General features: G+C 32.1%; 4 protein-coding genes across 6 annotated transcripts in view; 1 reads left to right on the forward strand and 3 right to left on the reverse strand.

Annotated features, from left to right (window-relative positions):
- Positions 1 to 13,565: 13,565 nt before the first annotated feature.
- On the reverse strand, positions 13,566 to 27,798 carry LOC132727924 (amyloid protein-binding protein 2-like). 3 transcript variants are annotated; one of them, XM_060713518.1, is made up of 12 exons: positions 27,656 to 27,798; positions 25,645 to 25,853; positions 24,918 to 25,136; positions 24,321 to 24,523; positions 22,880 to 23,572; positions 22,531 to 22,655; positions 21,558 to 21,663; positions 20,218 to 20,422; positions 19,569 to 19,749; positions 17,177 to 17,349; positions 16,796 to 16,816; positions 13,566 to 13,981 (listed from the first exon to the last, which is right to left on the reverse strand). In XM_060713518.1, the coding sequence occupies exons 1-12, from the start codon at positions 27,697 to 27,699 to the stop codon at positions 13,680 to 13,682; spliced, it is 2,481 nt and encodes an 826-aa protein (XP_060569501.1). In that variant the 5' UTR covers positions 27,700 to 27,798; the 3' UTR covers positions 13,566 to 13,679. The 3 variants fall into 3 exon arrangements, with proteins under 3 accessions (XP_060569501.1, XP_060569502.1, XP_060569503.1); XM_060713519.1 differs by lacking the exon at positions 16,796 to 16,816; XM_060713520.1 differs by lacking the exons at positions 13,566 to 13,981; positions 16,796 to 16,816; positions 17,177 to 17,349 and adding an exon at positions 19,224 to 19,303.
- Positions 27,754 to 38,189, forward strand: LOC132727925 (ATP-dependent Clp protease proteolytic subunit-like). The gene is made up of 6 exons (XM_060713521.1): positions 27,754 to 27,870; positions 32,025 to 32,189; positions 33,009 to 33,105; positions 34,269 to 34,456; positions 36,215 to 36,320; positions 36,983 to 38,189. The coding sequence occupies exons 1-6, from the start codon at positions 27,838 to 27,840 to the stop codon at positions 37,090 to 37,092; spliced, it is 699 nt and encodes a 232-aa protein (XP_060569504.1). The 5' UTR covers positions 27,754 to 27,837; the 3' UTR covers positions 37,093 to 38,189.
- A 6,282-nt stretch (positions 38,190 to 44,471) lies between these two features.
- Positions 44,472 to 47,115, reverse strand: LOC132727927 (homeobox protein TGIF2-like). Its single transcript, XM_060713524.1, has 2 exons — positions 46,940 to 47,115; positions 44,472 to 46,402 (listed from the first exon to the last, which is right to left on the reverse strand). Exons 1-2 carry the CDS (start codon positions 46,953 to 46,955, stop codon positions 45,612 to 45,614), a joined length of 807 nt encoding a protein of 268 aa, XP_060569507.1. The 5' UTR covers positions 46,956 to 47,115; the 3' UTR covers positions 44,472 to 45,611.
- A 22,024-nt stretch (positions 47,116 to 69,139) lies between these two features.
- The window catches only part of LOC132727926 (uncharacterized), a 5,111-nt gene continuing 2,161 nt past the window's right edge, over positions 69,140 to 72,089 (reverse strand). Inside the window, exons 2-4 of the mRNA XM_060713522.1 lie at positions 70,366 to 70,514; positions 69,595 to 69,654; positions 69,140 to 69,400 (exon numbers count right to left, since the gene is read on the reverse strand). Coding sequence (XP_060569505.1) covers positions 69,290 to 69,400; positions 69,595 to 69,654; positions 70,366 to 70,514 — 320 coding nt within the window. The 3' untranslated portion in view covers positions 69,140 to 69,289. The remainder of the gene's footprint in view (positions 69,401 to 69,594; positions 69,655 to 70,365; positions 70,515 to 72,089) is intronic.

Raw genomic sequence — 72,089 nt, forward strand, 5'->3', positions numbered from 1 at the left:
GCCATTCATATCCTTACTTTACATCATAAATTGTTTTGTCATTTACTTATAAATTGTATTTATTTTCTCCTTCCGATACAAATATTTTTCGTTTTGTTCCCACCTGGCACAAATATTTTCGTTTCGTGCCTGACTAGGCAATGGCGGAATTTTCGTGGATTTTTCGTTTCTTTATGGATTTTGTAAAAAAACAACTTGTGTATCAAAAATAATTTGTATGAATATTTGTATAAAAAGGGTATTATAAAAGGGTATTAAATTGTATCTGGTTGGCTGTTTCTCAAACAGGAGAATTTCAGCTAAACTTGTCGAATGTGTTTTTTTATTGATTTTGTAAAAAAGGTGTGTATTAAATAATTTGTAATAATAATTTTATATGAAAAGGGTTTCATATAAAAGAGTATATGTATCTGGTTTTCCTGGTTGGCTGCTTCAAAATAGGGTAAACAGGAAAAATCCTGTTAAACATGTCAAAAGGTTTTTTTATAAATAGTAAAAAAAATCAGTTTACAGAAAACTGTATAAAAAATTTGTATGAAAGTCCTTGTGTGAATAAGAATATGTATAAAAAGTTGTTTCTGGTTCGGCTGTATGGAGTTATGCTCCAATAATATTCCCCATGAAAATCAAAGATGATATGAATTGTGTGGTAAAAAAATATCAAAAAGTTATAATTTATAAAAAGGGTATTAGTTTAAAAGTCACAGTGCATTTTTGTATGTTGGTATAACACCTACTAATTTTGGGTTCTGAGCTCATCGTGCGACTTTATGCGATTTCTTCTTTATAGTTTAGAAGTTTTAAATACAAAATGTTCAAAGGGTTAACACATATGTTACCATTGGTATGATATGTGCTATTTGAATGGTCTTTATAAAGTGCAATATCCGGTATGTGGCAGTAATAAAAATGGTATAAAGAATTTTATAAATATACGGTATGGTAGAAAAAGAATTGTGTTACAAAAATGTGCTTGAAAAATGTGTATCAAAAAAGGGTATAAAATTAAAAATGTTTCTGGTCAGCTCTTAAAGAGCTATATGTACGTTGTGTAAAAGTATGTTCTGGGTATGAAATGTAAATTCTATTTTTTTAAATTTAATTTCAATCAATGTGACAGTTATAAAAATGGTATAAATTGTCATGTTGTTGTGTTCATAAAAAGCTATATTATTAAAAATAATAATTACCTAAAAGTAATATAATATTATAATAATAAACAAATTATTACAGTTAATAATAAATAATAACATGAAAGTAATAATAAAAAATTAAATTTAAAAGTAATAATGATTTTTTTTTTTATAAAAGTTATAATAATAAAAATAATAATAATAATAAATCACATACCAACCACATCACAAGATTCGTTAACTGAATGGTGGGAGAAGTGTAGCGCGCCTTTAAAAATAATAATACAAAAATAATAATCAAACGTCCATTCAGTCGTGCGTTTATAACGGTTCGACGTATACTTTGACTACACTTCTTCAAATGCCTGCCTAGTTTTATAACTAGCATGTCCCAAGCCATGATAAAAGCAGAGGGGAAGAAATGAAGTTAATAGATTATTTTAATAGTGATAAAACAAAATTGTCTTGATCATTTGTTCACAATTCAGTCTGTATAATTTATTTTGAAAAGTTTTCCCTACAAGTAAAGATTGAAAGATGATGGCAAGTCCATTTTAATGATACAGCTCGATTTCATTAGTTTTCTTTCATTAACGCTGTTTTTCATGTTTTTGCTCAGGTTATTGCCTTCCTTGTTTTCCACAGAGCTATTACCGTATATATCTTCAATTTAGACCTACGCATAACAATTGGCATGCAATTTCTAATGGGAGAGATAACCTTGACAGAATTTTCTTAATTATCTCCTTTTAGTTTTAAGACCATTTTCACTTATTTTCAAATAAAAGCATCAATACTATTCACTTATCTTAAACTTGAAGAACTTTGTTTACTATCAAGGGCAATAGGTGTGTCCGTTGCTGAGTGGTTAAGGTTGTTGACTTTTAAACCACTTTGTCTCTCAACACTGTAGTGTTCGAAGTCCTGGCAGGAAATCTGAATCTTTTCATGTCAGGTATCCACCAGTTGAGCTGGAAATCCACCAGTATGACCTAAACTGTGTGTTGGTGTGACTTAAAAACCAGTAAAAAACGAACACAATCAGGCGCATGTAATTCTGCCATGCACTTGCAGAATTATACCTCCTTTTTTTACTTTGCATTTTCATTACTACTCAGCACTGAGTAAAAATAAGAGTGTGCTGTTCATTGACAAATCTTGTGCGAATTTTGATAATTTGTCTTAATTTATGCCATTTTTTGTACTCTTTTTATTCTTCCTAATTTGGTGAATAGTCTAACATATGTTATATATACTTGTAGGAGATGGGATGGTTTCAATGGAAAATGTTTGCAGTGTGTGTTGATGTCACAGCGATGAACAAGTGAGAAATTTCTATAATTTTACATAAATATTATTTATAAGTAACAGGTCAAATATACTGATTTTTCATGTTCGCCTTGAAAAATTGGACATTATAGGCGGGCTTTTGTCGTGGAATCCCGTTAAGGCTTGTCTGGTAAGCATTATCTTACTCATTATATGCCTTGATTGACTCCAAACTTGGTATGCATGCTTCTTTCAATGACTCAAAGTGCACGTGCACAAGGAATCGTTACTCTGCACTTCCTATTTTTAGAGTTATTGTCCCTTTGTCCAGGCCATTTCTCCTAAATATGAAAGCTATGGACTTCGTTGGATGATAGATCTCAAGAAAAAGTGCAGCACACTTAAACTGGTACTTTGTATTTCATGATATATATTTTTCAGTTATTGCCTCATGTAAATTTTCATAAATTAAAATGTCTGGGCCAATTCTCCTACTCTTTAAAAGCTATTGACTTGAAACTTCATAGGATGATGTATCTCATTAAGAAGTGCAGTGCACAATATAACTTGTACGCTGCACTTAATGATTTTAGAGTTGTTGCCCTTTGTTAATTTCGGCGTCCCCTTAGGCTTGTCTGGAGCATAACTCACTGACTATCGGTTCAGATTGACACCAAAACTTGGTATGCATGCTTCATTCAATGAGCACAAAGAATTGCTATTCCTTGCACTTCTTATTTGTTGAGATATTGCCCTTTGTGAATTTTCATATATGTATTTCAATGTTGCAAAACAGTTTAAATATCAATTTTATTTCACAATTTCAAAAACTTGTAATGCTTACATGATACACAACTCGTAATGCTTTGTGGAAGGAAAATGATGAAACATCACTTTAAGTGTGCTCTTTAGCTCGACTATTCGATAAGAATAATTAGAGCTATTGTAGTCACCCGAGCGTCGGCGTAACAACTTATGTTAAAGTTTTTTTTTAATACCTCAAATATTTTCAAAGTCCATTGACATATGGCTTTGAAACTTTGCACACTTGTTCACCATCATGACCTCAACCTGTAGACAGGAGGAGGTAACTGTATAAAGCATTTTTACAGAAAAATATGCCCCTTTTTCGACTTAAATTTACGTTGAAGTTTTTGTTATACCTCAAATATTTTCAAAGTCCATTGACATATAGCTTTGAAACTTTGCACACTTGTTCACCATTAAAACCCCAACCTGTAGACAGGAGGAGATAACTGTATCAAGCATTTTGACAGAATTATACCCCTTTTTAGCTCACCAGAGCCGAAGGCTCAGGGTGAGCTATTAGTATCAAAGGGGGATGCTCCGGCGTCCGTCGTCATGCGTCAACCATCGTCTTCTTCTCTGAAACTGCTAAGCAGATTTACTTCAAATTTGGTCTGTAGCATCCTTGTGACAGTCACACTTGAATTTGCTCATGTCATTCCAAATTGGCCCCTTTTAGGGGTCAGCAGAGCTTAAAAATAAAAAAACCTTAAACATCTTCATGATGGATGATCACCAAACTTTGTCTGTAGGATTCTTGGGTAGTCTTTTATCAAGTTTGCTCATATTAAATTGATTGCCCCTTTTAGGGGCCTCTAGGGCTAAAAAATAGAAAAACCTTTAGACATCTTCTTCTACAGAACTAATGGATGGATTGATCACTAAACTTTGTCTGTAGTCATTCTTGGGTAGTCTTTTATCAAGTTTGCTCATATTAATTTGATTGGCCCCTTTTAGGGGCCGCTATGCTATAGCTAAAAATAGAAATACCTTTAAATGTGTGCTTCTATAGAACTAATTGATGGATGATCACCAAAATATGTCTGTAGCATTCTTGGTAGTCTTTTATCAAGTTTAACACATATTAATTTCATTGGCCCTTTTCAGGGATCTCAAAAGCTAAAAATAGAAATACCTTTTAAATGTCTTCTACAGCACTAATTGATGGATGATCACCAAACTTTGTCTGTAGCATTCTTAGATAGTCTTTTATCAAGTTTGCTCATATTAATTTGATTGGCCCCTTTTAGGCCCGCTAAAGCTTGAAAATAGAAATACCTTTAAACATCTCCTTCTACAGAACTAATCGATGGATGATCACGCAAACTTTGTCTGTAGCATTCTTCCGTAGTCCTTTTATCAAGTTTGCTCATATTAATTTGAATGGCCCCTTTTAGGGGCCTCCAAAGCTAAAAATAGAAAAATCTTTGGAAATCATTTCCTACTGAAATCACCAAACTTTGTCTGTAGAACTCTTAGGTAGTCCTTTTATCAAGTTTGTTCATATTAATTTGATTGGCCCCTTAAAGGGGTCCCCTAAAGCTAATATAGAAAACTTTGAACATCATCTCCTACTGAAAACTTCAAACATCTACACCTTACATGTTTTGCATGTGACATTTTGTGTTTTCATTCAAAAAAGTTATCAAAAAAAATTTGTCCAGTCAAAATTAATCCTGCTCTAGTGGTCATTTATTCTGCATTTATTCTACATAGTCTCATAGGAATACACTTGCAACATACATATTTTTAACAAAGCCTTTCCAAAATATTAGGGCAAAATATTTCAATTTATATTGTGAATAATGAAATGATGGGTAGATGAGTGGTCTAGGGCCATCTTAGTGCCCTATTGTTTATTATGAAGAAAAAAGCGAAAACAATCAGTGTTGTGAAAGTATATTACTAGAGGGGCAAGTTAAAGTTGAGTTGAACTTGCCGAAAGAGCTGGACTTGCCTTTCAGCAACTTCTTTTGAAAAATAATTTCCAACACTGAAAAGCAGTTGTTTCTGGTGAGCGACTCAGGGCCATCATGGCCCTCTTGTTCAACTTAGAATTTACATTTAGATTTGCATACCACCACAGATATTTTCATATTCTATTGAAACAAGTTGAAATTTTATACTCTTATTTGAGAGCATAAAAGGACTCTCTTCAAGGACTTTAACTGTAACTTGGATTTCAAGAAAAATTTTGATCTTTTGTTATTAACTATAATATTAGATAAAATTTTACATTATCAAGGCTCTTTTACTATCAAGCAGTAAGAATAGTCGAGCGTTGCTGTCCTACCGACAGCTATTGTTTTAAAAACAATTCTTAAACATGCAGTTGAAATGATTCTTGTAGTTGAAATGATTCTGAGAAATTCTTTTTACAAAAAAAATTAGAACTTTCAGGATAAAATAGTTTTTTATTTAAAATAGACCCAAGATATTTGGCACTAACCTATATTGGGCTGCTTAAAATCTATGGATGCAAAAAAAGTAGGAAGAATGTTAATCTTTTAAATGTATTACAAGCCATGGCTAGTAAGTTTTAAGCTCTTGTAGTTTAATTGTCAAAATACCTTTTTAGTGTATCACATAAGAGGAGTTCTGAGTTCAAATCTCAGCGGGAGCACTTATATTAAAATGCTAATTCATGGTTTGTAAAATTAAAACAGGGCTGTGAATGTTATGTCTATATCAAAGTCATTGTTTATTTGACATTTATTAAAATCAAGGTTTTGTAAATTTAATAAGATATTTGACAGTATGATTTTTAAAAACTGTATCACCTTAAAATAGTGAAACTACATTTTCTAGTGTGTCTCAAATCATTTTTTGTACACATTGTTTGCATTTTGTATACATTGCTTGCATTTTGTATACATTGCTTGCATTTTGTATACATCGCTTGCATTTTGTATACAGAGTTATAGCTACATTTTTGACATTTGCTATTATAGGAACATCACTTCCGGAACATCACCCACCTCCTGAAAAAAAATGTGATAAAATTGATAGAAAGTTGTAAAACTGTATAAAAATATGTCCAAACATCCAAATATAATTAGTTAACCTGATTTACAAATTGGGCAATAAAAATTTTCCTATTTTCAAAAATATTTTTAAAAAATGAGCATGGAGTTCTGTAATAAAAATTTAGCTGTGGCATACCACAGGTTAGTCTTGTCAATAAAGGTCAAATTATCGTAGAATAATCTCCCTTTGATCAACAAGAACAAAATTACTATCCAGCATTCAGTGTTACTATATATACACCTGGAAATAAGTTAAGCACACCAGCATTTTGCCTCAATTTGGACAAGATGACAATTGAAATTTTAAATTTTCTTTGGGCGAATGGTACGAACCACCTGTAGTCACCTGCACCATCTAGAACAAGCTCTGCACCAAGAATTGGCAAAAATTTACCTCAATATCGCCATTAGACGCCTTTCTGGTAGTATGAGGAGAAGGATTGAGGCTATCATCCGGAACAATGGCGATTACACACGTTATCAAAAATTTGGCTACATAATGTCATTTTTAAGTTATATAATCAACAAAATTTACAAAAATATCAACCAGTAAATGTTTTGTTAACGCTCTAACATCGTGCTCATAAACACTTACATTTTTGGTAGAAAAGAATCAACACATTTGCTTATGCTTTCAATAATATTTGCGTTAAGAATAAACTAAACTCATAAAACTTACTGGTTTATGATTACTATAACTCATAAATTTACTGGTTTATGATTACTAAATTGGTATCATTAGTTATCAAATTACTGTTTCCTGGCTCAATCAAGTCATCATCTCATGACAGTGCTTTCAATCACATTTAAAATTTCTCTGGTAGTGCTTATATTTATTATAACCTATTTCCAGGCATGTATACACATGAATTTTCCTTTCAATTTTGAATGCCTTAGATTTATGAACCTGAGTCAACAATATCAATAAACCTTTGAAACTTTCTTTAAACTGATGTAAATCAGTGAACATATAAGTATTAGAAATAAATACATTAATTTATTTTCACAAAAAAAACCCAGAAAAATACAAACATGATGAACATTTTCCTGATTTTGCCCTCAAATTCTGAATGGTGTTGTACAATTCCATTATACATGTAAATGTATCAATTAAGAAATACTGATATTATGAGAGAATAATTATAGTCTGCATATATGCTGCCTGTCGCTTCAATTTTATTCTTATTTAAACCGATTGATATTGATATGTCACAGCCTGACAGGGGCTCAAACACCTAGCTAACCCTTGGAACACTGTTCTTCGAAAGGAGGCCGGTATTTTACACCTATCAATTAGGAGAAAGTCACAAACTCTTATTATTTAACCAGGATTGAGCCTTAAGTGCAGACAATATTAACCTAATGTTCGGGAATACAAGGGAAAATACAACATTGTTTTACATTTTATAACTGTTAATTTCATTTGCAATAGTAGTGCCATTTAAGCTCTTAAATTGTTTATTTAGATATAATTTTGGTAAAGATCCCAGTAGTACCTATATTATTAAAAGTCATGACAGGTCTTTAAAGTAACATACATTTCCTATTCCCTTCTGACATTAAACTGAAGATATCATCAAAACTCTATTTATTGCAATGTTTCACCATCATATACATGTATCTATCTATCACTTAAAACAGGTGTTTATGGGGACCCAGTTTGTTTACTTCAGTCCTTTTTTTACTTTTTCACACCTGTTTATTTCATATAATTTGTAAGTTGTATCTCTAGTAAAGTCCATACCAGATTAATTTTTTTGCATTAAATATCACCTAATAACCTAAACTATAGAAGAGCCAAATTAATCTTTAGATATTCCCTATAAATTAAATCAATAAACATCATGTTTTTACTTAAATAATCAAATTCATTAAGATTCTCCTAAAAATAGAAAATATTTAGTGAAATAACCCTAATTTAATAAGATTAGGCTTAATAAATCCCAAAAATAACCAAAACAGTTATAAAAATCCATACAATTGTATGATAATTATTAACAAACATCTTTAAGGGTCCAAACCAAAAAATCTCTAACTTGTATAAAAGTTACAATGATTATCCTATATAGCCAGATAAGAAGTCAATCCAACAATAAATGAGGTAATTTTACCATAATTTAACTTCTCCTACAAGAAAAGGTCTATAGTTTATTAATTTGATATGATAATATCTATTAACAACAATATTTAACTGACTTGGAGAAGAAAACCCCATCAAATTCCATCGGAAACTAAATAAGTTATGACATAATCAATTATAATTAATGGCCATTTACAGACCAAGGGAGAGAACTGTGAAAATGGACCTCGCACTGATTTTTCAGCATGCAAATTAAATTAACTGAATAAGTAGTTCTATACACACAAGATATATCCAATATAATTGAAGACAACTTATTGAGATTTTAAAAGAGTTAATCTAACCAAATACAACATAAGATTCTTTGATAATAATTATAGGAAAAAAAGAAACTTTTATAGCCAGTAAATGAAAAATACCACTAAATAGCAGGAGTTATCTGCTCTCCCCTTTATAACAAATACATATATGACTTATATGACAGTATGATATGTTTTAAACTTAGTTTGTGTAAATATAATCATATGAAAAGTGCTGTGATAGGTCTACAATGTTAATAAATTCTAGAAAATGTCCTTAAACTCCTTTATTTAATGATTATTCACTCCTTAAATAACACTTATAACATGTCAGAGGAGAAATTAAACATAATATGATAAATGTTGAACCCTGATATAAATTATTTGTTTACCTGGGCTTTACAAAACCAACATAGAGTGTTTGCGACCAGCATGGATCCAGGCAAGCCTGCGCATCCGCGCAGTCCGATCAAGATCCATGCTGTTCACTATCAGTATCTCTACTTGTTATAGGGTTTGTAAGCGAACAGCATGGATCCTGATCAGACTGAACGGACGCACAGGCTTGTCTGGATCCATGCTGGTCACAAACACTCTATGTTGGTTTTGTCATGACGCGGCTCAAATGTTAATAATCTTATTATTTTCTATATATCTCAATAAACTAGGTAATTTATAGTCGCCTCCTCCATGAAAAATAATAAGTTTAATATGTTTAATCTTCTTTTACTTTAAAAAAAACTTTATTAGAAATTGTTTATTTAAGCTTAAATCTACCTTCTTTTGATATATTAAATAGGTGGATAGATCTTATTGAGGAAGAATGCTGTGCACAAGAACGATAACTCTTCCCATTATAATTTTTGAGTTATTGCCCTTTGTTATTTTTCATACTTTTTGTCCGGAGCTTATCTAAAAGTGTTAAAGGTATCAACTTAAAACTTCATAGGTGGATAGATCTCATTGAGGAGGAGTGCAGCACACAAGAATGATAACTCTACCCTGCATAATTTTTCAGTTATTGCCCTTTGTTATTTTGTCCAGAGCATTACTAAAAAAGCCTTGGAGATATCAACATGAAACTTCATATGTGGATAGGTCTCATTGAGGAGGATTGCAGCACACAAGAATGATAACTCTACCCTGCATAATTTTTCAGTTATTGCCCTTTGTTATTTTTCATGCTTAATTTTGTCCAGAGCATAACTATAAAAGCCTTTGAGATATCAACTTGAATTTTCATAGGTGGATAGATCTCATTGAGGAGGAGTGCAGCACACAAGTAACTTACCCTGCATTATTTTTCAGTTATTGCCCTTTGTTATTTTCAGCCATCAGTATTCACATTGGTTTCAAATCTGTAATCACTTCAGCCATCAGTTTTCATTAAAATTGAATTATTCTGCTCTACTACATATTTATTCTTCCAACGTGCAAACACAGCTCTTTTTTTTTTTAGTAAAGATGAAGCATTTGTAAGACATGAGAATAAAATAAAGTATTACCTCCTTCAAATAACAATCATCCTATGAAGTTTGAATATTGTGGGCCAAATGGAACTTAAGTTATGCTCCGGAAACTGTTTTCAGTTTAAAAGTAATAGTGACCTTGACCTTTGACCTTGTGACCTCAAAATCAATAGGGGTCTTCTACCCAATATGGACAATCATCCTATGAAGTTTGAATACTGTGGGCCAAATGGAACGTAAGTTTTGTCCATTTTCAGTTTTAAAGTAATAGTGACCTTTGACCTTGTGACCCCAAAATCAATAGGGATTTTCTACCCAATATTGACAATCATCCTGTGTAGTTTGAACACTGTGGGCCAAATGGAACATAAGTTATGTTCCAGAAACTGTTTTCAGTTTTAAAGTAATAGTGACCTTGACCTTTGAACTTGTGACCCCAAAACCAATAGGGATCTTCTACCCAAAATGGACAATCATCCTATGAAGTTTGAATATTGTAGGCCAATTGGAACTTACGATATGCTCCAAAAACTGTTTTCAGTTTTAAGGTAATAGTGACCTTGACCTTGTGACCCCAAAATCAATAGGGATTTCTACCCAATATGGACAATCATACTATGAAGTTTGAACACTGGGGGCCAAATGGAACTTAAGTAATGCTCTGGAAACTATATTCAGTTTTAAGGTAATAGTGACTTTGACCTTGTGACCCCAAAATCAATAGGGGTCTTCTACCCGATATGGACAATCATCCTATGAAGTTTGAATATTGTGGGCCAAATGGAACTTAAGTTATGCTCCGGAAACCAAATAGCTAACGGACGGATGGTCAGACGGACGGACGATAGGGGGTATAACATAATATGCCCGAAAACAATTGTGAATGAAAAATGAAAAGCCACCTTCATACACATGCATGAGCTCAGGTGAGCTAAAAATAGTGAAACTGGTTTCATAAAAGAATCAACTCTATATCATTACTTAAATTTATTGTATTCTTTGAATAAATACATGCAAAAAAACATTATATAAAGTAACACTTTTTCCTCTAAAAGAAAAGAAGAAATATTTACAAATAGGTTAAAAATTGAATATATGAACTGTGAAAGGCTATACATTGTATAAACAAATTAAAATTAGAAAAAAAAAATCACTAAAAAAATAACACTAGATTCATGCTATGTTTTTTAATGGAAATTTATAGTGTTTTAGATTATACAAACAAATAATGTAAAAATAAGCAAGCATTAGGCAATCAGAACCCATGCCAAACACCTTTATTGTGTCAAAATATGCTTGTAAAAAATAGCCCGTTGATGGGTAAAGACAAAATGATATAAAAAGTAAATTTTGTCATATTTTGCATATTGTTGATGCAAAGTAAATTATAAATCTGAAAGGAATTATTACAAAATGTAAACTTATTTTGACTTTCACCTGTTCACTCACTATATATACGATTGGATGGGCATACTCTTGTAAAATTCTCCCAATTCTTTAAGCCTGAAAAAAAATGCTTTAATTTGTATTTTCCAAAAGCTTTTTTTATCAATGGTGTCCGTTAACAGGTTAACAGTTTCAAGAGTACGCCAAATTGCCATAAAGCTGAGTCATCAGTTGCTTCTATCACATTTTAGCATTAAGTATAGTTAAAGAGAGTTAGTATTTTGTATGAACATCAAAATACCATTTTGTTTTCATTTTGCTACCTCTATGACAAATTATTTTATTCCAAAGTTATAAGCATCTAACAAGCTATAAATCCATTATTACAACATTATACACATGTTTTCCTTTTCTAAAAAAGAATATTAATATCAATTTCTGCGGCATTGTGTGTCTGTTTGATTTGCAAAGACTTGTGATTCAGAGAATTTTCATCTTAAAAAAGCAAAAGCAGGAAATCAGATACAAGAAGCATGGAGTTAAAAGCTACATGGGATCTGATACAAGAATCATGAAGTAAAAAGCTACATGGGATCTGATACAAGAAACATGGAGTAAAAAGCTACATGGGTTAAAAAGAATTGAATTCTGATACAAGAAACATGGAGTAAAGAGCAATTCTGGGATAAAATTCCAATTATCTGTCTAAAACAAATCAATCTGTTGATTCATTTATTAATATAGGTAATAAAAACGTAAAGTTGATAAAGATCCAATTTAAAATATTAAAATAATTAATGTACAAAAAACAAAACAAAAACTATTCAAACATTTAAAAAATAAATATATAAACATTTAGATAAATTTATCACAGATTCTAGCTACCCAATAAACAAAATTAATGAAATGGAATGTTTTATTAGTACTGGTACTGCAATTAAAGCAGCAGCAGCAACAGTTACAACAACAACAAAACAATAACAACAAAAACAAAAACAGACATACATTATATTACATACCTAGCATAAACTGTAAGCATAAGACCAACAAATTAAGAAATTTAGATTTGGTATTACTTTTGTTTTTTTATGACAAGATATGACATTTTGTCTTTATTTCAAATGTATTTTTTCTGATTGCATACTATCTTATTGTTTATGGTACAATTCTAACGGACAACAGTTTCTCCATAATCAGATATATTTTTTTAATTGTTTTGGAGTATTAACAAAATACGAACAAAATGTGCTATCTTATCATACAAAACCAAAGTTGATTAAATCTAAAAATTATTTTAGTACAGTCTTTTAAACGTTTTGTATCGGGTTATTAAGCTGTTGTTTAAATGGTTAACACCTTTTGCTGTGACACCCCTACTTATGATGCAAAATATTTAGTATCATGGCACCCAAAGTTTGAGACTTGAATAAGCAATTATAGATAAATTTTCGAAACTCATCAATTCAATGCCCACAAAAATTAAAACTTTACAGCAACTCTTAACACCTATATAACGATACACAACGAACATACAACAATTCACTAACAAAAACAATCTACCGGTATCTTTATTTTAAAATGTGTATTACACGTAAAAAAAGTAGCATAAACATACAAGCACATACATAAATATGTAAATAAAAGTATAAAGACAGGCAATAAGTGCCATTTTCAAAACACGTTGTATTCTAAAGGGCATTTTGACATCATTTATAATAATAGCAATGGCAATAACCATAATGATTGGTTACTTTTTTGGCAATCTTGATATACATCAATTAACCTGTAACACCCTAAAATCTTAATTGGACATGTCCATCTTTCAATCTGGTCAAAAAGCATTGAAATTCTCAAAATAAGTGCACACTTTTGAAATATGGAACAGTGCAAACCATTGCCTATTTTGGTAAAGATCTAAAATATTTTTAAAAATTAATAAAATAAAGAAACAAAAGTTAGAAGTAAGGTAAAGTGTTCTTTACAATAAATTAACATCTGCACAAATTCTCTTAATTTGTATCAAATACAGAAACAATTATTGCATTCTGAATCAAACCTCTTGATATAATAAATTTTTTTGTCAAGAAGTGGTTTCAAAGAAATTAAGCAGCAACTTGAAACAATAAATTATGACAAAAATAAAGTTAGCCCTCTATACACATCAATAAATAAACAGTTTTAACGATAAATCATTTGGCAACTTGCCAACTTTAACCCTTGTAGCCCTTTTCAACAGCATCCTCCGTTTCTTTCAACTCTTTCGCAAAATTGAGTGCTTTTTTCATTTTCTTCTCCCAAATGTTGAAATCTTCCATGAACTCCTCGAAGCTTTGAGGTTCTTCATGAAGTGTTGTAATGGTGACAGTGCCATCCAATTTGGGGTTCTCCCTCAGCCAATGAGAGAGCTGTATTTGAGCGCTATCCACTTGCTTGTTCATGTTGAGTGATTGTAATGTGTGGATGAGGTTCTCAAAGCATGTGTGGATCCACTTCATGTATACACCTGAGGATTCTGAAAATTAGACGAAAAAATAATGTTTTTTTTCTTTAACACAACATCTACTGCACTCATTTTTATTTTTTGGTGGGTTTAAGTCATTACAATGAACTGTAAAGGTAAATATTTGACGACTTTCCGGGTTTACTGCTCGAGGACCTTTAAAGCCCCTTCATGTGTAATATCAAGCATAAGCAAGCACCTATCACATTTAAGCTAAACAAATACAAAATACAATAATATTATTATACAATTATTGACTAGTGTGCCATTGAATATGATGTGATATTCACCGGCAGATGACATAATTTGACCAAGGCGATAGCAGAGGTCAAAATGACTTAATTTCTGCCGGTGAATATCACCATCATATTCAATGGCACACTAGTCAATAATTGTTTTATTATATGAATAGGCTATAAGAATTCAAAAATGTACAGAAAAATACGGTGAACTTTATACATGTACAACATTGAAGCGCGGAAAAAAAGACGCAAGTGTAAGGCGTGCAACAACTACTCAAACACTGCGCATACAAAAGTAATTCAAGCTTATACTCATCATGGCGGTAAAGTAATGATATTTTAATTGAGAGGACAAAAGGCAACAATTCTTTTTTTAAATAAGCACACGTTATTAACAGTCTACCATATATGGTCATTATATATGAGTCTCAATCTATTTTTAGACTGGGAAAATCCAATTCAGCCAGTGAATATGATACTACACCCAGTGAATATGATTCTATAAAAAGTTCTGTTAACAACCGTTTGGAACAATGAGATTGCAGCTATATTTAGATCATATAATAATGTAATTTAAATTATTATTAGACTTAATATTTTTTAACATAAGGATCCACACAATTGGGTACAATGTATATATATGTAGTTTTTAATCCAAAGCTCCAAACTTAACATGAACCTAAATTAAAACGAATTTGTATGAAAGCAACATATTGAAAACATTTAGCAAACAAACTTTTAACAATAACTGTAATATGTTGTTGTCATGTATCAAAAATATCTGATTGATCTTTTAAAGTTTTCAGCAAAAAGGGAGGTAACTGGTATCACTTCTTACTAATTATATTGTTATGTTTTGGGTTAAAAGAGGTTAATAGCATATGATATCCCTGGGTATATTAACTTTATTTATGCTGCACATAGAATTCTAAGCTTAATGTGGTTGCTCAGTAACAAAGATGCATCTTAGTGTATTATTTCCATGCACAGAACACATCACATTATAGCTACTATATTTAGTATATTCAGGTCAATATTGTCATATTAATGCTATCTAAGACTGAGGCTAAATTGCTCATTCTATATACATATTTATGGAAGGATAAAACGGTGTGTAAATTGTTACTGGGTTTTCAACACATGACATTCAACAAAACTATGATAACATTTTTTTTGTGCATACATAAAAGCATAATGTCCAGTGAGCTGCTATATATAGAGTTGTCTGTGGACCAGTGCACTCCACTTTTCTCAGTTGGTAATACCATTGTAAATAATAAATAAATGACCATTTAACAAATACTTAACCAAAAATAGGTTAACCAAGAAAGATTAGACCCATGGGTCATAAGAATTGATATTCAACTTTTTCTTTGAAAAGTGAAGCTAAAAATGCACATATTCAAATTACTTCAGTGTATAATGAAACAACATCCATGGAAAAACAGACAAGTCACTAGCAGTGAAAACCTTGAACCTGATGGACCTCTTACAGCAGAGCAAATTCATTAACATAAATATAGCAGGTTAAGGATTTTATACTTAAATATTGGAGCAGCATCGTAGAGTAAAACATTGTGTTAATATCTGCTTAAGGAAATAACAAGCCCGACACTGGGTAGATCAAACATTTATTTTAAACTTAGAAGGATAGCTTCCATTATAGTTGTCCAGAAGGAGTGCCAATATTGATAGACTTAAGCAGAACAATCACAAGCTGAAAGATGATGAAATACCTAGAAACAAGCACACAAAACTTTGCTAATGCAAACACACAAAAGAAAACAAATATATCCGATGATATTCTATGATGTTGCTTTGACAAAGCTAAAAATATGGCCGTATTATGAGGAAAAGTTGAAATTCTATTTTTAGACCCAATGACCTTGACATATTTAACATGAGAAACAATTAAAAGGGAGAAAGGTATACAAAAGTCATTAACTTCCTTCTCAAACCCTGTTTCTAAATGGTGGAGTAATTTGTTTACACATTTATCACATAAGCCATATGACAAGTGTAATAAACCCATTTAATAAAAACAATATTACACAAGTGTAATAACACTTTGACGCGATATCATTTACAATATAAAGAAACATAGCATTAAAGCGCGCTAATGTTTGCGTAACACAGTCTATCTGTGTTTCATTGAAAAATGACTCGTTTAACAGAAAAACTTTCTTATTTTAGATATGTAATAACCCATGTAATAAATAGAATATTATATTTGTGTTTATTCAATACTAAATTTATAGAACTTGTTGAATAAAATAATATTATGCTCGCCAAAGGCTTGCATATGATTTTATTCAACTTGTTCAATAAATTTAGTATTACATTGTAAATCTACACTCATTCAATATCCTCTATATACATGATTGTATGTATGTAATTAATGAAATAAATATCAATGGGGTGCTACAAGAGAGGGGAGGTAAATGTGATAGGACAACTAGCAACTATAAGCCACATCAGACTACATGCATTTTGTGGATTTTTCAGTGTAGCAATTAAGATAGTATCTGTCAATTTGCTCTAAAACAGTATTCTAATATATCCATGCAGCTATAATCAACTATACCTCTTAAATGATCCACGCTTGCTATAGATGAAAATTCAATGAAAAATTTGTCAGTTTCATATAATGAAGTATTGCACATTATCAAATTGTCATTTAAGTTACATTTTTTTGTCATCGTATTTTTGCAATTTATTATCAATATTTGAACCGCTAATTAATAAGCCAAAAATAATTGAAAAATAAACATTTTAGATTTTAAGTATAAAAAAGGTTCTCAACAAAACAGCTTTTTTATCTAAAAATTTGAAATGAAGAAAACAAAACAAAAAACTAAAACACCTATGATGTGAGTGATTCAGTTCATTAATTAAAAAAAAAGGAGGAGTTATATAATTACAATTGTCTTTGGCCCAAATGCAACACATAAAGTTATATACATACCAACATTGTCAACTACATTTTTCAATATCATGATACACTCTTTTGGTTTCTCTGTGATTTTGTAGAAAGTTCCGAGGGTGGCTGCGGCCAGGAGCCGGAAATAACTGTTGCTTGGCTGACACAGTTTCATCAATGCTACGCTTGTCTGCATCATATCTTCCGCTAACTGTAATCTGATATATAACAAAAACAATGTAATGAGGCCATACATTACTAAATTTGAATAATGGACATGCCTGACTTTTAGTTTGGAAAAGTTCATTAGAATTTTAAGGGATGTCAATTTTAAATCACTGAGCAGAGAAAAAGTAAAAAGATTAGATCACAATACACTGATGGCCTGAAAATATACTCAGAACTTAGGTCAGGTAGTATTAATACAACTATTAAACAATCAAAGGTACTAAAACCTCTACTTTCTAAGTCATCACCAGTTAATTACTTTTTCATAGAGTATGTATAAGTATAAGTAAATAATAAAAAATATGCCGTAAAAAAACCCAGTACATTTAGTCAATAGTTTAACATTATATAGTTAAAAAAATTATTATTTTTCAACACTTTTGTTAAGCATCAAATCTGACTTTGATTTTTTGAATGCAAAATAAAAAATAAATAAAAAAAAAAACATGACAATAACAACACAATCTCTACTTCTAGCCAATAAAATTCAAAGTTGCATTATATGAAATGATCATTTTCTGTGAAAGCATATGTCTGTTGCTCTGTTTATCAAGATGCTTATCAAAAATAAAAAAATGTGTGCATATAAAGGGCAATTTATAGGAATTCATGTCAACCAATAAGAAACTGAATGAAGACTGGACAACAGTTTTTTTACTGATTATATTCTTCTATAGAAATCAAGTCCTTTATATGTACTTAACCTCATACTTTGCTGAACTTTTGTAATAGACTTGCTTTAGTAAAATAGGTTAAAAGATTTCATGACCTAATTGTTAAGGTTGTTGTCACCTTAAAAACCCTCACCTCTGCTAATTTCAATAGTGAAATATTAACACAGAGCATCGAACAGTACCCAGACTATATACATGTGTAATCTGACCTTTAAGATTATCTATACTTGTGGCAAAGACCTATTAATTATAGCCATAAGCACGCATAAATCAGGCAATTCAATGCACTCAATAAGTTGTTTGTAGATATCTTGTAAAATTACAAATTTGACGCAAAGGTAATTTTATTTAAAACTAGAGTGACTCACAAATGTTGCTATTTAAAGGTAAATGATTTCAGGTTCTATGCAACATTACTAGCTGGAAAATACCTAAATAAGGTATTTCTATATACCTGAAACATCATTACATCTTGTCCTTCTTTGAGTTTTGACTGGTCTTTTATTGATTTAAAAGGTTTCAGTATCAAATTAATAAAATCAAGCAGACAACAGTATTAAATCTGCCAAAACTGGCCAAATACTTGGACATAGGTCCACTATTCACTTTTGTTAAAAGAAAGTTTAAGCAGCAGATTACTGCAATTCATTTCTTTTGAAAATATGTAGTATTAAGAATTTATAATAATGCCAAATTATCATTCATGTTGTCTTCATAAGCCCTTGACCTTTGACAGTCCTTGACTTTTATTAGCCTAAACCTTTATCAACCATTGACCTTTTTACTTTTATATTATAACATATACATTCTTATTTTTTGAGTTATTGCCCTTTGTTAATTTTCATACTTTATTTTTGTCAGGTCATTTCTCCTAAACTATAATAGCTATGGACTAGAAACTCATAGGATAATAGTCTTTAATTACATGAGGCATCAAGTACTTGTATGGGATATCATTTACTTGTAAGAACAATCATGTAATTATAGTAAGTATCACATGATCATGTAATTGTATGAGTATAAAATATCATGTACAGTGTAATTCTATGATTAATTATACAATATATCATGTAATTCACAGTATCATAATTGAATATTTTCACAGCAGATTCAATATCATAACATATTTTTAAGAGGTTAAGAAGAGTACAAAAATTAGGATTGGGATAAAGGAGGGAAAAAAGGAAAAATACACATTTGAAAGGATTTATATATGGGTTGATATGGATATATCACTTACGGATGTTTCTTGCTGTCTGGTAAAGTTTCCCTAATAGCGTGAAAAATGAAAAGTTCTACATTGGTGATATACTGTAGTGAAAGCTATAATATATGTGAACAAAACAAACATTTATACAAACAGACAATAATTAAATTATGAAATTAACTTTCACATAATTATTCATAATTAAAATCCAATGACTTTATAGTACAATGGACAGTTTATTTTTAGCATCATGAAATTTAAGCAACTTAAAAGAAAAAAAAAACCAAAAACAATTTTTAAAACCTATAAACTTATTTTTAATACATACCTATCCATTTTAGAATAGACTTGTCCAAGTAAGGCATAGACTTGCGCTGTTCTTAAGCTGACCTCTCCGTAATGTTGAATGACAAGTTCCAATGCTTTTCTTGCTTCGGTCTCGGCAAGTCTCAATGTAGCATCCTGGGTTTCTTTATTGGCGTGGAAAGCTTTCCATTGCAAGGCTGATGCTGTTGATGGAAACAGAAATTATCTAAATTGTAGACAGAAACATATTACATATTTATTGTTTTTCAAACTTTCAAGGACCAGAGGTGTAGTAATTAAGATGTCTTCAATGAGCCCTTAAGTTTTAACCCTGAATTAAGGTGCTAGCTCTAATAATGGGTCAAATGAACTCTTGCCTTACTAAGACATTAGTTAAAAATTGTTTCAAAATTCCTTACGTTTGTTTAAAGTCACTCATATTGACACTATTTGACACTCATTTGGCAAGGATTCTACTTTTACAGATTGAGGAAGACCGAATACGTCAAAGAAATCAATAATTCATAAAGATATATTTTTTAATATACATGTCTACATAGACTGGTATACTCATATTGTAGGTATAAGAGCATGCACTGTTATAGGTACTAGTGTATGTATGTCTTGTAAGCAGAATAAGGGTTACTTCCTGCATATATAGGTCAACTTACCAGAGGTATGAAGGAAGATGTACAACATGGGATGATCCTCTGTCAGAATTCTTTTAGCGATTCTCAGGGCCTCGTAAGAATGATAGAAATATTTCTCTGTATCAAACTTTTGTAACACCATCAGGGCCTTACTGACTGCTCGATGAACATAAGCCAACTCAATAGTGTCGCAACAATATATCTTCTTCGCAGTTGATAAGGAAAACTAGAAAAATCAAAAATAACTTTACTTGGAATTTTTTTCAGCAATGATTTATTCTATGTATTTTTCGAGCTACTCAAAAGAATGATCATAAATTTATGACCTAAGTGAATGAAACATTTGCTTTTTTCATTTCTGAAGGTGATATAATACATGTAATGATATTTGTGATGTTGAGATTTCAATGAATATTGATGAATATTCATGTTGCCAAGTGATAGCTTGTGAGGACAATATGACCAACAGGATAGCAACAAGCAATACCATGCTGAAGTAGTCGTAACGCTATCACTGGCTAAAAATATCTGTCTCGGAAGCGTTATTTTATCAGAACCGTTCATTACAATGCGATGTTTCTCCTACCTACACAGCTGTTGTAAATTCATGAAATTACTTTTCTATTTTAAGTTTTAGCTAGCCTGCTGTTGACACCCAAATTTACCCACACAACCAGTGCAGACCAAGATATGACAGCATGGATGTACTGATGGATGTAAAGCTTAACACATTTTATAGATTGCATGGAATAATTCTTATAAGTTAAGCACACCCCGGATATCTTAAATTGGTTGTGATTGAAAGTACTGTCTTGAGATGACAACTTAATTGAGCAAAGAAATAGTAATTTGATAAGTAGCGATACCAATTTAGTAATCATAAACCAATAAATTTACAAGTTTAGTTTGTTGTTAACCAAATAATTGAAGAATAAGCAAATGTGTTTTTTTTACCAAAAATGTAATAGGTATGGTGTTGGAGCCTTTACAAAACATTTACTGGTGGATATTTTTGGTAAATGTTGACAATTATGTAACCTAAAATGCCATTATGTAGGTGTGTGTAACCGCCACATGCCCGGATGATTGCCTCAACCCTTCTCCTCATACTACCAGTAAGGCATCTTATGCGATATTGAGGTTAATTTTGTTATTTTTGGTGCAGAGCTTGTTCCAGTTGTTGCAGGTTGACTACAGGTAGTTCATACCATTGCATAAATAAAATTCAAAATATCAGTTTGGTCATGTCAAAATTGAGGCAAAATGCAGGGTTTGTTTAACTTATTCCCAGGTGTATATTATTTCACTTTAACAAAAACACCTTAAACCATTATAAAAAATATATATGATTTCTGACATACTAATGCTAGCTGCAGGCATGACTCATCTTGTCTGAACTCAGTGGCAAAGTGAACTAAATGTAAAAGTGCCTTCAAATACAGAGGATTGCGTTGACCAAAATGATGCCTGGAAAAAGAAACAAACAAAAAAACACTTTAAAATACATTGCAATACATTATGTAAAATCAATTGTTATTCACTAAAACATATAATATTAATAAAAGTACTTCTGATACAGCTTTCATGAAAACAAAATCTTTTCCACATTAATAAACATCTGCATACACCAAAGCACTATCATACTATCAAAATCATGAGTAAGAGGGATTTAACTACCGTTCAACCTCTGCAGAGCAACACCCTTTGGGAGTCAAAACCTTTGGTTGTTATTGAGAGGTGTTGCTCTGGAAAGATGAAATTTATATTTAAGTTTTATTTTGGGGCAAATTTACACTATTGTAGTTAATTTGTAATTGCTTTACAAAGGACCTCTCAACACAGGTTGCACTGTAATTACAGCATTTGTGTGTGCTTGAGTTTGTTTATACTCACCACGGGAAAAAAACATACGGGTGTGTAAATATAGCAATGATAATGTCTTGACTATTACACAAGTTTAAAGTCAGGCCAGACACATATCCATGCAGTCTGACCAGGTTTTTTTTACTATCTGCTGCTTAATACTAGTATTTTATTACCAAAATCCCTTCAACTTCTAAATGGACTGTTCCAAATTCAAAGCAAGGTAAGTCCATTACACAAATTTAACAGGTTTAGGCTTCAAACAAGACAAAAAGGATAGTGTTTACAACTCTGTAACTCTAACCTCATTTCAGTTAAAGCCAAACTTATAATTATAAATGTAACATCTGTGTTAATTAACTAACATCTGTGTTAATTTGAAAAGAAAAAAATCTATTTTTAGCCTCAGGGACACAATCAATACAGTGTTGTGGATCAAGGATGGTAACAAGACGAAAAGATAATTCTTACTTTGCAAGCTGTACAGTGTATATTGCCAGTTTTTCAGCACGTTTTACTTGCCATTTTGCACAGTATGCCATCACTGCATTGCACAATGTATTGATCAACACCACTTTATCACATGACTTCACTTCCTGTAGTAAAAATAGTTTTTGTCAAGCACAAATATTTGGAAAATTATAAGCACTGATGATGGTATTGCCAATAGCCGATGCTTTCCAAACTAAATTGGATAAAGGGGCTCATTGAAAGAAAGTGGTTTGCAAATATACAAATGACAAAAAATTACAAAAATGTATCTAATATAGCATATACTTAAACTATCATATACTGAATCAACAAAGCGGGGCACCAATACCTTGAGAGCTTTTTGCGACCATGAGAATGCTGGATTTACAGAACCAAGTTCAAGCAACATGTGACTCAGTTCTGTATATATTTCCGCTTCGTTGATAATATCCTGTCCGAATGACATCATTTTTATCTGCCACGTCATTTCCACTGCTGCCTGATAAGCCTGACTGGCTCCGATGAAATTGTAGTTTCGATTCCGCAAATGCATAAGTTTTACGTATCCACGATACTTCGTCATCCAAATATCTAAATGGTGAGATTCACGTAAGAAGGACATTAATATTGACATCACTTTCTCTGCGTCTGTATAGTACCCATATTCCGTCATAAAATCAATGAGTGAAAATGCTAATGAAGTGAATTGTTTTACACTGTCGGCATTCCTTGCGACCTTGTTATTGCTTTTAAGAACCGAGTAAAATGAACTGACAATATCTTGTAACAAGTTAACGTCAACACTTTCGAGCGATTTAAGATATTTGAAATACAGATGATAAAATTTTGGTTCCTGAAGAATTTCTTGGACGATGTCACACATGCAAAGTTCAAAGCCGACCGGAAGCATTTTACGCCTTGAAAGGACAGTTACAAGTTCAAGTTTCTTTATTTTTTCGAGAGCTTGTGACTCCTGTTCCAGTTGCTCTCTGTCAGCAGGGTCTGCGGATTTCTCCAACTTGTGAAAATGCTCCTCTGGAATCTATGGAAAAAAAAATGATAATAAATATTTTACACAAGCAAAAACTTTGACAAGCTGACCAATCATTTGTACCTATCCAGTGTATACTGGACAGCAACAATCTATTATATATAATGTACATGCAAATATGTATTTTCCTGTTTTAACAAAAGCCATATGTATACACCTATCAATATAAAAGTAACAAGCACAGCTGCACTTAATTATTTAAACATTCTTCAGTGTATTCATTTTAATGTGATATAATTATTGTGATAACAGTAAATTTGAATGCTTTCATGCAGTTAAAGCGAAAACAGACTCTTTTAATAGAATAAATGTTGCTTTTTCAAATTAATACCATAAAAATCTCGAATAAAAAATTCCTATTGAAAATTTTACAAAAAGTATTCAATACAAGGCTGTTATTACATAATAACTTAGAAGGAAGAAGTAAAGTCAGCATAGGATAATATATAAGGACATTTATTACCAGCAAATTATATGACCCTTTGGACCATAATGAGGACAACATGAGTTGCAAGTAATTAGCATGCTAAAGCCAGTTATAATAAGCCCTGCCTCCTTAGTATAACACATTCTTGGTCACTGCCGTACTTTTGAAGTCAACTGTTATGTTACACTGGTATAGTTTAAAAGCTATAACTTCTCCCATCGGACTGTTTTCATTAAAAAAAATCCTTTACGAGTCTGCATGTATTCAGGACACTACATGGACCATCACAAAAACATCACATTTCAGACTTACTGTAAGAAGAGATCGGAAGTTGTCTGGAGTTGGAATCCACTGTTGAAAGTAACCTTTAACAAGTGTGACAGCATCGTTAGTCTTCTCAAATCTGCCACTCCATGTCGGATATTTCTCCTCTTTCTCCTCAATCTCCCTCAACACCTTCTCCTCCTCTTGTTTTCTCTCCTCTTCTATATTTAGAACATTTTGTGCTTGACCATCTGTTAATAGCATGTGTATTAAGAAACTTTATAATGAAATAAATAAACACTGACTGTTCCGTGGATTAATACAAAAGATATAATTAAAAACCAAATATCACTCTCTAAATGGAACAAGATGAGTTAATTGTATGAAGTGTTCATCAATTAAATCTGTTTAACTTTTAGTTCCAAGATATTCATAAAATTTATATAAAAACTATGTATAAAGTCATATCAACAACGAACCATCTTTTTTGTTTGTTTTTGTTTTAATTGTTCTTTAAGCATAAATCAGACATAAGCAGGCATCTGAGAGAAAAAAGCTATTCTTATGTAAACTAACCAGATAGCTTTCTCACAAAATAACATCCAGTCCCTGGCAGGATTGGAATTGATTGAATAGTAAACTTACCTGGGGATTTTATTGAAGGAAGTGGTCTATATTTAGGTAATTTATGCCTTGGTGACTCCACCTCAGAAAACTTGGTATGCTGTGAGTTTGGTCTATGGATAACAGTATTGTCAAGAAATTCTACCAACAGCTTGTATCGTTTTCTCACTTCCTGTCCAGCATCAGGGTTTTGTAGAGCTTCTCTAAAAGCTCTGTACCAATCAATATGTTGTCCTTTGGCTGAAAAAAAACAACAAAACAACAACAATAAATAATGTTATTAATAACAAGTTTGTTTGCCTAGTTTTTACTTGCCATGTTTTTAAACACATTTTTGTTCATATCTCAGTGGTCTCCTCCTAACTGGTTTTCCTTGATAACTAAAATGCCAGTATTTAACAACACATTATTAGTCAGGGCTTATTGTTAGCTGTTAGCTTGTGTAGAAATAAATTACCGGTAAACTTTAATTTGAAACATCTCTTATATAGTCAATTATCAAAATACAAATCTCTTTTCAGATATAATAATAATCAAACATCACATTCATCCTAACCAAAAAAATATCACCTACATTGACTAATTTAATTCTGAAAGCATAAATATCTAAGAAATAATAATTCATTTTAGATTGGACAAGTTAAATCTATTATTTAGACTAACTACTTTATATTTACTTGACTTTGTAAAGAGGTTCTTGCTAACAGAGGGTTGCTCTGTAGAGATTGCACTGTACTGGTATACTCACTTGGAAGAAGATCAACAAGAACTCTTGCTTTATCAGCTTGGGTTGAACCAGCATGAATCCTCTTCAAGTCATCTTCCGACAATACACCACACTCTACCAAGTGTCCAAGAATGTGCTCGACACGTAGCTCTTGAACAAGTGCAATTCTGTTGATTCTAAGTCGCATAACATTTTGCTTGTCTAATCCAGACTCCCTTATTGGCTCTGGACTGAAATTTTAATAGAATTTTACTGAAAAGTATATCAAAAAGTATTCTGCGACTCAAGCATAAGCATCATCATGAATTATCATGTCAAGACAACATCCATATTTGGCACTAATTGGCTGCTGTATTGAAAACATCTTTTGCGTTTCATTAATATGAATTAGTTCTTTTAATCATGTGATTACTAATTGCTTTTGATTTTCCATAAATATGAGACATTAGCCAAACTACTATGTTATTGTTCAGAACTGTTCACTATTTAGGGGAGAAGATGTGTAAGCGACCGGATAGCTCAGTCGGTAGAGCCGCAGTACGGTATTCTGAGGGTCCTGTGTTCGAGTCCCAGTCAGGCTGTACATTTTTCTCACCCTGTGACATTTGGCGCCAAACATGGGGCCATGATGGTATAAGGTCCAAGTTCAATTTCACAATGTTCTCTTTCCATATTAGAAATTCGAGGACGAATTTCAATATAGCGGGGGAGTATGTCATGGTTCAGAACTGTTCACTATTTAGGGGAAAAGATGTGAAAGCGGCCGGATAGCTCAGTGGGTAGAGCCGCGATATGGTATTCCGAGGGTCCAGGGTACGAGTCCCAGTCAGGCTGCACATTTTTCTTACCCTGTGACAACTAGATACAAATAATAATAGATGTAACAGTTTTTGTTGGAAGTAAAGAATGGAAATAAGAGAAATATATTAAAATTAAATTGTGTAAGATTTTAACAATCCTTTGATATTTAAATTGTCTGAATGCAAATTCATCGATAAAATTTGATAATAATAACTGCATTGGAAAAGAGTCAACTCGGCCCTATACCAACTCGGCACGGGTCAACTCGGCCCACTTTACAAAAATATATAGGCCTATAACGTATTTACTTTGCTTTGCATGTTGTTAAGGTAAATGAATAATAAGAAATATCTTATTATTATTATATAATTATACATTGTACCTCTGCTGAAATAAAGTATATTTAGAAAAAAAAAGTTATTTATTTGTCTTGCAGATTCGATAAAATTAATATAGACACAGGCACGATTATCGAACCAGGGAAGAAAAAATATGAACAGATTAATAAAATAACTTCATATTTTTTCTTCCCAGGTCCGATACTTGTGCCTGTGAATATAGATATAATAAAAATGTGTTTCCTTAGATGCATTTTGTTTGTAAAGTAATTTTCAAAAAAATATGAAACAAAAACGTGTTTCCTTAATAGCATAAGCTTCTAATTAATTGCAGGTGGTCACTAATCAAATTTGAATGAATGAGCCAATCATAATTATCACCTAATTAATCGGTATCTTTAACATACACATTGATTGATAATAATAGCCCGTGACAATAGGAGTCCTTTGATGTCCTTTACTCATTTTTAAAAGTGGGCCGAGTTGACCCGTGCCGAGTTGGAATAGGGCCGAGCTGACTCGGGGGCCGAGTATGTTTTAGGGCCTAGCTGACCCGGATTCACTGCATTTAAGCTCCATGCTTATAGCCCTATGGTAATTGATAGACTGTCAATAATCTCAATTGGACATAATGGCAATGCCAATGGACCATAGAATCTAAGTTAGATGACGTCCTTCCCCTTTTTGAATTTTGCCAGTCAGATGGAATGAAATATGAAAACTACAACAATGCGTTAAAAATGTTAAATGCTAAGGATTTGAATACATACAAGTGCAAAAATATAAAAATATTTAGAGAAAATTAAGAAAGCTTCCTTAGCAACAGGTGCGTTGGCTTGTTTTTAAACACATATTTTTTAAATCAGCTAAACACAGACGATCAAATTCCTTACTCTGATAGAATAAAAGTCCCTTTCCTATTTACCGTTGCTGTCATTTTTTCTTTAATCAGAAATAAGACATAAATAAAAGAAAATAAGCCTGCAAACGTCGCTACCCATACACGTCCATTCGGAATATCTCGGATGAACCGGAAGTTAGTAGCCGGTGCGATATTTTGCGAAAATTAAGAAGAATGTTACAAAACGTCGTGAAAAAGCTATGCCAGGTTCCAATATTCTAATAATGATTTCAGATAAATTACATATATTTTATATATTTATTTTGATATCACTTAAAGTTTACACAGACCGTGTTTTTCGTTTTTGTCATTAGAATTCGCGAGAGGTTTAAATTTTTTAAAATGACCATTACATAATGAATGACAGACTATTCTCTCCCTTTCCAGTTCCTCCCCCTGACGGTTCTCTCCCAAACCGTTTCCTCCCCTGACGGTTCTCTCCCAAATTTGAAATATACAGACAGTTCTCTCCCAATTTTTTTATAAGTTATCATTTTAGTTTTGACTTAAAATCTAATAATATTTCTTAATGAAGATAATTAATAGAATGTGTTTAATTAAGTGCATTTTATGTTTTTTGTTTATCTGAAAAGTGTTTTGTAAATTTAACACCTTTTTCAGGTGTTTTAATCCTATCAACACCTTCATTGTGAGAGATTAAGATTATTGGACTGATATACACCTGTAATTTTGTAAAGGTTTATTGATATTCATTCATCTTTAAAATAACAAATAAGGTGATAACAAATATTTTCTTGAAAATAAATAAGCAAGAACTGGTATGCAATTAGTTTCACATTTTAACTTTTATACAAAATTGATTAAAGTATGTGTTGTCATTAACAATAAACATGAAACAATATATAATATCAAATAACTTATAAAAAATACTTATTCATCAACACCTTTTTACAGCTATTTTAATATAATCAACACCTTAATTCTGGAGACACCTTAATTAAATCTGTCAGCAAACATAACGCACATATGTACATGTATTGAACTCCTTTCTTCATTATACAAAAGAATGGAATTTAGCAATTAAAATTCATTCATCATTTTTTCTTATAAATTTTATTCTTATTTATTAAAAAAAAGGAACACACAATAATTAATATCTAATGATTATCCTAATCAAGTAAATTATTCATTAATTATTTTCAATGACTAAACACATTAAAAAATATACATTAAATCTAATGAAATAATATAAATCAGAATTGGTAAAATGTATTGAAAACGTATTTTTGTTGTTATTAAATGATTTGTATGAATGAAATAATAAAGAATGAAGTATTTTGTAATGAAATATTAGACGTTTATGCGGCATACATGGTTATTTCCCAAATAGTATTAAAGGTGTTTATTGGCGGTTTATCATAGTCACCAATCATATCAAATTTTCATATAGATAACTTATTTTTTACAGATTTTTTTACAGATTTTGTTATCAAAAAAATATATTTTTACACAGATCTTATTTTCGTTAGAGATCTTATTTTATAAAGACATTATTTTCATATAGAGTCGTTTTTCATATCATTCTGATAAAGATATTATTATCATACATATATTATTTCGTATAAATCTTATTCCTATACAGACATTAAAATATTTATTTTCGTAGAGTACTGTTATGACTTTATTTTCGTACGGTACCTATTCTTATATAAATCTAGATCGTTGTTTCAGGTTGTTTTTGCAATAGTTCGTTTTTTTATTTTGATACTTTTTTACCACAAGCATTTCTTGTCTTATAAGATCTTAAAACTTATTTGCAATTCATTCTTAAAACTTATTTGCAAAATCATTAAAAGTAAAGTTAATACTATTTTAATATAAGTTATGAACCATGTAAATCTTATATATATATATTTTCATATATTTTCGAACATACCATCTTGGTTTTATGTTAATGCGTTCTTACTATACTAAATTTGGAATATTTACCATATTTGCCGCACAAACGTCTATAATATATCATTAAAAAGAAAAATTATTCTTTATTATTTCATTCAAACAAATCATTTAATAACAGCAAAAATGGTTTTTGATACATTATATCAAAAATAAATCTTATTTTCGCAGACCCAATCGTATTTTCGATTTACACGGCAATTCAAGCTATTTTCACACAATAGTATTTTCGGCTCAAACTTTTTTAAATATATTTTTAGTTCTGAAATTTATTATTTTATTCATACAAATAAATTATTAAGAAAAAAAAAATACGTTTCTAATACATTATATCAAAAAATAAATCTTATTTTCGTAGACCCGATCTTATTTCGCTTTAACGGCAATTCTGAGCTATTTTCGTACGACAGTATTTTCGGCTCAAACTTCACTTTTGTAAAATATTTTTTTGGTTCTGAAATTTTAATTTGCTGTAACATCATTCAATGAATGCATAAATATATATTTTACATAATTATTTCAACAGATAAATGCACTATTTAAAAAATAAATCTTATTTTCGTAGCCGCGATCTTATTTTCGCGAAAATAGCTTATTTTCGGTATCCATCTATACCCGAATAATATACATGTAATTACATGCTAAAAATTTTTTTTTCTATTTTATCAAATGATCATAAACTTTCCCAATTATTTAACATCTAAATACTTCAATATTTTCTAATTTATATCAATTAATAATAAATTTACCCATTTACTTAACATCAAAATACTTCAAAAATAATGTATAAATAAAAATAAAAATGGGGAGGAACTGTCTGCTTATTTGCAAATGTGCTGACGGTTCTCTCCCAAAATAGGGAGAGAACCGTCAGGGAGGAAACGTCAGGGTAGGAACTGGTAAGGGAGAGAATAGTCTGACTACCTTACATAATCTGATAATGTTTTAGCTTGTGGCTTTGCTTTTATGCATATTTATGTAATTTTAGTTAATTACATGCTGTATATGCTTTTGCCAGTCAAAAAACATCCCAAAAAGTTTATAGATAATTTGTCTAAATTTAGGGCCAACAAACTGTATGCCATTTTATACTTGATTGATTATTTAACATTTTACAAAATACTTGCCTTTTTGTGCCCCCACTTTAGTGGCGGCATTTAGATTTACCCTTGTCTGTCCTTCCGTTCGTCCGTTCTCTTTTGTGTCGCATGTAACTCAAAAAGTATTTGACCTAGAGTCATGAAACTTTACAGGAATGTTGATCAGCATGTGTAGTTGTGCACCTCAGTCTTGGGTATTTTTGTGTGGATTTATTTAGTATTTTTCGAGTTATTGCCCTTGACTTAGTAAAATTTTGAAAGTTTCAACTTGTGTCGCATGTCACTCAAAAAGGTTTTGACATAGTCATGAAACTTAACAGGAATGTTGATCAGCATGTGTAGTTGTGCACCTGGGTATTTTTGTCTGGATTTATTTAGTATTTTTTGAGTTATTGCCCTTGACTTAGAAAATTTTCTTCAATTTTCAACTTGTGTCACATGTAACTCAAAAAGGATTTGACATAGAGTCATTAAACCTTATGGGCAGGTTGCTCAGCATATGTGGTTATACACCTGGGGTTTTGCTTGTGGATTTATTCAGTATTTGTAGAGTTATTTCCCTTGACTTAGTAAAAACTGTTTCATTATGTTGTTATTTGTTCCTTGAGTGCTTGAGTTAGAATCAAGCAACTTTACAGGAATAATGATCAACATCACTGTGAAGCTACGACCTGGGACTTTGCATGTGGATTTTTTTCAGTTTTGTTAGAGTTATTGCCCTTGACTTACAGTAGTATAAACTTGCAATTTTCAACTTGTTCATGCATAGCTCAAAAAGTATTTGGCTTGTAGGCCTGAAAGTTTACAACAATGTTGGTCAGCATGTGTACTTATGCACCTTGGGGTTTGCTTGAGGATTTATTCTCTATTTGTAAAGTTAGTAAAAGATTTTTAGTTTACAACTTGTGGCACAAGTAGTCTAAAAAATATTTGACCTAGAGTCATAAGATTGACAGAACAGTGGCGTGTGGGGGCACCCGTGTCCTTTGGACACATTTCTAGTTTACACTATACTTGCCTTTTTTACCTTATTACATTTTGGTTAATGCTGGAATGTAAAGTTGTGTGTTTGCTAAAAAAATTTAACACATTTCACCAGACTAAGGGAAGTAAACAAGTATGGCGGTGAATTAAGGCATAAGCGATAACAGGGCACTCAAGAATATATTCTCCCCAAAGCATTGATTCACAGTACTGGTTTGATAATCAACTTTAACATACTTGAACTACTACAACAGTGCCATAGTATCATAATTCTGAAACAGTGATGAACTGTTGTAAAGTTTTCATGCATTTGATTAAAAAAGAATAATAATAATAAAAAAATATCTTGTGTAATTTCAGGTAACAATTTGCAGACAGATGTTATCAAGGCATATTCATATATCAGGTTGTGTCCATAGACCTTATTATGTTCCTATTGTTGTTGAGCAGACACGGACTGGGGAGCGGTCTTATGATATCTACTCCAGACTTTTAAAAGAAAGAATCATCATGGTTATGGGACAAGTAAGGTATTTCTCAGTGTTCCCAAATGTCTGCATACAGAGGACTCATAAGATGTTAAATACCTTTTATATGGGACTAATAATAAGATATTTTTTGCCCAAAATATGTCTCCACTAGGTTTTAAAGCAGCATTCCTCCAGAGGGTGACAGAAAAACTACCGTCTTAATTCCTTATTATTTCAAAAGCTCCCTTCAAAAACATTTTATAGTTGAAAGAAATAAAAACACTTTAAAATGTTCATATTTTAACATTATTACTCTGAAATATGACACGAAAAAAGGCTGATCTATGTTGAACATTGACATTGAAAGATGAACAATTTGCAATTAAGCTAGAAAATCTGTTAGCTAAAGTGTTTATTTATAAAATTAGCAAATTTGTTAATCAAGATCACAACATTAACACTACTGAAATAATACAAAACATTTTAAGGAATACATGTATATTCAGAATTTAATTGGAAATAATATTTTTTGGGCAATTTTCAGCCCAATTTGAGTTCAAAGCATTTTAAAACTTCTCATTTTAAGGTTATTCACAATTGAAATAATATTCCTGGAAAAACAGAGTGAGCATAATTTATGATAATAGATATGATTATGAAATTTTACACACAGGTTATTGGTTTAGACCTTCATCAAATTATGCAATGTAAAAAAATAAAATTTCGGTCCTGTCATGTCAAAAAAACTTAGTGGAATCCTTTAAAACGGTACTGAATGAATTGACAATCTTGAAACAGCATTTTTAAAATTCTGTTGTCTGATAAGTTTTAGTGATGTGGATATTTTGTATAATTTGGATGTTTATATTTGCAGATATCTGATGAGATTGCTAGTGCTGTCATTGCACAGATGTTGTTCTTACAGTCAGAGAGTGCCAGTAAACCTATAAATATGTATATCAATAGTCCTGGTAAGTTTTTACAGGGGCTACCCATTGCAAGGTTACCAAGCCTTCACCTCTGAGATTTTTAATTCTTCTTGAGCAGTTGAATTGTATGTATCTGATTCAGTTAGGCTTTCCAGCTAGCTTATTGAAGGTTCATAGTATTAACTACGTGTGTGACAAGGTTCATGGTTTTACTAAGGTGCGTGGCAAGGTTGTTGGTTTTACTCCAGTTTCCTTGAAGGTTCTCCGTTTTACTCAGGTGTGTTGCAAGGTTCATGGTTATACTGGAAATGTTGATGGTTTTTCCAGGGTGATAAGTTTACTGAGGTGTTCTCTTGTGCCTAAAGTAATGCCATGGAAGGACTCTTTAACTGAAAAATAATTTATTGCCTTGTTTATTTTTGGAAGAGTCCATTTAAAGTTTAAGGGATTTCATTGTCAGAATACAAAAACTGAGCTGTAAACAGAATAGAGCCTGGCCAATCTGTACAGATGTGCAATAGGTAATTTTTTCAATTCTAAAAGACTTACTGTTCAAATTTAATACCCCTAGTAAGTTGTTCAGTCTAGTTTATATTGGACAAGGTTATTTGTTTGTTTAATTGGTTGTATCCTTTTGGTCAATCCATATGACCAGCTTTTATGGATTACTAACCAGAAATTTCAAACACATCTGCAAGTGACTGCCTATTAATCCCACATGATTTCTAAATCAGCAGTGAGTGAGAAATGTCTATAAGATTTGATGTCTGAAAGCAATTGTCATGGCGAAATTTCAACAAGGATTGGATAAGCTATCCCTGGATTACTAAAATGACGCTCTCCCTATAGAGCGGACTCGGATATAAAATCTTAAACATAAATTTCATATAAACTCAATGTAAAGTAAAAAGAACCCAAAAAACTTTCTTTTCTTTTTTTAAAAATGACGAAATTACTATTGTTATATAAAATTTACAATTTGTTGTTAATTTACATTGAAAATAATAAAATAAGATACAAAGTTTTCTTATAGCTTATAAGTGCAACAAAAATATTGCTCCTGCCGCTCATGAAATATTTATTTTCATACCACTTGATGAAAATAAATCCTTTATTTATAGAAGTAACTTGATTATTCTCTATAATTATATTCCTTATTGTATTTGTCATTGTTAAATGACCTATAATTGTTATTCTTTCTTCAGGTGGTGTGGTAACAGCAGGTCTTGCCATATACGACACAATGCAATACATTCAACCACCAGTATCCACATGGTGTGTTGGTCAAGCTGCAAGTATGGGCTCATTGTTACTAGCTGCAGGTACACCAGGGATGCGAAACTCTTTGCCAAATTCACGGGTCATGGTACACCAAGTTCTAGGAAGTGCTGAGGTAAGCCTGAATGTGACTCCTGTGTGAAATAGAGATAATTGTATGGAACAAGAAATAACTTTTTTTATGCCCCCACAGAGTGGGAGCATATAGCGTTGCACTTGTCCGTCTGTCTGTCACGCCGTACGTCTGTCTGTCCGTCCGTCTGTCCGTACTTCCCGAAATCTTGTGAACGCAACTCCTCTTAAACGGGATGGCAGATTTTGCTTAAACTTTCAGGGATGAAAAACCTTAATATGTAGATGGTAGTAAAGGAAGGAATTTTCGCTGCAACCAAATTTAACAGAATTATGGCCCTTTGTTGATTTTTTCACTATATACTATGTAGAAATTTTGTGAACGCAACTCTTCTTAAACCGGATGGCAGATTTTGCTTAAACTTCCAGGGATGAACAACGTTAATATGTAGATGGTAGTAAAGGAAGGAATTTTTGCTGCGACCAAATTTAACAGAATTATGGCCCTTTGTTGATTTTTTCACTATATACTATGTAGAAATTTTGTGAACGCAACTCCTCTTAAACCGGATGGCAGATTTTGCTTAAACTTCCAGGGATGAACAACGTTAATATGTAGATGGTAGTAAAGGAAGGAATTTTGCTGCGACCAAATTTAACAGAATTATGGCCCTTTGTTGATTTTTTTCACTATATACCATATAGAAATTTTGTGAACGCAACTCCTCTTAAACCGGATGGTAGATTTTGCTTAAACTTCCAGGGATGAACAACGTTAATGTGTAGATGGTAGTAAAGGAAGGAATTTTTGCTGCGACCAAATTTAACAGAATTATGGCCCCTTGTTGATTTTTTCACTATATACCATATATATGTTGTCAGTGGGGGCATCCGTGTCCTTTGGACACAGTTCTAGTTTTTATATGTGGTTAAATGTTTTGCAAATTTTAATCATATCTCATATTAACACTGTCAAGGTCATCTATCAATCTAAAAGTAGGATAGCTATGTTAAAGGAAAAAATGGGAGCTAAATCAGCTGTAAATATTTAATACACTGGCATAAGAGAAGCGTAATTGCAAAAGTAATCAGCATGCACTAAGAATATAAATCTTGAGTTGTACGGTCATTTTGTTTTCTTTTAAACAAAATGCAAGGGTTGCTTGAAACTCTTGATAGTGTTTGCAACCAAGTTCAAGACTTTAGTAGAACAGCAGGATACATACTTATTATAGTGTAAGAATTGTCAGTCTTTATGGTATTGTAAGATTGATTAAAGCTACAGATGAATAATCAAATTTCAGGTCCAATGAACAAATTTTTCAGTTGATTTAACAAATTTAAAGAAAAAAATCAAACATAAGGAAAATACATTATTATTCAAGAATAGCCCTTATGCATCTTGTTTTCATGCATTAAAATTTGCAAAAACCCTTGAAGGTATGAAATTGCTTGACCTGTGGGCTTTAAGTGCCGCCACATACTTTTGTAGATGTTTATGCAGGAAAAATGATGCATTTTTCCTCTATTACAACTTGTTTCCAAATTTAAGAGCTGATAGATAAATCCTTGATGTACAAGATTAAAGAATTTATTTTATAAATTTAGAAATAATTCTTTGCATTTTATTGCATTTTATCCATTTTAAAGACAAAACAAACCTTCCCTTGTTAGAACTTGTATTCCACAGATAAATGTGTCGTTAAATTTTGTATTATAAGGTAGTAGTTTTTGACCAATGGAGCACAGTTTATTTATATAATATACATGTAGGCTACTTTATCATGTTCATTGATTTCAGGGTCAAGCTACAGATATACAGATAAGGGCGCGGGAGATACTGCGTATTAAAACAAGATTAAACAACATTTATGCCAAACATACAGGAAAACCTGTAGATCTTATAGGTAATGCTTAATTTTAGAATTCTGAATATATTTGTGTTTGTGTGCCAATGTTGCTATAGTTTTTGAAGTGATTTTCTTTTCAAAATCTTTTGATTATTCTCAAACTGGCCTATCTTGCAGATTTCTAAGATATCAGAAATAATGCATTGTAGAACTGGATTCTTTCCTCACAATTTAGGCGGGAAATGTTCCATATGTTTCATTTTTCTTTTGACTATGTTAGTTCATCTAAAAATTGTGATCAAAGGCAATACATATTAAGAAGGTTTAGTCTCTAAATGAATAATCAATAATTATTGTAAGTTTTCTATGACTTTTCAGCACAATTTTTTTTTGGCATCCTAGTGTAATGCTGTATGTACATTGATAACATTTTTCACAAAGTGGTAACATTCATGAAAAGAACATGTATAGTCCCTGAAATGTACATACATGTACATGTAGCATAGAACTGAATTGGGAACATTGATCTTGGTCTGCACTGGTCTCATCAGTATATTCAGGTCCCCCCAGCAGGCTTAGACTTTTTCACCTCCACCTTCAAAGAAAAAATGTGGAGCTATTGTCAAGATTCATCAGTGTTAGCATTTGTTAATCTTTTTCATTAATGATGACAATATATATTTTGATGTTTCAACATATTTTTCATATTTTCCTTTCAGAGACTACAATGGAAAGAGATACATTTATGTCTCCCGAAGAAGCGAAAGATTTTGGAATTATAGATAATGTACTAGACAAACCACCAGTTTTAGATGATAAAAAGAAATAGTGTCACAGTAATTGTGTGTAGACAACGTGTTTTATTTTTAGCTCACCTGTCACTTTGTGACAGGGTGAGCTTTTGTGATCACTTTTCGTCCGGCGTCCGTCCGTCCGGCGTCCTTAAACTTTTACTTTAAATGACATCTCCTCATAAACCACTAAGCCAATTTCAACCAAACTTCACAGGAATGTTCCTTTGGTGGTCACCTTTGAAAATTGTTCAAAGAATTTAATTCCATGCAGAACTCTGGTTGCCATGGCAACCGAAAGAAAAAACTTTAAATATCTTCTTTTAAAAAACCCAAAGAGCTAGAGCTTAGATATTTGGCATGAAACATCTTCTATTGAGTGTCTATCAAGTTTGGTTAAATAAAAGCCCTGGGGTCAAAATTGGCCCTGCCCCAGGGGGTCATTGATTTTCCCTATATGTATATAGTAAAAACTTAAAAAATCTTCTTTTAAAAAACCCAAAGAGCTAGAGCTTAGATATTTGGCACGAAACATCTTCTATTGAGTGTCTATCAAGTTTGTTCAAATAAAAGCCCTGGGGTCAAAATTGGCCCCGCCCCAGGGGGTCATTGATTTTCCCTATATGCATATAGTAAAAACTTAAAAAATCTTCTTTTAAAAATCCAAAGAGCTAGAGCTTAGATATTTGGCATGAAACATCTTCTATTGAGTGTCTATCAAGTTTGTTCAAATAAAAGCCCTGGGGTCAAAATTGGCCCCGCCCCAGGGGGTCATTGATTTTCCCTTTATGCATATAGTAAAAACTTAAAAAATCTTCTTTTAAAAAAACCCAAAGAGCTAGAGCTAAGATATTTAGCATGAAACATGTTCTAATAAATGTTTACCAAGTTTGTTCAAATAAAAGCCCTGGGGTCAAAATTGGCCCCGCCCCGGGGGTCATTGATTTTCCTTCTATGCATATAGTAAAAACTTAAACAATCTTCTATTAAAGAACTCGAAGAGCTAGAGCTAAGATATTTAGCATGAAACATGTTCTAATGGGTGTCTACCAAGTTTGTTAAAATAAAAGCCCTGGGGTCAAAATTGGCCCCGCCCCGGGGGTCATTGATTTTCCTTATATATGTATAGCAAAAACTTAAAAAAATCTTCTTTGACAAAACCAAAATAGCTAGAGTTTAGATATCAAGCATGAATTATCTTCTAGTGAGTGTCTACAAAGTTTGTTCAAATAAAAGCCCTGGGGTCAAAACTGGCCCCTACCAAGGGGTTTCATTCTTTTTGTGTATAGTAAAAACTTAAAAAAATCCTTCTTTTAAAAAACCCAAATGAGCTAGAGCTTAGATGTTTAGCATGAAATATCTTCTTATGGGTGTCTACCAAGTTTGTTCAAATAAAAGCCCTTGGGTGAAAATTGGCCCTGGGGGGGGGGGGGGGGGGGAGGGAAAGGGGGAAGGTCATTATTTTTCATTATATGTGTGTAGTAAAAACTTAACATCATGAAACATCTTCTAATGGGTGTCTTCCAAGTTTGTTCAAATAAAATCCCTGGGGTTTAAACTGGCCCCGCTCCGGGGGCCTATAATACAGGTGAGCGACCTCAGGGCCATCATGGCCCTCTTGTTTCTTGTATCATTATTCTTTGTTTATTTTAATAATGTAAATAAATTATTTAAAATACATCAGTTTTGTTTCTGATTTGTAAGTTCGAAAAATAGGTTTGGTTTTGTATCAAAGTACTGGTGGACAGTGGCTTAATCAGTGCTTTTGAATGTTATACCAGTACTTGTTAGTTACTGCAAACATAAATCTTTAAATTGAGTGATATGAGTATAAAGGATAAGGAGCTTACCAACTGGGCTTATCAGTTATGAGTTATCATAGAAATATTTCAGATTTATGCATGTGTGTGTATTCATTAACCTTAAGCCAGCTGTTGTTAACAGACTCTACCCATGCAACCATTGCAGACTAATATCAGCCGGCACATTTAGGCCAGCATACTTGTATATATGTGCCATCTGTTAATGTTCTGAACTGTTTGCTATTAATTCAGTAGTCTAGTTATTTTGAAGTTTTACCTACAGATGAATGGTTTTTGTTTATACAGAATTGAAGATATGTGTATAGGCACACTCAAATCCGCTCCTGGAACCAATCAGTACTGAGCAATGAGTGTAAAGTTTCTTGCTCTTTGAAACATCAGTTTGCCCCTGACTGAGTTTGAATCCACACAGCTTGTATCCTTCTGTTACAAGTCCAACCAATTAAGCACTTGGCCATGCTGCCCCTTATGATAAATGGCTTTGTTCAGACAAGTCCATTTAAGATACTTTGCAGGGTAAGGGTGGACTTGTTAAATGAATTCAAAAATAGCTCATCATTATCACAAATACCTCTTGTACTTAGGGTGGTAGATTACTTACACTGTCATAATTTTCTTGTGGACATCCAGTTCTGAACACAAAACTTGTGACTTTAGGCTGCAGCCAATTTATTTCAAGAAAATCAAATTTGACAAAAATGTACTCAGATTTTAAGAAAATGAAAAAAATTCAAGTATTAATTAACATGTTGTGTGCAAATAATGACTTTTTAAAAGTATTTATCACCATAACTCTACTGCGTGACAATGCAATAAGGGGTATTTTTCCATATTTTGACCTCTGTGGATTCTAAGTGTAGTTTGCAGTGTGTTAGTTCACTACACAACATTATACTTTTAAATACATGTTCAAAATATATGAAATTTAGCATGAATCTCGAGGCATGCTGCTTTAAAAACAGGAAAATTATTTATGCAGGAAATTGTAATGCATCACAGATTTAAAATATACAATTGCCGATTGTCTGTTACACTTGCAACTAAGGCCCCCACGATTATACGTTTAAACGGATTTGTTTCGATTTTCATTCATAAACGTTTACGATATTGTTTACCGTTTAATCGAAATGACCATATTGTCTTACAAAATTTCTTAATCATTGCCTGTAATCATGGATTTTATCAATTCTAGTTGTTTATTCCAAAGTAAACAAACGGAAAATATGTGTTTACAACCCTCCACACAGCATTACGGTGCAAAATTGCTCGTGACATAATACATTTTTGGTAAAAAATGGGGTTACAATGCAGAAAGTGTGTGCTGACTCAAGCGTGATTAGCCCTGAACATTCTTTATTTGTACATGTGTAAAAAATAGAAAGAAAGACATCATTTGGTTACTCAAATACATGGTGTGCATAGTACATAGAGGTACCACCGTTTAAACGGTATCGTTTCGGTTATTAGCAATCGTGTAAACGTTTACAAAAAATTGTAAACGTGGGAGCCTTACTTGCAACACCTTCATATATTGACTGATATTTTAATTTTGTTGTTACCTTTCACTGGAAGTGGTTTTAGGTTGATCAGGTTCATTGAGGCTAAAAATAGATTCTCCTATTGCTCAAGGTCTGACACTTTGTCAAAAAGCATAATATACAATCCTGAATGGGTCAACAATATACAAGGTTGGAAAAAGAATTATTTCATCTCTCCATGTTAATTTCCTGCTATCTAAGTGTAGGTTTTATACATTTAAGGTACATGGTGAAAAATATTCCTCCAAATTCTACAGTATGTACATAGTACGCAGTTATTATTTGCTTACAACTCTGGCATGGTTTTTACTGAATGTGTTGTTACAAACAAGAAAACATCATAATTGCAACAGAAACAATCGTTGATATTGAAGTCACTATTTCTTGCCAATGGTAGATGGACAGACAGAACACCAATTGTGCAGTTGCAAATGAACATAACTGTTGGGCATGACATTTCAACAAGCATGGCTCCAGTTGAATGACCAGTAATAAACTTCATATTATTCTGTTTCATGCAACAAGTATTTAATCTAATCAGTAATGACCAATGTCAGCTGAATGCTTGGTTTGAGACTTTATTTGGCCATGTTGTCTCAGAACTGGTCAGTCAATGACAAAGTTTCCTGGGTGATATTACAAGTAAACAAACAAACAGCTTGTTTCTCAATATAAAACAGTCATTGAATTTTTCACTGGCACGGTGGCCCATGGCCAGTGAAAAATAGTTCGGGCCAGTGAAAATTGCAAGAAAATTTAGTTAAATATATAGTAGAATAAATTCAAAACAGAATTTCGGCTAGTAAATTCAAAATCTTAAATTCATTGACTGTAAAATACAAATTTTACACAAAATAATGCCATGCTTAGTCACGAACATTTGTTTTTTTTTATAACATTTCAGTCAACCTTGTTATTCAGACACTAGCAGAAAATGGGCAACTTTTTTAGCTGTTGATTTTAAATTATCATTCCTGTCACATATTAGGTTAACTTCAAATATTCATATACATGTATAGAAACAAAATACCACATACAAATTATGTCTATATTTTTTATTAAAAATGTTCATATTATTTCAGACATACAATTTAATACTAACAAAAAGTCAAATGTACATACAAGAAACTTGGTAACAAAGTATAAAATCTACTCATGATTTGGTCTCCATAATTATAAACATTTAAGGCACATAACAGATTTCTGTTTTAAATTGTAATGTACAATCATTTTGCAACACATATAATTTTGAAATATACAATAGTTACATGTAGAGCTGACATAGAAAGAAACAAGATCAATGTTATTTGTCTGTTAACAAGTAAACAATACAGATCTGAAATTTTTTATTAAATTTCTAGAAATGAAAAAAATCACCCAAAACAAACTTCTTCAAAGTATGTTCCCCTGCCAAAAGGACACAACTTTGTTACTTACTTAATTGAAACATCACTTTTAAATTTACAAATTTTTTCCATAGCCGTAATTACAAAAGAATGAAGAGATGATCAGAAAAAACCCATGCCAATGGCATTTATTGTAAACAATACACATTATCATTTTATACACAACACAAGTAGACTGCTGAAATCATGTAAACAGGAAGGAAAGTAAAATATAGATTAAAAAGTTTACAATTTGATGTATCGTTGGTATTTGTCATTAAATGTTGTTAACTCATTGAAAAATTTTGGACTGAATCAATGACAGCTCTTGTAACATATTAGATAGAGCTCAAGAAGAAAATATGACAAATAGATGATCATTATCAGCAGGCAGCCTAAAGAGATCTAGTAATTTTTACCTGAAATTTTGCATCATTTAAAACAATGATGAAAATGTAGTTTGCTTCTTTTTTTGGTTGAAAAATTTACATTTATTCGTTAAAATATGTACAGAAATACATGTCGTACAAACTTCAGTGCATCACAAAGCCTTAGGCTCTGAACTCTTTCAAAATGTGTATTAAAGTTAAACATACACTTGCCATTTTAATATGTATTGTTATGATATACAACCATTTCATACAATCATTTTAGCTTGTAATACTTTGAAAACTTTCTATTCATTCATGACACACATATATTTAATGTACAACAGTATTCACATTTTTTTTAACAAAGACAATTTTCACAGATAAATCTAAGGACATAAATCCTAAGTTAACCACGAATTTGCTTCCTGGTACAGAGCAGTTAGAACTCTTTTCAACCCTAAAATAATTTTTATTTCAAATAACACACAGTTCCCAAGCCAACATATTTTATTCATGATCCAATAACAAATTATTTCTAATAAATCAAGAGCTTCGCTGAGGTATGGCAGTCTCCTGATGGCACAAGGGCAAAAAATGTAACTTCAATGTGCAGGGATTTTTTTTTTGCTTATTTTAAAGCTGATATTCAGTCATATTCCCCAATTGAAAATAGTATATTATTTTCCCAATCCACAAGAAAAATTCATGATTGAAAGGTACAAAATGAAACTAGTTAAGGAAAGATTCTAAAATCTTTGAAAATATGGACTTTTTCATTGTTATAGTGTTTAAATGTTTGAAGATGCCATCCATGATCCTAGACAGTGATTGTTTTCATTCATTTAATCACTGCAAAATGTCAGTTGTGCAGGTTTTCCCAATTTTTAATTAAACATCGCTGAAATTCCTAATTCAATGGACATGGGTTATGCTACCAAAATCCTTGAAAATAATTCTGATGACATAGATATATGCCAATCTTAGTGTAAATAAATGTTAGTCAAAATAACTTTAAATTTTGTCAAAATTGTTTCCAATTTTATATTACCTTCACAAAAATATTCAGTAACTCTCATTTATAACCAATGTAAATGTCAGTAAAAATCCTTAGCAAGTTATCGGAAATGTTGACTTGATCAAAAACTTTTTATATTTTATGCAATTTAAAAAATAATTTTCATTTAAAGAAAACAAGTTATTTATATTTCAAATTTAATTCATGGAATTTCATATCAATATACCATACTAACAGCAATTATAAAACCATCAATTGATTTAAAGCCATCTGACAGAAGAAAATGAAAGAACAAAAGGAACTAAAATATGTTAAGTCCCAGGAGTTACCACTTTATTTGCTTTGTTTAAAAATAATCATTCCAACCCAAATAGCAAATATTCAAATCAAAAACATAATTTCTAAATTTACAATCAAACCCAATTAGATACCAAAACAAAACCAAACAATCTGCAATTTCTTATTAATATCCCAACACAGATCATAAAAGTACAGTTGACAGAGCAACAGATAAGGTGCGTATTTGCGTATTTACGCAATTAATTTTATAAAATACGCAATTGTTTTTTTAAGAATGCGTATCAAAACCCATTTAAAAAAATAAAATACGCAATTGTCTTAAAAACCCGTGCGTATTGTCATTTTCATCACCGCAAAATTAATCTGTCGTACGCTCGTAGTTTTGGACAAATTATATCCATATGCATGCTATCCGAATATTCCCGAATCAATGCTCTCCGGTCTTCGACGGTCCCCGGTCTCCAAAGACCGACTAAGCCATATTAATAAAGCATGTGACGGTCAATTTGTCTACTCAGGTCGACGGTCTTTACAGATCGGCAGAGACCGTTGATTTTGCGAAGACCGTCAATAAGTAGGTCCCAGCTGTATCAATAGACGCGTTGAAAGCAATATCAGGCGTCGTACAAAAGGAAAAATGATTTGAAACAAAACAGTCGTAAAAATCTGTCAGAAAACGAACTTGTTAAAAAAATAATGAAATATAACATGAGCATTTGATATATATAAAAATAAAACAATTGTGAAAAGTTCTAGTAAATTGTTAATCCTATTTTCTTTTTAAAACAGTTTAAATTTCATTGATATTGAATTTAATTGAAACCATTAAATTCATATCGTCATAATTGAATACCCAATTGATCTTGAAATCATAGGGTATCGAGTTTTGGAATACTCAATTAAATGGAGCCAATACCCAATTCCAAAGGAAATGATGGAGTAATACCCAATTCACTTTTAAAGCTTATCTGTTGCTCTGAGTTGATAAATCAGAAATTATTTATAAAAAAAAAACATCCCAAATTTCTTCCTGTTTAATAGAAATCAATATTTAGGATTGATTGAATTTAACAATATCCCAGCAAGTAAATAACACCCACAGGAGATTAATATGCTAGACAAACTTCCTGTTTATTTATACACAATCAACACTTTATGCTTAGAGAAAGAAAAACTTAGATCTAACATAATAAAAACAAGTCTTTAATATCTAAAGCAAGTGTTTTGACAAACCTGAGAAAGAATTAAAAACCCTAGTATGATATGAAGCCCTTCACATTAAGGATTTGAACAAACGTACCTGTTATAATAAATTAATCCAAGTGCCCTAAAGGGATATATAATGTCACAATAAAAGATGCAACCTGCCCTACACTTAATATACAACCAACTTAATTCAATTTTATGGCATATCATTCACATTCATAAAATAATTTCATGATCAACTACTTTAAAGTAAGACAAAATTATAATTAAATGTAATTACCAGTACTTTTTAACAGTTTTGGTAAATAAATCATAAGAAAATATCATTTAATAAGAAAATACTTGAGAAATACCAAATTTAACTTAAGTATTATAAATGGAAATAAACAAATATTTTTTTTACTCAAAATAATGTTATTCTTGACAGCACAAATAAAACTTTAAGAAAAAGATCACCATCAACTTATATCAGCTTAATTGATAACAATTTCAACATTGTTTTAAACTTGAAAAGATAACAGTTCGATATTATCAGCAGATCTGCTCTGTAAAAGCAAGCTTATGGGAACCACAATATGTTAATGATAAATGACAGATAACCAATTACTTGAAAAGATATTTTATCTGTAGCACTGTGAAAAAAGGGGTGAAAGTAAAAAAACATAACAAAACAATAGACAACTAAATGCATAGTTCTGAAAAATCAACAAAATATTGAACACATTTTACGGCATGTCAGTATCACTAAACTGTTTTTATCCACTTATCCATCAACAGTTTCATAATGCATAGTTTCAAATGCATTGATCACTTATGTCAGTGCAACATATCAAATGGAATGAATTGCATATAGTAATCCTGATTTGTATTGTAAAGTTTTCATGTTTATTTGTGTGTACGTTTTCTTTGAAAAATTTAGTTAATTTGATTCACTTTCTTTCTGCTTCTCAAGTTCATTCATGGCAACATCTACCAACATAAAGAAAGGACGGAACCGGTCTTCCTCCACAGGTTTGACGATCACATTTGGATTTGATGTTGGCGGTGATGGAGGGGGTGTATTGCCACTAGAACATTCACTCTGACCATCAGACTGAGACCCACTGTCAGGCTTGTAGATTAATAGGCCGTTTTGCGCAACAACCTGACCGGGAAGGTGACGAGCGAAATGAACTCCATGTAAACTATCACCACTTCCCTCCGATTCAGAGAAATTGTCACTTGATGAAGAAGCTTCATAATCGGACATGTAACCATCAATTTCTGGCGATGATGAGGATGTAATCACACTTTCAAGACGACCAATTTTAAATGGTATTACATCAGAGTCTGCGTATGAACTATCAGACTGTTTGATCATTCTCTCATCAAATCTATCAAGCAATGATTGCTTATGCTTTCGTGTAATCATGTATTGTTCTGGATCATGCCCATCTTCCTTGATCATTTCAGGAAGAATACGACGACGAGCGTTGATGAACCAATTACAAACTTGCAAAACTGTCAAATTTGCAGCGTTTGACAGATAAACTTTCTCTTGATCAGTTGGATAAGCATTATACCTATGATCATACAACCACTGCTTCAGGATTCGAACACTGTCTTTGGCAAGATTTCCCCTTCTCCTCTTGGAGCTTGGAACATCATCTGAATTCATAATTCTTTTACCCTCACTGTCATATGTGTTCCAAGGATTTTCCATGTCTCTTGCTGAAAATACAAAAAAGCATGTTACTAATAATAGCTCATCGTTGTTGCGCGGGAAATACCGTCATTGACAAAGCGCATTGACAACACCGAAACTAGGTCATCATAATTATTCATTTAGTCTAACGACTACATAAATATCGTTAATACAAACGTTCTATTATAAATTCATTTTAAATTCATATGATGTCAAAACGTTGCGCAACTCTGTTGAACAAAAAAGTGCTGACACGAGGGATGAGTTCATAAACCTTGTGCAACTTCGATATCAACAAAGAAAAACATGGAGGCGCGGAAATCTGTCAAAAGTTTTTAGACAGATTACAGGCCTAATTTTATTTGTCTTTCACCAGAGTTAGAACAAACCAATATATTTTCACATTAGAAATCATAATATTGCTATGACACTCTTATGTACTTCGTAGATTTAGGAAAGAAAGTTGACAAATCCTGATTATTAGACCACGTGCTCTTCCCGGCATTTTCAACAAGTGTCAAGTAAAATTTTGGTTTTGAACAAAAACAGCGAAAGGGTCTTACCTCTTTTAGGGCGCATTATATCCAGAGCAATAATTCACTCAAAATCAAAGCTTATCGTGAATGATTAAAAGCAATATCGCTACTTCCTTCGAATTTTAACTTTCACAACACCACGAGGCTGCCAAAGATTTTGAAGCCTCGTTTGTTTGACAGGCGCGCAAGACCACGTGATCTGGATCACATGGTTAAATAAACTGTTCTGATTGGTTTAATTTTGACAGTTCCCGCTACGTCAAGGTTCGTTGGAGGTCAAGGCATACGTTTTCCTACCAAATGTCACCTTTGTTTGATAAATACACAGGGACGTATACAGACAGTCGCATGCGATGTTTTAAATGCTTAATCGTGAAACAAATAAAATTATCAATGACTTGGTTGAATTAGATAAATAATTGAATAAATGAAGTTGTTGAATGAAATTAATTTTGAATTTATTTAACAATTAAATTAATCAATAAATAAACGTTTTTACTACTAGATCTATATTTACCTGGATTTTACTGATAACACGCTGTTTACAACTTTTGCTTGATAAATAATTGTGTCGTATGGCACGCTTTATTTGACAAAGTGTAGTGTTCTCTATTATATTTAATAGTTAATACTCAGACCCATTTTTGAAATTATGTCAAGCAAGGGCACTATAGTAAAGACTTCAACATTAAGCCCAGAATATGTAGCCCATTTTTTCCGAATTTTAAAGCAATTACGGCGTTCATTTATTTGGCTTATTGTCACGTACGGTGGCACTAGTAGGATTTTTTCTCTCTAAATCCGTTTGTCACAGTTTATTACGGAAGCCAACATTAATCCATGCGATTATAAACAGGTTAAAGTATGACAAAGCCAACTGAAGCCATTTCCACCTAGCACATGGAGAGAGCCGAGTGAAATCAAGCTATCTTAGTGTTTGATTTATTTCTTCTTTTTCATTATTATTATTATTATTATTGTTGTTGTTCCTTGATCTAGGCGACAGGGTTTCTTGATATAGTGCCTCTATAATGAAATAGCACATGCCATAGACACAGCAGTCTTGTTATATGTAGACTCTGGATTGAAAAGCTTCTGAACAAGCTCCTTTAGAAGGTCTGAAAAGCTCAACGCCAAATCGAGGACGGGTCCAACCTTACACAAATCGGACATATTCCCCCAATCAACTGCATACAGGTCCAGAAGAAATTTAAAATGTTGCAGACGGACGATGCCAAATACAAAAATGTACTCTCTTCATGGTGAAATAATGGGTTCTTGATAAAATAATGGCACCACTGAAAATTCAACTTTGTTTCTGCTTGTGATGAACCAGGAAGCAACTAATATTAATGAGACCAAAAAGGTTCTGTGTATAACTATAAAGAATCTTTGATGACGAGAACGCGCGCGTTTTTAATCAAAGGGCTGCAAGCTCTGTGGTATTTTCTGATCTTTGCAATCTTAATCGTACTGTATATCTGTATTTGTTTTCCTGTATAAGTTTATTTTTGGCGTCCTCGGCGCAATGTGAAAGGGCGACAGCAACTTCTCGAGCCTTTTTGTCGGACATAATAAAAGCCGTTTATTCCGACCAGTATGAGGGTGCTTGACTGCGGTCTGGAGACCACAGGGTATTGGTACGCGTTTAACTTTTGAGGCATGGAGGAGCACGTGACCTGTTTTCGGTACATGGAGGAGCATGTGATCTGTAAACTGTACATGATTGGTTAATTGACCTTTTCGGAAACCTGGATAAATACCGTTGGCTGGTACGTTACAGATAATCCTCTAGGGAATTAGACACCTAATTAAGAAAAAAAAACTATTACGTGATATTTTTTAATTTTCTATAATTATGTTACCGTTTAAGGTGGAAAAACTTGAATGATGTGTTTGAAAATGATCAATGTTTCTTTAATATGTATCTCAAAATGTTACAAACAATAAATTGTTTATACTGAAAATCTACAAAATTAAAATATTCGTAGTGGCATCTGCCATCATAAATACTTGCGTGTTTACTTTTTTTTTTTGCTCGGAATTATTCATAAAATGGTAGGCCTATTTAATTATTTTCTTAAAAAAGAAATAATTGTTTTATGTTCGATCTTCTCCGGTCATCAACGGTCACCAGTTTCCAAAGACCTTCTTCTATATTAATCGATTACTGTCAAATATATTCCAGATACAAACGTTTATTTATCCTCGCCCCACCCCCTGAAAATAGTTAAATGAAATATATTAATATCATTAAAAACGTTCCCCGCAGGAAAACCATTTTTATTAATTAAAATTGAAATGTCGCGATATATACAATGAATAGCGAACTTGAGAATTTCGCAATGCAAACATTTTCATATGAAATAACCTTTTCCGTCAATAAATCGCGCTCTTCGGGGTATTTTTATTTATCATTTTGTAGTACACAGTGGGTTATTATGGTTCATGTATCCGAAAGCTGAATAGAATGATGAGTTGGTGACCTATATATTCCGAAAATCTATTTATAGAGGGGTGTATTCCAATCGGTAATTCCCGGTCTCTCCTGGTCTATTTTGACCGGAATTTACTAGTGACCGGCGAATAGTACCACACGTTTATTGTCCGTCTCTCCCGGTTTTCGAGTAGATGTTTAAATCGTTACAGAATAGAACAAATATTTACAGTTATATAAGTTTTTTTCAAAATGAATGTTTGTCACTTAGTTTGGTTACAATAATTAATAAACACAGATCAACTCTCAAATTTATTGATTATTATTATACATAAACATACAATTCGAAAAAAAAAAACCAACAACAACAATAACATGTTTTATAAAACATGATAAAACACTGATACGTTTGTATCAGATAAAAACAATAAATATGTACAATAATTGAGAAAAAAGGTACATTTTTATGGTATTAATATGACACTATCAACTTTGAAACATTTTATTTAATTTGTTATTCGTGTTTAGTAAAGATGCCGAGGAATTATTCAAAGTTACAAATTAGATTTTATGAATTATTCAATTGATTGATAATTTAAAAAATGATAAAGAAAAATACAAATGTACATGTATATGTTTTAAGAATAAACAATATTATATATTGTTATGTATGCAACATATTACATGTATTTAGATTATATCTGACCAGTTGGTATTTCCAATATTGTCATTGTTCTATTTTTAGAACATAAACTACATGTATGTACTAGAACGTTCTTAACTGTTGTGGAAAACTCATGCATTATATTTAGATAGAAATTTCTGGAATGATCTTTATTGTTGAAGTTGCTAGATTATGATTACTGTAGTAAATGGAAGACTATTCTAGAAACTTCTTAGTTAATATATATAAGGAGACATTTTTCATTACTCTTATCTTTAAGTCATCAGTTACCTTTTAAGTCATCAGTGATCTTTTAAGTTATCAGTTATCTTGGAGTATTATTCAACTTGGAAATTAAGTGATTTATTGGAGCTTGGATTATTTTAAAATAGTTAAAATTATTCTTGTGGATTTTATTGTGGGAATTTATTCTAAAGTGTTCTTGGATTTAACTTAGATTTAACTGTGCTATTCAAAAAGGATCATTCCAGGATCAGACTAGACATTTGTAATTTACATTTTTATTTGGACTTCAGGTATTTGTAAACATAATTTGTTATTTTATTTTTCTTTGATAATTTTTCTGTAATAAATTTGTTATTGTTACAAGTTTGTTGCTGGCTTTTCTTTCTCGTTACGCCTGGCTCGTAACAATATTAAAAGTTTAACCATAATTTACTGACTTTTTCCAGTTAAGTTTTTACTTAATATAATCGTCGGTCAATATGACAATTGAATTCTTAAAATATTAGTGAACGTAAAAACTCAGTATTAAAATAGCACATAAAACACAAAAAAGAAAGAAAACAATATTCATAAAATCTGTATTTTTTATTACAATTATTGTATAATAAACAATTATGCTCAACACGATCGACATGGTAATGTAACCAGTGTCATATAGTTATTAAGTGTGAACAGATACCTTTAGAGGGGGTCTTCGCTAATAGCGATAACATAATAAGGAACAAGTGTGGTGTTGATCATGCATTTACACATATGGATTATAAATGATTGTATACATGTATATCCGTTGCTAAAAAATCATTTATGTTCATATGTTCATTTTTTATGATAGCCACACTTTATCCTTGCATATCGTGGCTATTTCCAACAAAGACACTAAAAAAAGAATTTAAAAAAAAAAGTGTTGACTCGACTGGGATTTGAACTCCAGACCTCTCACACGTGAAACGAGCGCGTTACCCCTGCACCACGGACAATTTATAACAACAGTGGTTAAATAAAATCAAGTAATTCGTAATTTATAATTTCCATTGCATTTTGGGTTAGGGTAATTTCGATGTATTTTGTTCAGGGTAAACCTGTTGTTTAAAATTGAAGTAAATAATTTAGCAAAAATCTTCTCGCCCAAACAGTCCCACATGTAGAAACTATATATTCAACTACTCGACAGTCAGATTTATTTGTGTAGTATTCGGTCATCGATATCGCTAAAAATAGCATTTTCATTGATTAAAATCATATTCATCCGCGTAATTTGTGAGTGTGCATTTATTGACAATTCCATAAGCCAACGCTACTTTTAAAGTTTGAATGTGTAGAAATTTGGTGGACACTTGTAACAAAATCTTGTTCTTTCTTTTAAATTGCTGGTTTTTAAGCAGTTTTGAGTGAGAACTACATTGCGTTGTTAGGATTGTTGGGAAATATTGTGTTAGACCGTGGATGTTAGCTATGTATTTATCTGATCTTGCGATCAGAAAATACAAAAACTGTTTTCATTAAAAAATATTTTATGTTGGGGTTGATAAGCCTTAGCGCTTCACACAACCTACATCATTGAAAGAAACAATAAAAAGCACCTGTTGCACATCTTTTACTACAGCTGTTTATTTACCTGTACAAACGTAACAGCTGTCACTTACAGTCGCGGATGACAGCTTCCCAAGGAGGGAGATAATTTCTTTTAAACATTGTTACATTTTAATATTGAGTTGCTCCCCTTTTATTTTATGGCTTGCTTTGGTACTGTATGTACATTCGTTAAGAAAATATAAATAAAGGATCTGTTAATAGGCTTAGAATAGAAACCATTGTTTTTGAATTAATGCTGCAGGAAACTTGCAATATGATCTTTAAAGCTGCATGAATCCAGATGAGTAGGAAATCAAACTTAAAGGGACTCCACTGAGGTTTTTTGACATAACGGGACTAGAAATAATTTTTTGAGATTAATATTCCATTTGATGTAGATCTAGATCAAAAACTTGTGTTCAAAATATCAGATCATTTGCTCACTCCGTTTTTCCAGAATAATTATTCTAATTGTGAAATATGACCCAAAATTGAAAAGCGTTGCAACGCTTTTCACTCAAATCGGACTGACAGTTTCACGAGAATACGATTTTCAATTTATTTTTCTGTTTATTTTTTCATTATCTTTAAATTTGCAAAAATTTCTGCTGTACTTGCCCTGGCCGATCTCTTTATGTTTTAGGTTTTTGTACCTCAGCGGAGTTTATAATACAACATGTAAAGCAAGCTTACTGATCAAAGTTTAATTCAGCCAAACTCCCCATTTAAAGTTAAAAATTTCCATTTTTACGTATGTTTCTCCAGTATACAAAAATGTTCTCCAGGAACTCCGTGCCATTTATCATAAGAACTCTTGACAAGTTATCATAAGAACTCCATCTTTCGTGTACCCCCGTGTAAGTGCGCAAATTTGAAAGCTGGTAAAATGACATTGCACAGAGTAACATTCACGGGGGAGGAAGTGTTACACGAGGGATGGAGTTCTTATGATAACTTGTCAAGGAGTTCTTGTGATAACTGTCACGGAGTTCGTCGGAAAACTATTGTATATACATTGTACTGCTAAAACACTTGTCAAAATGGTTATTTTCATCTTTAAAAAGTAAGTTTTAGGTGCTAAATTAAACTTTAATGATTAAGCCTGCCTTATATATTGCATTTTGTGCCAAAAGCTAATTCATAGTCCATTATTCATCGCCTCTTGCTTAAAATCTGGTAGTTTTGAGTATACCCGATTTTTCAAATGTCCCGGAGTTCTTGTGATAACTCAAAATATGTCCTGGAGTTCTTATGATATTTTTTGTTACTGCCAATGTGTTTCTTGTGCTAAATCACGGCACGTTTTAGCATTTTTTATTATTCAATAAGGTTGTAAATCATTATGAAATGTAGTACGCTCATTTTTCTTTTTTATGGTATTTTTGCTGACGCAGATTTCGTAGACTGGAAAAAGGATTGATGTAGAGCATTGACTTTCATGATAAAATGCGCTAAAGTATGGGATCTTCGTATATATTTTTTCTGCCGATGTTTGATTGGTATTTCCCGTGTGTAATCTTAGTGGAGGAAACTCTGCTATTTTTGCTGTCATTGATAACAAAAATATATTTTAGTCAAACTTATTTCGCTCGGAGGGACTTGCAAATTTGTTCAAGAGATCGGTAGTTATAGAGCCAACCGCAGTTGAGTTTTTATCATATTATCGTACTTTTTGGAAACATAGGTTTGAAGAAATTATCCTGCAAATTTATACATGTTCTTGTTGGTATTAAATGAAACAAATTATTTAGCCCTTAGATAAGCGATGCACAACTATATTGAATAATTTTATTGAACAAAAGGCAAATGCCTGTGAGTACATATATACATACATATAATACATGGGTTTTTTTTACAAAATAATCAGTGGCGGTCCAATTCTATATATTATCTGCTTAAGAAAGATGGTTGAGAACAACGTGTAAGTTTTGAGATATTTTGGTTTTGTGGTTTAGGCCATGATACTGCCGCTGATTCAATCGTTACTGTAGATGATAGCCTATCCCCTGTTAATCCTTTGCAGACACTCAAGACCAACATTTTATCCACAGTTTTGTGCAAAGGATGAGCGTATTATAATTCATAAGTATTTACAACCTTATTGAATAATAAAAAAAACGCTAAAACGTACCGTGATTTAGCGCAAGAAACGCATTGGCAGTAACAAAAGTTACCATAAGAAATCCAGGTATCACAAGAACTCCGGGACATTTGAAAGACCGGGTATAAATTTGTTAGCCGGGGCTTTATGTTTGCAATTTTGTATTATAATAAGGTAATTATGTATGGCAATGATGAAGACTTGAAATAAACAGGTCAATACTTGCGAATTGGCAAATAATTTGAAATTTTTACTCAAAAGTACCAGATTTTAAGCAAGAGGCGATAAAAAATGGACTATGAATTAGTTTTTGACACATACTAGAAGTACAGTATGTAAGGCAAGCTTAATCATTAAAGTTTAATTTAGCACCTAAAACTCACTTTTTAAAGATGAAAATTACCATTTTGACGAGTGTTTTTGCAGTATATACAATAGTTTTCCGACGAACTCCGTGACAGTTATCACAAGAACTCCTTGACAAGTTATCATAAGAACTCCATCCATCGTGTAACACTTCCTCCCCCGTGACATTGGGGCCAATACATAACCATGTGGAAAGCAAATGTTTGGGGCGTCATTTTTTTATTTCTTCATCCACATGACGAGTGGAATTAAAGGAACTGAGGTTTTTAGGCACGACTGGACTGGAGATAATTTTTCGATATTAATATTCAATTTGGTGTAGGTCTAGTCATCTTATGTGCAAAATTCAGATCATTTTCTCACACAATTTTTTTTCGAAACAATTTTTTTTTCATTTAAAAATTGACACACAAATCGGACTAAGAATAGCACAACAATACAATTTTCGATTTAATTCTTTCTGAATATATTTTTTTAACTATCAATTGCATATCTTGTTATCTTAAGTGACCCAGCTGATCTTTGTCAGAAATTCAAATTTTATTTTCAGTGGAGTTCCATTACCCTTGGAGTGGCCATTACCTATCCGTCGAGAAACGGAAAGGCCTATGGAGTAATAAACCAGAATTTTTCATCCACTTAACGTTGGGGTAGCAATTCGTTAGATGATAAAATATTTGCGGCTGTCCAAAAATTTATCAAAACTACTGATCGTTTTCGAAACATCTGATATTTGTGTAAATTGGTCGATTGTATCAATCTTAATAATCTGTTACCATAATAATTAACAAACACACTTATGACGAATGTTTGCTCCCTTTGACGAATTATGCTAAATGCTAGATCATTAACCTTGTCGTTATTACACGCGTCACAAATGAACAATTATAAAAATATATAAATACACAAATATACATTTTTTATTCTGTCTTACTTACTTCTTACATTGGTTTTTATTTTTTTTATGTTAATCTGTCTTGATTTTTTTCTACGGTCGCTATATATGTATACATTTTACAACTTCTCATATATAAATGCCATCAATGTTGATTAACGTATTTTTTCAGGGAAGGGCCGATCGCTTATTTTGTAAGAACTTGGGCCCAACCCTTTTGCTATTTGTTATATCGAAATCAATTTGTTTCTCTCTATATTTACATGTATATATTAGCAATAAAACATGGTTAAACTAAAATGGAAGCAAATGTTTGGGGTCATCAGGGGGGGGGGGGGGGGTTGAAGTCAACGACCTTAACCACTTGGCCACGGACGGAAGAAAAGTAACCCACACTGATGTTAAGCTGAAGTTTCTGTCTTTCTAACTAGCATTTAGACGTGAAAAAAATCATCGTAATTTGCGTTCGACAACAATATATCTTTAAAAATCCCATACACAACAACAACATCAACAACAATAACAACAGCAAAATAATTGCGAAATAAACTAGGTACATTTTTAGGGAGGGTAGTGGAAGAGGAATCGATTTATTCGATTTCCGGCTATGTTATGCCAAAGACATATGGGCATTGGTAGCAGTCGTACATCCTTTCTTGGTTCTCGGCATTGACGTAAAGGGGAGGCAGCTACTATATGCTTCAACGGTCAGTTTTTCATACCCATAGTCAATGCTCACCAAGTCTGCTTCTAGAACATGACTGATGGCATACGCTTAATCCATACCCAATGTGCACGGGAAAGCGAAAGAACCCTGACAAAACGGAGGAAACTTTATTCGCACGGGCTTCTGCGAACTTTTATACAAAGGCAAGCACATACAAAATTGTCGTAGTTTCTTGTGAGTGTCTTAAAGCCACATTATTCCTCAGAAGTTCATATTTTTTCAATTCTTTAGAGATATCAAACATGCGTTTAATAATGTTTACATAAGGGGTTTAGAGCATGTTAGGCATTCAACAACTAAAGAAGAAGCGCTGAACGAGCAGTAATGTGTCATAAAGGTAGCAAAATGTAAACAAAGCAGCATTTTGACTTCCATACAAAATACTTATTCAATATTATTATTCCAAGTACCAAAAGGGCAAAAGAAACAAAAAGATACTTCATTTATATGGCTTATGACTTATATTTTGGAATCTGTAAAAAGATATCAAAATAAAAGTTTTTGAGAAATAATAACATTCCTGAGACATTATGGGCCTTTAAGAAAATAACGGTCTATGAAGAAAAGGGTAATGCTAATTTCTGGGTCTTTGGATCACTGTTATACATTGTAGCGTAGAGACTGGGTTGAGTTGGATTGGATGGGTACAAATAATATGTGCATAAAACAAAAAGCTGCATATTGCTTATTTCGTTTTAATAACCAGTTTGGAAGTAAATAAATGACAGAATCATAAGCTACAATGAAACCATCAATGACATGATGTCACAGGCTGTAGGTGCTTGTATTCTAGATGAAAGCTTTTCTGTGAATTGACGATGATGCAGTTGTTTAAAGTCTAGGTTGCTTGTTGTGAAAGTGGCAGTGAAATTCTTCCAGTTCGAGGTAGTTTTGATGTTTGATTTCGTAAACAATGACGGTGCATTTCCTCTTCACGTTTTTCTGAAAATAAACAAAATATAGTAATCATATTTAAATGTATTTCAAACATTAAAAATAAAAATTACAAGCAAAGTTTACTTTAAATGAAACAGCTTGACCAATTCCTAAACAAATATGCCAAAACAGTTAAACGTCTGGAAGAAGACTCTTCAAATATACAATTAATGTTATAATAAACAAAATAACTTACTGTATTCTGTATTTTTCTTTTAGCCATAAGCTCCATGCGGTAAATCATTCCGTTTACAACCTAAAACGACAATAATTTAAAATAAATCATCTGTCCATGTTGATTTCCTGCTATCTAATTAAGTGTAGGTTTTATACATTTAAGGTACATGGTGAAAAAAAATCCTCCAAATTCTACAGTATGTACATAGTACGCGGTTATTATTTGCTTACAACTCTGGCATGGTTATTACTGAATGTGTTCGGTAAAACAAGAAAACATCGACCATAATTGCAACAGAAAAATTGTTGATATTGAAGTCACTATTTCTTGCCGATGGTAGATGGACAGACAATACACCAATTGTGCAGTTGCAAATGAACATGTTGTCTCAGAACTGGTCAGTCAATGACAAAGTTTCCTGGGTGATATTACAAGTAAACAAACAAACAGCTTGTTTCTCAATATAAAACAGTCATTGAATTTTTCACTGGCCCGGTGGCCCATGGCCAGTGAAAAATAGTTCGGGCCAGTGAAAATTGCAAGAAAATTTAGTTAAATATATAGTAGAATAAATTCAAAACTGAATTTCGGCTAGTAAATTCAAAATCTTAAATTCATCGACTGTAAAATACAAATTTTACACAAAATAATGCCATGCTAAGTCACGAACATTTGTTTTTTTTTATAACATTTCAGTCAACCTTGTTATTCAGACACTAGCAGAAAATGGGCAACTTTTTTGGCTGTTGATTTTAAATTATCATTCCTGTCACATATTAGGTTAACTTCAAATATTCATATACATGTATAGAAACAAAATACCACATACAAATTATGTCTATATTTTTTATTAAAATGTTCATATTATTTCAGACATACAATTTAATACTAACAAAAAGTCAAATGTACATACAAGAAACTTGGTAACAAAGTATAAAATCTACTCATGATTTGGTCTCCATAATTATAAACATTTAAGGCACATAACAGATTTCTGTTTTGAAATGTAATGTACAATCATTTTGCAACACATATAATTTTGAAATATACAATAGTTACATGTAGAGTTGACATAGACAGAAACAAGATCAATGTTATCAGTTATTTGTCTGTTAAGAAGTAAACAATACAGATCTGAAAGTTTTAATTTAATAAAATTTCTAGAAATGAAAAATTCACCCAAAACATAAACTTCCTTGAAGTATGTTTCCCTGCCTAAAGGACACGCCTTTGTTACTTACTGTTACTTGATTGAAACATCACTTTTAAATTTACAAATTTTTTCCATAGCAGTGATAAAAGTATAAAGAGATGGTCAGAAAAACCCCAGTCAATGGCATTTATTGTAAACAGTACACATTATCATTTTATACCCAACACAAGTAGACTGCTGAAATCATGTAAAAAGGAAGGAGAGTAAAATAAAAAAGTTTACAATTGATGTATCGTTGGTATTTGTCATTAAATGTTGTTAACTCATCGAAACATTTTGGACTGAATCAATGACAGCTCTTGTAACATTTTGGATGGAGCTCAAAAAGAAAATGAGACAAATTGATGACCAATAACAGCAGGAAGCCTAAAGAGATCTAGTAATTTTTACCTGAAATTTTGCATCATTTAAAACAATGATGAAAATGTAGTTTGCTTCTTCTTTTTTGGTTGAAAAATTTACATTTATTCGTTAAAATATGTACAGAAATACATGTCGTACAAACTTCAGTGCATCACAAAGCCTTAGGCTATTATTATTGTTGTTGTTCCTTGATCTAGGCGACAGGGTTTCTTGATATAGTGCCTCTATAATGAAATAGCACATGCCATAGACCAGCAGTCTTGTTATATGTAGACTCTGGATTGAAAAGCTTCTGAACAAGCTCCTTTAGAAGGTCTGAAAAGCTCAACGCCAAATCGAGGACGGGTCCAACCTTACACAAAGCGGACATATTCCCCCAATCAACTGCATACAGGTCCAGAAGAAATTTAAAATGTTGCAGACGGACGATGCCAAATACAAAAATGTACTCTCTTCATGGTGAAATAATGGGTTCTTGATAAAATAATGGCACCACTGAAAATTCAACTTTGTTTCTGCTTGTGATGAACCAGGAAGCAACTAATATTAATGAGACCAAAAAGGTTCTGTGTATAACTATAAAGAATCTTTGATGACGAGAACGCGCGCGTTTTTAAAAACTGTTTTCATTAAAAAATATTTTATGTTGGGGTTGATAAGCCTTAGCGCTTCACACAACCTACATCATTGAAAGAAACAATAAAAAGCACCTGTTGCACATCTTTTACTACAGCTGTTTATTTACCTGTACAAACGTAACAGCTGTCACTTACAGTCGCGGATGACAGCTTCCCAAGGAGGGAGATAATTTCTTTTAAACATTGTTACATTTTAATATTGAGTTGCTCCCCTTTTATTTTATGGCTTGCTTTGGTACTGTATGTACATTCGTTAAGAAAATATAAATAAAGGATCTGTTAATAGGCTTAGAATAGAAACCATTGTTTTTGAATTAATGCTGCAGGAAACTTGCAATATGATCTTTAAAGCTGCATGAATCCAGATGAGTAGGAAATCAAACTTAAAGGGACTCCACTGAGGTTTTTTGACATAACGGGACTAGAAATGATTTTTTGAGATTAATATTCCATTTGATGTAGATCTAGATCAAAAACTTGTGTTCAAAATATCAGATCATTTGCTCACTCCGTTTTTCCAGAATAATTATTCTAATTGTGAAATATGACCCAAAATTGAAAAGCGTTGCAACGCTTTTCACTCAAATCGGACTGACGGTTTCACGAGAATACGATTTTCAATTTATTTTTCTGTTTATTTTTTCATTATCTTTAAATTTGCAAAAATTTCTGCTGTACTTGCCCTGGCCGATCTCTTTATGTTTTAGGTTTTTGTACCTCAGCGGAGTTTATAATACAACATGTAAAGCAAGCTTACTGATCAAAGTATAATTCAGCCAAACTCCCCATTTAAAGTTAAAAATTTCCATTTTACGTATGTTTCTCCAGTATACAAAAATGTTCTCCAGGAACGTGCCATTTATCATAAGAACTCTTGACAAGTTATCTTTCGTGTACCCCCGTGTAAGTGCGCAAATTTGAAAGCTGGTAAAATGACATTGCACAGAGTAACATTCACGGGGGAGGAAGTGTTTTAGGAAACGTACCGTGATTTAGCGCAAGAAACGCATTGGCAGTAACAAAAGTTACCATAAGAACTCCAGGTATCACAAGAACTCCGGGACATTTGAAAGACCGGGTATAAATTTGTTAGCCGGGGCTTTATGTTTGCAATTTTTTATTATATAAGGTAATTATTGTATGACAATGATGAAGACTTGATATGAACAGGTCAATACTTTGCGAATTGGCAAATAATTTGAAATTTTACTCAAAACTACCAGATTTTAAGCAAGAGGCGATGAAAAATGGACTTTGAATTAGTTTTTGACACATACTAGAAATACAGTATGTAAGGCAAGCTTAATTCATTAAAGTAATTTAGCACCTAAAGCTCACTTTTTAAAGATGAAAAATTACCATTTTGACGAGTGTTTTTGCAGTATATACAAAGTTTTCCGACGAACTCCGTGACAGTTATCAAACAAGAACTCCTTGACAAGTTATCATAAGAAACTCCATCCATCTTGTAACACTTCCTCCCCGTGACTTGGGGTTTTATTTCAAAGCCAATACATAACCATGTGGAAAAGCAAATGTTTGGGGCGTCACTTTTTTTTATTTCTTCATCCACATGACGAGTCGAATTAAAGGAACTGAGGCTTTTTTAGACACTACTGGACTGGAGATAATTTTTTTCGATATTATATTCAATTTGGTATAGGTCTAGTCATCTTATGTGCAAAATTCAGATCATTTTTCTCACACATTTTTTTTTTTGAAACATTTTTTTTTCATTGTGAAAAATGACACACACAAATACGGACTAAGAATAGCACGATTTTAATTCTTTCTGAATATATATTTTTTAACTATCAATTGCATATCTTGTTATCTTAAGTGACCCAAGCTGATCTTTTTGTCAGAAATTCAAATTTTATTTTCAGTGAGTTCCATTACCCTTACGAGAGTGGCCATTACCTATCCGTCGAGAAACGGAAAGGCCTATGGAGTAATAAACCAGAATTTTTCATCAGCTATTACTGTGGGGTAGCAATTCGTTAGATGATAAAATATTTGCGGCTGTCCAACAATTTATCAAAACTACTGATCGTTTTCGAAACACCTGATATTTGTGTAAATCGGTCGATTGTATCAATCTTGATAACCTGTTACCATAATACTAGTAATTAACAAACACACTTATGATGAATGTTTGTTCCCTTTGACGAATTATGCTAAATGCTAGATCCTTAACCTTGTCGTTATTATATAAATACACAAATATACATTTTTTATTCTGTCTTGCTTTTTATTACTTCTTACATTGGTTTTTTTCTTTTTTATGTTAATTTCTCATATATAAATGCCATCAATGTTGATTAATTTATTTTTTTCAGGGAAGGGCCGATCGCTAATGTTGTAAGAACTTGGGCCCAACCCTTTTGCTATTTGTTATTTCGAAATAAATTTGTTTCTCTCTATATTTACATGTATATATTAGCAATAAAATATGATTAAACTAAAATGGAAGTAAATGTTTGGGTCATCAGATTTTATTTCTTCATCCGCTTTTTATCAATGCAAATGTAGTTTTACTCTGTTTGTTAAATTTATCACTGAAGAAAGTACAATTTTAAAGTAGTTTGTACTTGCAATTACAGTGAACTGTTTAATTCCAATTTAATATATTTGTAATTATAACATGTAGAAGCATTTAAGCTATCATTTATCAATTTGATTGTCCATAAATGCAACAGTACAATTTAATCAAAATATAGAAATCTTAGTCAATAAGCAAGAACATCTGATGGCCTTATTATGATAGCGGAAGCAAATTTTGTTTGATTTGGTTTTACGTCACACTAACACAGTATAGGTCATATGGCGACGTTACAGCTTCACTGGTTCAGTAAGACCTCAGTTGCCATTCCGTGCATTATTTCAAACACGAACTGGCACCTGAGTAGAACAATTGACGTCCCGTTAGCTATCTTGATAGCTTTCTCACATGAAAGAAAGTCCCTTTCGTGATTCGTACCACCGCGGTGGGGGATGGTTTGAAGTCAACGACCTTAACCACTTGGCCACGGACGGAAGAAAAGTAACCCAAACTGATGTTAAGCTGAAGTTTCTAGCATTTAGACGTGAAAAAAAATCATCGTAATTTACGTTCGACAACAATATATCTTTAAAAATCCCATACACAACAACAACATCAACAACAATAACAACAGAAAAATAATTGCGAAATAGACTAGGTAGTTTTTTGAGGACGGGTAGGGGAAGAGGGGTCGATTTATTCGATTTCCAGCCATGTCATGCCAAAGACGTATGGACATTGATAGCATTTTTGGTTCTCAGCATTGACGTAAAGGGGAGGCAGCTACTATATGCTTTAACGGTCAGTTTTTCATACTCACAGTCAGTGCTCACCAAGAGTACTTCTAGAAACATACACTGAATCCATACTCAATGTGAACGAGAAAAGCGATAGAACCCTGACAAAACGGAGGAAACTTTATTCGCACGGGCTTCTGCGAACTTTTATACAAAGGCAAGCGCATACAAAATTGTCGTAGTTTCTTGTGAGTGTCTTAAAGCCACATTATTCCTCAGAAGTCCATATTTTTTCAATTCTTCAGAAATATCAAACATGCGTTTAATAATGTTTAAATAAGGTGTTTGGAGCATGTAAGACATTCAACAACTAAAGACGTAGCGCTGAACGAGCAGTAATGTGTCATAAAGATAGCAAAATGTAAACAAAGCAGCATTTTGACTTCCATACAAAATACTTATTCAATATTATTATTCCAAGTACCAAAAGAGCAAAAGAAGCAAAAAGATACTTCATTTATGTGGCTTATGACTTATATTTTTGAAACTAAAAAAAGATACCAAAATAAAAGTTTTTGAGAAATAATAACATTCTTTAGACATTATGGGCTTTTAAGAAAATTATAACGGTCTATGAAGAAAAGGGTAATGTTAATGTCTTTGGATCATTGTTATGTTATTCATTATAGCGTAGAGACTGGGTGGAGTTGGATTGGATGGTTACAAATAATATGTGCATAAAACAAAAAGCTGCATATTGCTTATTTCGTTTTAATAATCAGTTTGGAAGTACATGAATGACAGAATCATAAGCTACAATGAAACCATGAATGACATGATGTCACAGGCTGTAGGTGCTTGTATTCCAGATGAAAGCTTTTCTGTGAATTGACGATGATGCAGTTGTTTAAAGTCTGGGTTGTTTGTTGTGAAAGTGGCAGTGAAATTCTTCCAGTTCGAGGTAGTTTTGATGTTTGATTTCAGTAAACAATGACGGTACATTTCCTCTTTACGTTTTTCTGAAAATAAACAAAATATAGTATTAAATCATATTTTAAATGTATTTCAAACATTAAAAATAAAAATTACAAGCAAAGTTTACTTTAAATAAACAGCTTGACTCAAATTCCTAAACAATATGCCAAAACAGTTAAATGTCTGGAAGAAGACTCTCAAATATACAATTAATGTTATAATAAACAAAAATAACTTACTGTATTCTGTATTTTTCTTTTAGCCATAAGCTCCATGCGGTAAATCATTCCGTTTACAACCTAAAACGACAATAATTTATTAATAAAATCAATATAAACTGGATAATTTCATTATTATTATTATTATTATTGTTAATTATTTTAACTATTTTGCTTTGGACATTAGCGGCGTTTATGTTATCTTTAAATGGGGTGTAAAGTTTATTTTTCATTGGTGATATTAATTTTAACGGTGATCATGCAGAAAACATTGTGGTAGTCTGAAAACATAAATTATATATTTATGCAGAACAATACAAAATAAACAAACTATGACACCCCTATAGTAATAGTTATTACAACTGTTGAAACTATTGCAAAATTTTGTGATATGTGAAATTATTTATTAAACTAATTACCATAATATGTTTAATATAATTATGTAAATCATGGTAAATGTAAATTTAAAAATACAATGTAGCAAAACGGTCATTTCTCAAGATCTGATTCTCGTAGATATGAATATAAATATTAATATTACGTGATTTTCTTAAGTTTGTATTATTTTTCTGACACAAATTTTATTGCCACAGAACATTCTGTGGCATGTTCAAAGAATGACAAACATTGTTATATTTTAATATTGAGTTGCTCCCCTTTTATTTTATGGCTTGCTTTGGTACTGTATGTACATTCGTTAAGAAAATATAAATAAAGGATCTGTTAATAGGCTTAGAATAGAAACTATTGTTTTTGAATTAATGCTGCAGGAAACTTGCAATATGATCTTTTAAAGCTGCATGAATCCAGATGAGTAGAAAATCAAACTTAAAGGGACTCCACTGAGGTCTTTTTGACATAACGGGACTAGAAATAATTTTTGAGATTAATATTCCATTTGATGTAGATCTAGATCAAAAAACTTGTGTTCAAAATATCAGATCATTTGCTCACTCCGTTTTTCCAGAATAATTATTCTAATTGTGAAAATATGACCCAAAATTGAAAAGTGTTGCAACGCTTTTCACTCAAATCGGACTGACAGTTTCACGAGAATACGATTTTCAATTTATTTTTTCTGTTTATTTTTTCATTATCTTTTAAATTTGCAAAAAATTTCTGCTGTACTTGCCCTGGCCGATCTCTTTATGTTTTAGGTTCTTTTGTACCTCAGCGGAGTTTATAATACAACATGTAAAGCAAGCCTTACTGATCAAAGTTTAATTCAGCCAAAACCGCCGTTTAAAGTTAAAAATTTCCATTTTTACGTATGTTTATCCAGTATACAAAAATGTTCTCCAGGAACTCCGTGCCATTTATCATAAGAACTCTTGACAAGTTATCATAAGAACTCCATCTTTCGTGTACCCCGTGTAAAAAGTGCGCAAATTTGAAAGCTGGTAAAATGACATTGCACAGAGTAACATTCACGGGGAGGAAGTGTTACACGAGGGATGGAGTTCTTATGATAACTTGTCAAGGAGTTCTTGTGATAACTGTCACGGAGTTCGTCGGAAAACTATTGTATATACATTGTACTGCTAAAACACTTGTCAAAATGCTTATTTTCATCTTTAAAAAGTAAGTTTTAGGTGCTAAATTAAACTTTAATGATTAAGCCTGCCTTATATATTGCATTTTGTGCCAAAAGCTAATTCATAGTCCATTATTCATCGCCTCTTGCTTAAAATCTGGTAGTTTTGAGTATACCCGATTTTTCAAATGTGCCGGAGTTCTTGTGATAACTCAAAATATGTCCTGGAGTTCTTATGATATTTTTTGTTACTGTCAATGTGTTTCTTGTGCTAAATCACGGCACGTTTTAGCATTTTTTTATTATTCAATAAGGTTGTAAATCATTATGAAATGTAGTACGCTCATTTTTCTTTTTTATGGTATTTTTGCTGACGTAGATTTCGTAGACTGGAAAAAGGATTGGTGTAGAACATTGACTTTCATGATAAAATGCGCTCAAGTATGGGATCTTCGTATATATTTTTTCTGCCGATGTTTGATTGGTATTTCCCGTGTGTAATCTTAGTGGAGGAAACTGCTATTTTTGCTGTAATTGATAACAAAAATATATTTAAGTCAATCTTATTTCGCTCGAACCCGGAGGGACTTGCAAATTTGTTCAAGAGATCGGTAGTTATAGAGCCAACCGCAGTTGAGTTTTATCATATTATCGTACTTTTTGAAAACATAGGTTTGAAGAAATTATCCTGCAAATTTATACATGTTCTTGTTGGTATTAAATGAAACAAATTATTTAGCCCTTAAATAAGCGATGCACAACTATATATTATCTGCTTAAGAAAGATGGTTGAGATTTTGTGGTTTAGGCCATGATACTGCCGCTGATTCAATTGTTACTGTAGATGATAGCCTATCCCATATTTATCCTTTGCAGACACTCAAGACCAACATTTTATCCACAGTTTTGTTCAAAGGATGAGCGTATTATAATTCATAAGTATTTACAATCTTATTGAATAATAAAAAACGCTAAAACGTGCCGTGATTTAGCGCAAGAAACGCATTGGCAGTAACAAAAGTTACCATAAGAACTCCAGGTATCACAAGAACTCCGGGACATTTGAAAGACCGGGTATAAATTTGTTAGCCGGGGCTTTATGTTTGCAATTTTGTATTATAATAAGGTAATTATGTATGACAATGATGAAGACTTGAGATAAACAGGTCAATACTTGCGAATTGGCAAATAATTTGAAATTTTTACTCAAAACTACCAGATTTTAAGCAAGAGGCGATGAAAAATGGACTTTGAATTAGTTTTTGACACATACTAGAAATACAGTATGTAAGGCAAGCTTAATCATTAAAGTTTAATTTAGCACCTAAAGCTCACTTTTTAAAGATGAAAATTACCATTTTGACGAGTGTTTTTGCAGTATATACAATAGTTTTCCGACGAACTCCGTGACAGTTATCACAAGAACTCCTTGACAAGTTATCATAAGAACTCCATCCATCTTGTAACACTTCCTCCCCCGTGACATTGGGGTTTTATTTCAAAGCCAATACATAACCATGTGGAAAGCAAATGTTTGGGGCGTCATTTTTTTATTTCTTCATCCACATGACGAGTCGAATTAAAGGAACTGAGGTTTTTAGACACTACTGGACTGGAGATAATTTTTCGATATTAATATTCAATTTGGTATAGGTCTAGTCATCTTATGTGCAAAATTCAGATCATTTTCTCACACATTTTTTTTTTTGAAACATTTTTTTTTCATTGTGAAAAATGACACACAAATCGGACTAAGAATAGCACGATTTAATTCTTTCTGAATATATATTTTTTAACTATCAATTGCATATCTTGTTATCTTAAGTGACCCAGCTGATCTTTGTCAGAAATTCAAATTTTATTTTCAGTGGAGTTCCATTACCCTTGGAGTGGCCATTACCTATCCATCGAGAAACGGAAAGGCCTATGGAAGTAATAAACCAGAATTTTTCATCCACTTAACGTTGGGGTAGCAATTCGTTAGATGATAAAATATTTGCGGCTGTCCAACAATTTATCAAAACTACTGATCGTTTTCGAAACACCTGCATGATATTTGTGTATCAATCTTAATAACCTGTTACCATAATAATTAACAAACACACTTATGATGAATGTTTGTTCCCTTTGACGAATTATGCTAAATGCTAGGTCCTTAACCTTGTCGTTATTATATAAATACACAAATATACATTTTTTATTCTGTCTTACTTACTTCTTACATTGGTTTTTATCTATTTTATATTAATGATTAATCTGTCTTGATTTTTCTACGTTCGCTTTATATGTATACATGTTACAATTTCTCAATTATTAATGCCATCAATGTTGATTAATGTATTTTTTTCAGGGAAGGGCCGATGTTGTAAGAACTTGTGTCCAACCCTTTTGCTATTTGTTATATCGAAATCAATTTGTTTCTCTCTATATTTACATGTATATATTAGCAATAAAATATGGTTAAACTAAAATGGAAGCAAATGTTTGGGTCATCAGATTTTATTTCTTCATCCGCTTTTATCAATTCAAATGTAGTTTAACTTGTTTGTTAAATTTATCACTGAAAAAAGTACAATTTTAAAGTATTTTGTACTTGCAATTACAGTGAACTGTTTATTTCCAATTTATTATATTTGTAAATATAACATGTAGAAGCATTTAAGCTATCATTTATCAATTTGATTGTCCATAAATGCAACAGTACAATTTAATCAAAATATAGAAATCTTAGTCAATAAGCAAGAACATCTGATAGCCTTATTAAGATAGCTGGATAGCTTTCTCACATGAAAGTATGTCCCTTTCGTACCACAGCGGTGGGGGATGGTTTGAAGTCAACGACCTTATTTTAACCACTTGGCCACGGACGGAAGAAAAGTAACCCACACTGATGTTAAGCTGAAGTTTCTGTCTTTCTAACTAGCATTTAGACGTGAAAAAAATCATCGTAATTTATGTTTAATATATCTTTAAAAAAAAACATACACAGCAACAACATCAACCACAATAACATCAAAAACAAAAATAATTGCGAAATAGACCTGGTAGATTTTTTTTGAGGATGGGTAGGGGAAGAGGGATCGATTTATTCGATTTCCAGCCATGTCATGCCAAAGACGTATGGACACTGATAGCATTCTTGGTTCTCAGCATTGACGTAAAGGAGAGACAGCTACTCTATGCTTCAACGGTCAGTTTTTCATACTCACAGTCAATGCTCACCAAGAGTACTTCTAGAAACATACACTGAATCCATACTCAATGTGCACGGGGAAAGCGGAAGAACCCTGACAAAACAGAGGAAACTTTATTCGCACGAGCTTCTGCGAACTTTTATACAAAGGCAAGCGCATACAAAATTGTCGTAGTTTCTTGTGAGTGTCTTAAAGCCACATTATTCCTCAGAAGTACATATTTTTTCAATTCTTTAGAAATATCAAACATGCGTTTAATAATGTTTAAAAAAGGTGTTTGGAGCATGTAAGACATTCAAAAACTGAAGACGTAGCGCTGAACTAGCAGTAATGTGTCATGAAGGTAGCAAAATGTAAACAAAGCAGCATTTTGACTTCCATTCAATATTATTATTCCAAGTACCAAAAGAGCAAAAGAAACAAAAAGATACTTCATTTATGTGGCTTATGACTTATATTTTGGAAACTGTAAAAAGATACCAAAATAAAAGTTTTTGAGAAATAATAACATTCCTCAGACATTATGGGCCTTTAAGAAAATAATAACGGTCTATGAAGAAAAGGGCTTCCGTTTACTTTTAATGATGATTTCTGGGTCTTTGGATCACTGTTACTCATTGTAGCGTAGAGACTGGGAGGAGTTGGATTGGATGGTTACAAATAATATGTGCATAAAACAAAAAGCTGCATATTGCTTATTTCGTTTTAATAATCAGTTTGGAAGTACATGAATGTCAGAATCATAAGCTACAATGAAACCATGAATGACATGATGTCACAGGCTGTAGGTGCTTGTATTCCAGATGAAAGCTTTTCTGTGAATTGACGATGATGCAGTTGTTTAAAGTCTGGGTTGTTTGTTGTGAAAGTGGCAGTGAAATTCTTCCAGTTCGAGGTAGTTTTGATGTTTGATTTCGTAAACAATGACGGTACATTTCCTCTTTACGTTTTTCTGAAAATAAACAAAATATAGTATTAAATCATATTTAAATGTATTTCAAACATTAAAAATAAAAATTACAAGCAAAGTTTACTTTAAATGAAACAGCTTGACCAATTCCTAAACAAATATGCCAAAACAGTTAAATGTCTGGAAGAAGACTCTTCAAATATACAATTAATGTTATAATAAACAAAATAACTTACTGTATTCTGTATTTTTCTTTTAGCCATAAGCTCCATGCGGTAAATCATTCCGTTTACAACCTAAAACGACAATAATTTAAAATAAAATCAATCAAAACTGGATAATTCATTATTATTATTATTATTATTGTTATTATTTTAACTATTTTGCTTTGGACATTAGCGGCGTTTATGTTATCTTTAAATGGGGTGTAAAGTTTATTTTTCATTGGTGATATTAATTTTAACGGTGATCATGCAGAAAACATTGTGGTAGTCTGAAAACATAAATAACGTATTTATGCAGAACAATACAAAATAAACAAACTATGATACCCCTATAGTGATAGTTATAACAACTGTTGAAATTATTGCAAAATTTTGCGAGATGTGAAATTATTTAATAAACTAATTACCATAATATGTTTAATATATGATGTAAATCATGGTAAATGTAAATTTAAAAATACAATGTAGCAAAACGGTCATTTCTCAAGATCTGATTCTCGTAGATATGAATATAAATATCAATATAACGTGATTTTCTTAAATTTGTATTATTTTTGTGACACAAATTTTATTGCCACAGAACATCTTATTGCATGTTCAAAGAATGACTGCGTAACATGTTGTCTTTAAATAATGTTTGTGCAAAGATAAAAGTATAAATATATTATCATAATTTTATCAGGTGATATTAGATACAATGATAACAAATATAGAAATATGACTATATATATATGTAAAAAACAACAACAACAAACAAACAAAACAACAAACAACACCACGTACCTGTTTAGTTGCAGACAGAACATTTACAAGCTCGTACTCGCTTCCTATCTCACTGGCGGCGAACGTTGCCATTTTCACCACAACCGGGTCGTCGATTGCGGCGTCCGACGGCGCACCGGCCATTTGACAGACGGCGACAGCAACCATCCCTAAAAACACAAGATAAGTTAAATTGTTCATCTCTGAGACGTCTGCTTCACTTTAGACTGTGTCTATGTGTGTAATGTCAGAGAATGTCTAATGCCCTCTTTTTATAGGGATTTTGGTGCACACAAAAACAACAACAAAAACACACACAAATAACCGCAATGGCCAAGAATGGACTCGCACATGTTACAATTTGACCTTTTAAACGCTGATGAATAGGCACGTTATGGCAGGCACATGGGCTGTTTTGACATCGTATTTGTCAAAGTCAAGGACACGCGTTGTAAAACAACATTAGTGTTTCGACGTCACAATCGGCCACATATGTAACTGAAAGGTCATTTAGTGCACCTATCATCTACTTGAAATTATAATATATCTTGTTTCTCCAAAATGGCGGCCTAAAAATTTAATGTTGTCTAAGTTTTGGAGAAGAATTGAAAAACGACTCTTAATTAACATTTAAAGACATATCTTATCATTTAACAGTTATATAAAAGAAAAAATATCACATATAGAAAGTTTTTTTTTCTCTAGCGACCTGGCAGTTGGAAATTTTACAGTTGTAGAAATGTTATAAATATGATAAAAACGGGACATAATGAAGTTCTTAAGACTATTCTTGATATTTAAAGGTATATAAAAAGAAAAAAATCACTTTGAGATATTTTTTTACTCTTTCATTTTTGTGAAGTTGGCGGCCTGGCGGCCAAGCGGCCTATGAGCCAAAACTTTGAATGTTGTAGAAATGTTATTTCAACAATAAAACGACATTTAATGAAGTTCTAAAGACAATTCTTGTTATTTAAAGGATATATAAAAAGAAAAAAGTCACTTTGAGAAAACTTTTTTTATTTGATCATTTTTGTGAAGTTGGCGGCCCAGCGGCCTAGCGGTCTGAAATTTTAATGTTGTAAAAGTTTGAAAAAAAAATGAAAAACGACTCTTCAAGTTTAAGTTCTGATATTTTTTTCGCCATTCCAGGTCTTAAAATATTCTGCCGATGCCATTTGCCAGCGACGAGCACGCTTCAAAGGGAAGTGAGAAGCTGTTTAGTTTAGCCAATGTAGTTGTAATGTATTCTTTTTATATATCTTTTACATAACTGAAAATAACAAGGATTGTCCTTAGAGCATCATTAATTGCCGCTTTTATTGTTTTTATAACATTACAACAGCCAATTTCACGCCGCCAGACCGCCAACTTCACGCCACCAGGCCGCTGGGCCGCTATCCCGCCAACTTCACGCCGCCAGGCCGCTGGACCGCTAGGCCGCCAACTTCACACATCTCCTTAGGAGGTTTAATTTTGAAAAGCCTTTTGATATGATTATAACAAACTATATAGTCATAGTATTGTGGCAATACCGGCTACGGCCGGAAAGAATATTGGGGGGGGGGGGATTTAAAGGAAATCACATACAGACTAGCAAAAATAGACTTACTCAGAAATAAAATATATTTTGGGGTTTTCCCAACCATTACCAGTAACAGCTTCGAAAATATGCCGGTAGTACACGTTAAGTTTGCTTGTACCCCACATTTGCCGAGTTCCGGATTACATCTTTTACCATGTAA

Source organism: Ruditapes philippinarum, unplaced genomic scaffold (assembly GCF_026571515.1).
Source record: "Ruditapes philippinarum isolate M1 unplaced genomic scaffold, ASM2657151v2 ctg5388_1_1_1_1, whole genome shotgun sequence".
NCBI classification, from domain to species: domain Eukaryota; kingdom Metazoa; phylum Mollusca; class Bivalvia; order Venerida; family Veneridae; genus Ruditapes; species Ruditapes philippinarum.

Excerpts from the sequence above, each read along its gene's own strand:
- LOC132727925 (XM_060713521.1), top strand. The coding sequence starts at position 27,838 with ATGTTACAAAACGTCGTGAAAAAGCTATGCCAG. Across the intron at positions 27,871-32,024 it reads TCGTGAAAAAGCTATGCCAG|GTAACAATTTGCAGACAGAT; the intron begins GTTCCAATATTC and ends GTGTAATTTCAG. Across the intron at positions 32,190-33,008 it reads TCATCATGGTTATGGGACAA|ATATCTGATGAGATTGCTAG; the intron begins GTAAGGTATTTC and ends TTATATTTGCAG.
- LOC132727924 (XM_060713518.1), bottom strand. The coding sequence starts at position 27,699 with ATGACAGCAACGGTAAATAGGAAAGGGACTTTTATTCTATCAGA. Across the intron at positions 22,656-22,879 it reads GGTCGCAAAAAGCTCTCAAG|GAAGTGAAGTCATGTGATAA; the intron begins GTATTGGTGCCC and ends TTTTTACTACAG. Across the intron at positions 21,664-22,530 it reads TACACTGTACAGCTTGCAAA|GCATCATTTTGGTCAACGCA; the intron begins GTAAGAATTATC and ends TTCTTTTTCCAG.